The sequence below is a fragment of the Micromys minutus genome (assembly GCF_963924665.1).
Source record: "Micromys minutus genome assembly, chromosome: 1".
Lineage (NCBI taxonomy): Eukaryota > Metazoa > Chordata > Mammalia > Rodentia > Muridae > Micromys > Micromys minutus.
In genome coordinates, this window is record NC_137969.1 from 255,090,501 (window position 1) to 255,162,589 (window position 72,089).

The 72,089-nt window shown below is 37.8% G+C and overlaps 2 pseudogenes and 1 gene segment (V, D, J or C); all 3 read right to left on the reverse strand.

The window, feature by feature from the left end:
* Positions 1-11,661: 11,661 nt before the first annotated feature.
* LOC308418156 (immunoglobulin heavy variable 3-30-3-like) lies at positions 11,662-12,233 on the reverse strand. The segment is given in 2 exons: positions 12,188-12,233; positions 11,662-12,065 (listed from the first exon to the last, which is right to left on the reverse strand).
* A 25,466-nt stretch (positions 12,234-37,699) lies between these two features.
* LOC308418164 (meteorin-like) lies at positions 37,700-38,654 on the reverse strand (annotated as a pseudogene). Its single transcript has one exon. The product of its transcript is annotated as a meteorin-like (transcript).
* Positions 38,655-61,345: 22,691 nt separating this feature from the next.
* Positions 61,346-72,089, reverse strand: part of LOC308418172 (deleted in azoospermia-like) — a 23,423-nt pseudogene continuing 12,679 nt past the window's right edge. The window contains exon 4 of the transcript in view: positions 61,346-61,687. The product of the transcript in view is annotated as a deleted in azoospermia-like (transcript). The remainder of the gene's footprint in view (positions 61,688-72,089) is intronic.

A 72,089-nucleotide genomic window follows, 5' to 3' on the forward strand; every position in this document is an offset into this window, starting at 1 on the left:
GGTCACTTACATACGCCATCATATTACCCAGAAATTTTGATACTTTGAATTCTTCCTCTCTACTTTGTAGCCCCTTGATATCCTTTAGTTGTCTTACTGCTCTAGCTAGAATCTCAAGTATTATATTGAATAGAGTGATAGTGCAGAGCTTGTCTTGTCCCTGGTTGTAGTGTAATCACATTTCTATTTAAATACTGTTAGATATTGGCTTGCTGTATATTGCTTTTATTATGTTTGGATGTGTTCTTTGTATCCCTGATCTCCCAAAGACAGACTTGCATCCTTTTCTTTCTTTCTTTCTTTCTTTCTTTCTTTCTTTCTTTCTTCCTTTCTCTGTCTCTTTCTGTCTCCCTGACCATCTCATGAAGATTGACTGCTAGTTATTAGCTTTTCCTATTATGGCTCCTGATAATGACTATTTTATAAGGTGTTATTTTGCTATTTTCTTTCTTTGTCCATTTATCGTTTGTATTAATGAAGGCTACTAATTTGTTTGAGATAATTTTATATCAAGGCATATTGCTGCAGTTGCTTATTAGCTGTAGGCATTCTCTTGTATAATTTTGGGGCTGCATATGTATACTGTCCCATCATTCACAATTAGTGAGACCTTGACTTCTTCCTTCAAGTTTGTATCTTCTTGATCTCCTTTTGTTGTCTGAATGCTGTAGTACTTTGAGTACTATGTCTTGTTCCTGATTTCAGCGGGATGACTTCAAATTTCTCTCTATTTCATATGATATTGTCTCTTCACTTTCTGTATATTGCTTTTATTATGTTATGTATGTGCCTTGAATTACTGCTCTCTTGAAGACTTTTAAGATCAAGAGGAGTTGTATATTATCAAAGGCTTTTTTAGCATGATATATTATGTGGTTGTTTTTGTTGATTTTTGATTATGTTGATGGATTTTAGTGTATTTAAACACCCCAAAATTCCTTGATAATGTCTACTTGATCATGGTGAATTACTGGATGTGTTCTTGGACTTTGCTTGCAAGAACTTTATTAAGTATTTTCACATCCATATTCATAAGGGAAATTGATCTGAAGTTCTCTATTTTTGTTGGGTTTTTATGTGATTTAGGTATAAGTGTAAGTGTGGCTTCATAAAATAAATTAGTTAGTGCTCCTTCTGTTTATATTTTGTGGAAGAATTTGCAAAGTGTTCATATTAGGTTCCGGAAAGTCTGATAGAATTCTGCAGTAAAACCATCTGTCCTTGACCTACTTTTGGTTGGGAGAATTTTAGTGACTGCTTCTATTCCCTTCTGGATTATTGGCCTCTTTAGCCAGTTCATCTAATCCTCATTTAACCATAGTGCCTGTTATCTGACTAGCAAATTATACCTTTTATCTTAATCTTCCAGGTTTCTAGAGTATGTTCATTTGTAGTAGGATCTGATGATATTTTGAATTTTCTCACTTTCTCTTTTGATGTCTCCCTTTTAATTTCTGATTTTCTTAATCTGTATACTGTGTCTCTGTCCTTTAGTTAGCTTGACTATGGGTTTATGTATGCCCTTGATATCTCAAAGAACAGTCTCTTGATTTTGTCCTTTCTTCCTGTTGTGATCTTTGCTTCTAATTGGTTGATTTCAGTCAGAAATTTAATTATTTCCTGTAGTTTACTCCTATTGCGCATGTGTACCCCCTTTCTTTCTAGAGCTTTGAGTCATGCTGTTAAGTTTCTAGTGTAGGAGCTCATCAGTGATTTTATGAGGGCACTTAGAGCTAGGGATTTTTGTCTTAGTAGTGCTTTCATTGTCTTCCATAAGTTTGGATATATTGTGTCCTCATTTTCATTGATTTATATAAGTTTTTATGGTCTTTCTTTCTTTTTCTCTATGACCAATTTACTATTGATTAAAGGGTTCTTCAGCTTCCATGTTTACATGGATTTTCTGTAGTTTTGTTGTTATTGAAGACCAGACTTAGTTCATAGTGATCATATATGTGATCAGTTTTGGAAAAGTTTCTATGAGGTGCTGACAAGAAGGTATATCCTTTTGCTTTAGAGTGAAATGTTCTGTGTATACCTGTTAAATCTATCTTAGCATCTATTAGTTTCAATGTGTCTCTTTTTCATATCTATTCCAATGACCTGTCTATTGGTCAGACTGGAGTGTTGAAGTTTCCCATTTGCATTTAGTGAGGTTCAATATATTTCTTGGGCTTTAGTAAAGGTTTTTGTATGAATGTGGCTGCCATTGCATTTGGAGCATGAATGTGCATTATGGTGACATCATCTTTTTAGATTTTCCTTCAATGTATATGCAATGTTCATTTCATGTCTTTTGAGAACTTTTGGTTGAAAGTCTATTTTACTGGATATTGAATGACAACTCCAGTTTGTTTCATGGGACCATTTGCTTGGAATTTTATCCAACCTTTTACTCTGAGATAGTGTGTGTCTTTGATACTAATGTATGTTCCTTGTATGCAGCAAAATTCTGGATCTTGTTTGCATATCCACTGTGTTAGCCTTTGTCTTCATATTGGTGAGTTTAGCCCATAATTGTTGAGAGATATTGAAGTGTAGTAATATTAGTTTCTGTTATGTTTGTTGTAGGAAGTTGTATTATTTGTGTGTGATTTTCTTCATTGTGGTTTGTTGTGAGTTGATTAATATCTTTCATTTTCTGTGGGGTAGATACTGTTCTTGTGTTCGTGTTTTTCTTCTAGAATCCTCTGTATGGTAAGTTGGTATTTATAGATTTTTTTTTTTTACATTTAGTTTAGTTGTAAAATATTTGGTTTATCAATGTATCGTGATTCAGAGTTTTTCTGGGTATACTAACCTGGGCTTGCATGTGTGCTTTCTTAAGGTCTGTATGACATCTGTCCAGGATCTTCTGGCTTTTGCAGTCTCTGTTAAGAAGTCTTGTGTAGTTCTGATAAGTCTGTCTTTATAAGTTTCTTTTACTTTTCTCTTGCTGCTTTTTATATTCTTTCATCTCTGCATTTAGTGTTTTAATTATTATGTGAAAGGAAGATTTTCATTCCTGGTCCAATCTCTTAGGTGTTCTGTATACTTCTTGTACATTTATGGTCATATCTTTCTTTAGGTTAGGGAAATTTTATTCTGATTTTTTTAAAGGTGATTTCTGACCCTTTGAACTGAGAATGTTCACTCTCATTCCTATTTTTGTTAGGCTTGGTCATTTCATTGTGTTCTGAATTTGCTGGATGTTTTGTGTTAGGAGCATTTTAAACTTTGTATTTCCTTAGACCTTTTAATCAATATCTCCTGTGCCTGAAATTCTCTCTTCTATATCTTGTATTCTTTTGGTGATGTTTGTATCTGCATCTCTTAACCTCTTTATTAGATTTTCCATCTCCTGGGTTGCCTCATGTTGTGATTTCTGAGGAAGTAGTTACAGGAACAATCGAAGGAGCTGAAGTGGTTTGGAAAACTATAAGAACAACAATACCAAGCAACGAGATCTCCCAGGAACTAAACCATTATCTACAGAGTACAAATTGACTTAACTAAGACTCCAACTGAATATGTAGCAAAGCATGACCTTTTTGAGCACCAATTCGAGGAGAAGCACTTGGTCCTGCTTAGGATTGATGCCCCAATGTAGGGAAATTTTAGGACAGGTAGGCAGAAGAGTCGAGGTAGGTTGTTGAGGGAGTACCCTTGTAAGACCCCCGCTTAGCAACAGTAAATGCCATGTCTGTAAGGCTGTGCACACACGGAGCAGGCTAGGTCAGGGTCCCAGGTGGCCAAGCAAGATACCGATGGGCGGCCAGCTAGCAATAGACAAAGAAAGGGAGACACTCAGACAAGCCCAGCTTTCAGATAAGCTGCAGCCCCCGACTGGTACCAAGAGTTGTGTCCTTGGAGCCATATTTCTGCCACAGTCCCTGCCAAACAAGATGTCTGTAGTTGACCACCTGGACCTGGGTAAAGACACAATATTTTGCCATACATGCTGAAACAAGGACGAAAAACAGCTGTAGCAAAAATGGCGCAGTGAGATGGTGGGGAGTCTCTGCCTGCAGGACGCACCAAATGAAAGACCCCCGGAGGGTATCTTCCGTCTGAAGAGACCCCTCCCAAGGAGCGGCGAGACCACTCACTTCGGATGCAAGTAGCAAGAGGTTTATTTAGATACACAGGTACCTGTGGGCACACAGTCTCTCAGAGGACTTGCGCGCCGGACAAAGGGGCAGTCCCCTTTTTATAGGGCTTGGGGGGCAGAAGCAAGGTACAGAAGCAGAAGCATAGCAACAGGGTTCTAATTGGTTAATTTAAATGAAACTAGGGTGAACTGGGGACAAGCCTCAAGTTCTTCAGAAAGAGTGGCCTTGGCCCCTCCTCTGGGACAGGGTGCTGTTTTTTGTCCTTGTTTCAGCATGTATGGCAAAATATTGTGTCTTTACCCAGGTCCAGGTGGTCAACTACAGACATCTTGTTTGGCAGGGACTGTGGCAGAAATATGGCTCCAAGGACACAACTCTTGGTACCAGTCGGGGGCTGCAGCTTATCTGAAAGCTGGGCTTGTCTGAGTGTCTCCCTTTCTTTGTCTATTGCTAGCTGGCCGCCCACCGGTATCTTGCTTGGCCACCTGGGACCCTGACCTAGCCTGCCTCGTGTGTGCACAGCCTTACAGACATGGCATTTACTGTTGCTAAGCAGGGGTCTTTCACCCTCATAGAAGGAGGAAGGGGAATGGTATAAGGAAGTTATGGAAGGGAAATAGGGAAAGGTGATAACATTTAAAATGTAAATGAAATATGTTCAATAAAAGTTAAAGAAAAAATTCTGGGAAGGAATAGGGTATTTCCAGAAGGGGTACTGGGAAAGGGAACAACCTTTAAAATGTAAATAAAGAAAATATCCAATAGAAAAGAAAATGTTTTCCTAGGATATGAGATAACAGGGCCTGTTGACAAGACTGAGTGTTGCCAGGAACAATATTCTCTGTAAAGTGTCCAAATATTTTTCAGAACCAGGCAGAAGAGAAGCTATCCTGCCATATTTCCACCTGACTTTCTTGCCCTTCAAAAATTCTTCCTCCCCATTTGTAGTTCTTGGCCATCAGTAATTATCATGTATATTAGAGAGTAAACACTTGTAAAGGTATAGGGCAACTGTTCTCAACCTTTGGGTCACAACCACTTCAGTGAGTCACATAGTGGATACCCTGCACCTTAGATATTTACAGTATAATTTATATCAGTAGAAGAATTAGTTATGAAGTAGCAAGAAAGTCATTTTCTGGTTGTGGAATATAACACAAGGAACTTTGCTAAAGGGTCACTCATTAAGAACTCTGTGTACCACTGGCACACGTGCTTTATAAAGGATCTTACAGAGGAAAGGGACCCCAGGTGTCTGAAGGTAAAACAATAATTCATGAGTAGTTCTCTCTACTCTACACTCAAGAAATGCAACCATGCAAAGGTCTGTAAAGTCAAAACTGAATAAATGAATAACAATTTCATATGCTATATATAAACCTAAGGCTTCCTTCTTTTAACTTGAGATGGCTCTAGGGAAGAAGACATTTGCCTTTTGGAATCCATCATCAGCCAATTGGACCTGGGAGCAATCAATAGTTTACTGAATCCTAACAATTGTAATCAAATAAGGGTTGATGTTGAGTTTTGTAGTTATATTATTTTGCTGGAAAAGAATATAAGGCACAAGATATTCTAGTTGCCAACTAAGAGACATGCTATTTTGGTAGAAATTCTTGTCTCTGTTTTTAAAAAGTGTGATTTTTCTCTGTGTGCCTTCCAGAGTTATATAAATTATATTTGTTAGAGGCAAACCACCTGAAAACTAAATTTAAGGGGATCAACAGAATATATCTGGATTCTAAATGTTTTATATTGAGCTTTTTACATATTACAGAATGTGCAGCTGTGGTGAAGCTTGCCAGCAGAATGTTAAACTGGCCTGATTCCAGACATCAGAGACTACAACTATCATCTGTGTGGCTTTTCTTCTTGAGGCCTGGCCTGCTTTCTTACTCTTCCTGCCCCCCACTCTCTTCTAAATTCTTAGTGCCCAAATATTCAGCTTGAAAATGCTATGAAGAGTTTTTGTCTGATTCCTTGGATTTTGGAGGCGGAAAGTGGTTACTATAAGGTTGCTTTTAAGAAATATTTAGAAATAGTCACATTTTAACAGGGAAGAAGTAGCCACTTTGATTTACACAGCTATAATATTCTTTGGGTAAATTAGCTAAAGTCATCTGTTCACTGGTAGAAATCTTTCTAATTGATAAAATGTTCAAGTTACGATTTTTACAGTAGTACTGATTCACTTGATACATATTTAAGGTTTTCAGTGGTATAATTTCTTCTTAATTTAAAATTGAGATTAAAATTCATGTAGCATTGTACCTATACAATACACGTGGGAGTGAAAGGCTTAGACCTAGTCCAAGAACTACTGTTATACACAGTTTTTGGTTGCTACAAACTACTACAGTGTCGGGCAGTAGACTTTCAGGAGCTCCTTAACTTCTGCCGAATTGAAGTCCCAATCAGGTCTCCTGAGGGGAACTCCATTTAGGTCAGCTTGATTCTGGGTGAGGGCACCATTGTCCCCAGGAACATTGTTTTCTGGCTTCCAAGAGTGTATGGTCCTTCTCCTCTGTGGTGAAAAGGACCTGGAGGAGCTGCTGCAATCATCCCAGGTAGGCTGATGGTGAAGGGAATTGATTCCATCAGGTTAGTGTGTGCCCTGGGATTTTCTGAAAATGGTGGGTGCTGTGCCTTCCAAATACACATTAGAAGTGGAAAAAGGCCAATACTGCATGATCTGATTCTCTTCAGCATCTGTGGGCTCATAGGCTGGCAGGGGGAGAGTCACAGTTGTATCGGGGAAGGGGCTCTCTTACTCCAGGTCTGCATAGCTGGCCTGGGGTCCCCTCCTAATTGAGGGAGGAAAGAGTAGAGTCCCGAAGGCATTGGAGCTGGTATCGGAGCTGGTATTGCTTTGGACCCTTCAGATGGTATTGGTGGGGCTGAGAGTGCAGCCACCAGTGGGTATGGAGGTGGGTGTCCAGGAGAATGTTCGTTCTGTCAGGGTCCTAAAAAACCTTCTTCTGTGGGTTTTTCTCAAGGTGAGGGCTCTGCTGATCTAGCCTGGCCATGACCTGTGTAGGCCTGATGAGGAGGACAGGTTTAACCCAGAGAGGGGGCTTAGTTCTAAGTCTTCCTGGATAATAATGCATGGGACCTGGTCTGGGTGACCAGCAGAGACAACACCAAATACTTTCCTTTTGGTAGCATTAATAACTGAAAGATCAAATGTCCCATGTGTTGGTCACTGGACCTCAAATGTGGACAACTCAGACAAGTATAATGTGGTTCATTTTTCCTTTTTAATGATCACTGAAAGGTTGAGGGCCCAACCCTCAATATGATTCCAATGGTCCACTGTCAGAGTCAAGGCAATTGATTCTGTCACACGGTCCAAAATTTCCATCCATCTAAGTCCAAAATCACACAGAGAGATAGAGAAAAACAGCAAACAAATTGTGCATGCCACCAGGTTGCAGATAAACCAGTCAATCAGGTGACCCCAATTAATACTGAGTCTAACCAACAAAGAGGAGCTGTAATGTCCCACAGACTCTCCATGGTCATGACTTCAAGGCAAATCTGCTGGTCTCATTTGACTGGAAAGGATCAAAAGGCTCTCCAAGCCTTACAAATTCTCCTGAGCTACCCAAAACCAAGAACAAGGAAAAGACAATCAGACAGGACAAGCAAACATAGTACTCTGACCTTCCTCCATTTTGCCAGCCCTTGTCCCTTCAGGAAGTCTCGACTTTCTGGGCAATGCACCAAATGTAAGATACAAATTGAATCTTATCATTTGGAGGCTCTGAAGAATGAAATGAAGTTCGGGGATTGATGCAAAAGCAAGAGCTTTATTAGTCCAGTGCACTGAGGTGGCCTACATCCGAAGAAAGGCAACCCCTGCTATCCATTTGTACAATTATTTATATACTTAATAATGGGTGGGCCACAGCAATGATTAGGCTTGCAAGCATTGGTGGGTTTAGTTGACATTAAATAATTGAATGCTGCCAACGTGCTGTGCCTATGCCCTTCATTCCAGGGCCACTTAGATAAGCTAACTCTCCAGGGAAATATTGTGCCAATGTCATAACTCGTCTCCTTCATTCCAGGGCTACCCAGATGAGGTTGAAGTACTCCTGCTTAGAGAGTGTGAGAAAGTGAAATCTCATACTGAAAGAGAGGAGTGTAAGGTTCTCAGTAGAAAGTACAGGACAACAAAGGTTCTTAGTGTCCCTCAACAGCCATTCTGACATAGTGAGTCTTAACTATCCAGAGACCCCTCCAGGTGAGACACAAGAATGGAATTTGATGCAAACTCATGAGGAGCATGGGGTCAATCCTTAATCAGCCCCTCGTGGTTAGTGACTGACTAAAATATGACCCCAAATGGTGAGAACATGTTTTTATGTCTTAGGGGCACAGGTTACCTCATCAAGGTTACAGTATAAAATTACAGGTAAGCAAATTGACCTTTGTATCTATTGGCTAGCAAGTATATGACATTCATTTGGACTCCATCTGAGACCAGAGTGTCAGTCAGTACAGCCTGTGGTTTCTCAAGAAAGTTCCTGTTTCTCCCAAGAACTGTGGGCCTGGCCTTGACCAGAGGCCGGAAGCTGAACCTTGGTCTAGTCTTGAACTGAGGCAGTGTGTGTAAGGCTGGTGAAACCCCTAGTGTCTTTCAATGGCATTTTTGATGACTCTGATGATGAAGTAGAAAGCCAGGACATTGTAAATCAAATTCTTGACAAAATCAGAATTGATATCTCTGGAAAGATGACTGAAGTCCCATCAGCTAGGAGAAGCTTACCCTCCTCTTCAAAGGTGACACATTTCAAATGAAGAGATTTAGTGGGCACTCAAAGCTTTAGAGGCAGACTAGATAAAAGAAGCCATACATACTGTTCTTTCTTTGGTATAAAGTGGTTTCAGTGTAGATTCATTTTACAAAACATATTTAAGGGGAAAATGAAGACCATGAGTGAACAGTTATTTTCTAATCCATGGATATTTTCAGTCTTCTGCCAAAGAAAGCCAATGATGCAAAAACAAAACTGGGAAAAATTACATTTTATCTACAACTACTGCATTCTGAGATGTGGCAAACTGAGTTCTTTTCTGCATGGCATAAGGAAATGATGCCATTACTTAGTGGCAGACTGTGTTTTAAATCTTTTTACATTGAAATCAGAATTCTTGTTAAATGCACTTAGGCATCAACTTCAAGAGACTTGTAAAATATTGAAGGTATATTGTTAATTCTGTATATTTGTTGTCTTTTGTAGACAGGTATGTTAGGACCACAGGCAGCATAACAGCAAAATTATTTTTAAACCATGTAATATGCTGTTTAAATATCTGTTGATGTCAAAGTCAAAGTTTTGAGGGGCTCTGAGACTTTCCCCAAACACCCCATTCTTAGAATGTGAGACCCTAAAGACACAATAGTTAAAGTCAGAATCAGAGATTTTCCAGTCATCCCAAGGCTATGAGATCCTGCCTGTGCCTGACAAATAAAAACAATGGCCCAGCATAAGTCTCATAAAAACCCACAGAATATACTGACTGATAGCCACCTGGCTCTCTAGAAAACCCTAGATAGGGTCCTGACCCATGTCATAATTAACTCATGCCCTAATCACCCTATTGTGAGAAACAAAACAAGGACAAAACCCCTCAAAGTTTTGAAAAATATAAATAAGTTTCTAAAAATGTCAAAACAAAGTTTAGTGGACAGGTCAAGCTACTCTGACCAAGCTGAGTTAAGACAAAACAAAAATGACTGCTTTAGGAACAGCTCCCCTACCCCTCCCTGTATTTCTTAAAGGGATTTGTATATTTCCATTTTAAATGCCTTTGACTTCTTTAGAAGACTGGATTTAAAGTCATTTTTTAGTTGGTTGTGTGAGTATATCAAAGGCTTTCTTTAAGAGGATTGGTGTGTTGTGTAGTTATTTTCTTGTGTTCTTACACTGGCATGTAGTCATCTGGTTGTTCCTGTATATTCTCGTTTTACCAAGTATCAGGAAGTTCACAAATATTTATATGATCTTTGTGTGGGAGGACTCTGGTGGGTATCTTTAGGACAAACGATAGAACTCAGGGTGTAGTGCATGTTTTCCAGAAGTTTGGTGAGCCACTGTAGGGATATGGGCTAGTATTTCTGATGAATTGGGGCAGAGAGTTGACAGCTCTGGTCAGCTAGACATTCCCTAGATGTCTGGACACTTAGGGGAAGTGAGTGCAGACAGAATCTACTCTCTCTGATTCTGGGTCTTCAGGCCTGTAGAAGGTGGGTATAGAGGTGGCTGGACAATCTTATCTGTATTATTTCTTCAAAAATTTACTTCATCAGTAAGAAGTAGGGATGATCCTGTAGAACGGAGAATCAGAACCTTGTCTTATTTGGGATTCATTGTTGTTAGAAGACACCATATAAAAGTTCAGTTTTAATAAATAATTCATTTATTAGAAATTGGCTTAAAATTTTAGAGGTTCAGTCCAAAATTATGGTGGAAGGTCAGGCAGGATGCAGGCTTACATAGTGCAGGGGGAGTCAAGATTCTACATCTCAGTCTAAGTAATGAAGAGACACTGTTTCTAATGGCTACCAGGAAGTGGCTCTATTCTAAACTTCCCAAGCTTGAATGTAGACCTCAAAACTCACTTTTTACAGTAATTCACTTTCTACAACAAGCCTCACCTCCTAATCATATCACATTCCTTGGGAAAATAATACTCAAATCACCACAAACCCTACTAAAACATTGCACATGCTCTTGGTCAGAAGTGATGTTCTTAAGAATTAGGATCTCTCAATGTTGGTTCTGAATAATTTATTTCCAACCTGCATCTTAAAGAGAGTCATGATTTTTGCATGATTTCAGTGTTTCTGTAACACAGAATCTCACATAATGCTTTTACCAGTGAGTCTTCATGAGTCTCTTCCATGATAGATTCTCAAGAATTCTTTGCTTCTTTCATTTCTCTCTTTGGCCTGCCTATAGAATCACTTCTACTCTGTGTGATTATGTGCATTTTGTGTTCAAGTCAGAGGTTATCTTGTATTTAAAAGTCATCTACATCGGGCCTGCTTATATAAGTTTGTTCTTCAAGTTCTTATCACATAAGCACAAGTATCTGTGTTAATTTCCTCATTACTACAAAGATGTAATTTGGTAGCCATGCTATGATCCAGGTCCATAGAGATTTAATTCAAAGTTATTGTGTAGACTGATAGAAGTCATCTCATCTTAACATATACACACTCACACACTCAGTCTCACAGACCCAAATTCAATCACACTCACCCACTGGCAATGAGAAAGAGACTGAGAGATACACAGGCAGAGACAGACAGACATAAATAGAATGGTCAAAAGACAGATAGACAAACAGAGATAGACTCACACACACAGAGACAAAAACACTAATAAATAAATAAAGAATCCAAACCCGTATAACACAAGAAACCAGAAATTTGAATAATAATTTGTGCATTCACAGGTTACTACACAATACTTGTAGACAGAATATCTGTAGAGAGTCAAAGTAGACTCTCAGGAGTCCTACTCTCGCTTTCCTCCAGGTCTTTCCACCTGGGCTATAACTAAGTAGCAAAGAACATTGTATGCTCTCTTCGCCCCCTGCTGGTTACCATAGCCCTGGGTTTCTGTTTGAAGTCACAGCAATATTTACTCACGGTGTTCGTTGCACAGTAATACATGGCCGTGTCTTCAGACCTCAGACTGCTCATTTGCAGGTATAGTGTGTTTTTTGCATTGTCTCTGGAGATTGAGAATCGGCCTCTCACGGAATCTGCATAGTAGATGTTACTTCCATCAGTACTAATGGCTGCGACCCACTCCAGCCCCTTCTCTGGAGCCTGGCGAATCCAGTGCATGCTATAGTCTCGGAAAGTGAATCCAGAGGCTGCACAGGAGAGTTTCAGGGACCTTCCCGGTTGCACTAAGCCTCCCCCAGACTCCACCAGCTGCACCTCACACTGGACACCTGCAAACAGAGAATGCTGGTTAGAAAGCTTCCAGAAATAAAAGTTAAAAAAAATAAAGTAACAAAATAATTTCTATTTCTCTTGTGCTCATAACAAGTACAATCTCTATTTTATGAATTACCTTTTAAAATCAGGATAAGGAAAGCCAAGGTGAACCGGAAGTCCATGGCGTGTGATTGTGAGGACCTTGGGATCCAGGGTTGGGCTCCTCTCCCGAGCTGCAGTGTCAGGGCAGAGCTGGTTTACATGGGCACACAGAAGACTTATTTGCATATATTCTTGATATAGCATCCGCTGAAGATAGACTTGAGCAGGAGGCATTGTTTATACAAGATATAAGACATCAAAGACATTGATTTCAGTTATAAAGTTGACAAATAATTGTAATTTTATATCTACACTTTCCTTTAGGTTAAGATTTCACCATACTTCAATTATTTCCCGTTTGTGAATGTGCACAGAACATAGTTTGTTTTCACATTATCATAATTTTTTAATATAAACGTGTAATTGCATGTCACCAAACATAATTTTGTTTACAGATATGACTTTAGTGTTTTTCACCATCTGGGCTTCTATGTCATTTCATTTTGTGTCTCTTGGATGGGATTACACCTGCAAAATTATGGTAGCAGAACTCATTCACTTTTAAGAATTTATTGAGGTTAACCTACTCATGACAGAATGCTGTCCTCAGGTATTTGGAGGCTTTCCCATGAGTCATACGGGTTTGCCATCTTGGTGCTGCTCAGAGTTTTCTATGGAGACATTTTTTTTTTGAGAAAAACCTAGTTTTTTGTCAACTCAAAGCTCTCCATTTATTCCATTTAAGTCCTCTACCATTTTCTTTTTGCATCTTTGCACCAAGTAGCAAAAATACTTATGAAGTAGCAAGGAAATCATTTTGTTTTTGTGGTTTACATCACAAGGAACTTGGTTAAAGGTCACTCATTAGGAAAGATGAGGAACTCCGGTACAGGTGCTTTATACAGGATTTGACAGAGGAAAGGGACCTCAACTCTCTGAAGCTAATAGAATGATTCATAAGTAGTTCTCTCTACTCTGCACTGAAGAAATTCAAGGATGCAAATGTCTTCAAAGTCAAGACCGAATAAATGAATAAAAATTTTAGATGTTGAAAATAAGCCTAAGGCTTCGGCATTTTAATTTGAGATATCTCTGGGGAAGAAGCCATTTTGACTTTTGGAATCTAAGATCAGCCAAGTGAACCTGGCAGCAATCAATAGTTTCCTGAATCCTACTAATTATAAACAAATATGGGTCTATGTTGAGTTTTGTAGTTATACTATTTTTGTAGGAAAAATACAAAACATAATATATTCTAGTTGCCGACTAAGGGAAATGCTATTTTGGGAGAAAGGTTTGTCTGTGTTATTAAAAAGAGTGATTCAGCTCTGTGTGCCTTCCAGAGTTATATGAATTAGATCTGATAGAAGTAGGCCACCTGAAAAAGCCAATTTAAGAGGATCAAACAAAATATACCTGGATACTAAATGTTTTCTGTTGAGTATATATATATATATATATATATATATATATATATATATATATATTATAGAATATGCAGACATGGTGAAACTTGTCATCAAAATGTTTAACTGGCCTGGTTCCATACATGAGATATTATAACAATTCTCACTATGGCTTTCCTTTTGAGGCTTGGCCAGCTTCCTCACTCTTCTCCCCCTTCTAAATTTTCAATGCTCAAATATCAGCTAGAGGATGTTATGAAGTGTTGTCCTCTGATTCACAGGATTTTGGGGGGTGAAGGTGTTTACCATAAAGTTTTCTTTTAATGAAAAATTTAGAAATAATCAAAATTCAACAGGGAGAAAGTAGCCAGATTGATTTATACAGCCATAATCTTTTATTGCTTAATAGGCTAAAGTCATATTACAACTGATAGACAACTTTCTAATTGATACAAAGTTTAAGTTGTAATCTTTATAGTGGTACAGAATTTATTTGATATAGGTTTAAGGATTTCTATTATTTTTTTAGAATTTTAACTTTATTTATCATTCACTGAGTGGAACAATCAAGTTAATTTGTTCATTCATTTTTTAACAACTTTATTTTAAAACAAAGATAAATGTACAAATTTTAATCATTTTTGCGTAAAAGTATACTAATACAATTTGGCAGTGCTTTTTTTTTTAAAGTTTTGATAGTGTGCATTAAGGTCTTACTCGTTACAATGAGCATAAAGTACGTGTAAAACAGGATGTAACCTGGAAATGGCCAAAGTTTTCTTGGTGTGTAAGCACTAAGCATAATGGTTTCTTTTTTTCTTTATTTGAACTTCATATAATCTGTGATTTGTTTCTGGGGTGTTCAGAGATTTTTGGGGTTAGCATCCCACTATCAGTGACTGCATATTATGTCTGTTCTTTTGTGACTGGGTTATTTCACTCGGGATGATATTCTCTAGATGCATCCATTTTCTTAAGAATTTCGTAAAGTCATTGTTTCTGATAGCTGAGTAGTACTACACTGTGTAAATGTACCACAATTTTTGTATCCATTCATCTACTGAAGGACATCTGGGTTCTTTCCAACTTCTGGCTATTATAAATAGAGCTGCTATGAACATTGTGGTGCATGTGTCTTTGTTGTATGTTGGAGCTTCTCTGGGGTATATGCCCAGAAGTAGAATAACTGGGTCTTCAGATACTACTATGTCCAATTTTCTGAGGAATCGCCAGACTGATTTCCAGAGTGGTTGTATCAGTTTACAACCCCACCAACAGTGGAGAAGTGTTCCTATTTCTGCACAACCTTGCCAGCATCTGCTGTCACCTGAGTTTTGGATCTTGGCCAATCTGACTGGTGTGAGGTGGAATCTCAGGGTTGTTTTGATTTGCATTTCCCTGATGGCTAATTATGTCGAGCAATTCCTTAGATGTTTCTCAGACATTAGATATTCCTCAATTGAGAAGGTTTTGTTTAGCTCTGTACCCCATTTTATAATAGGGTTGTTTGGTTCTCTGGTGCCTAGCTTCTTGAGTTCTTTGTATACCTTGAATATTAGGCCTCTATCTGATGTGGGGTTGTTAAAGCTCTTTTCCCACTCTGTTGGTTGCTGTTTTGTTTTCTTGATAGTGTCCTTAGCCTTACAGAAACTTTGCCATCTCATTAAGATCAATTTGTCAATCTTTTAACTTAGAGCATGAGCCATTGGTGTTTTGTTCAGGAAATTTTCTCCTGTACCTATGTGTTCTAAGGATTTCCCTACTTTCTCTTTTAAGAGTTTCATTGTACCAGGTTTAATGTAAAGATCCTTGATCCACTTGCACTTGAGCTTTGTATAAGGAGATAAGAAAGGGTCATTTTTATTCTTCTGCATGATGAGTGCCAGTTGGACCAATACCACTTGTTGAATAGGCTGTCCTATGTGAGGTCTCAATTCTGGGTCTTCTATTCTATTCCATTCATCCACATGCCTATGTCTGTACCCGTACCATGTAGTTTTGAGCACAATTTCCTTGTAATATAGCTTGAGTTAAGGGATAGTGATTCCCACAGATGATTTCTTGTTGTTGAGAATGGATTTTGCTACTCTAGGTCTTTTGTTATTCCAGATGAAATTGCATATTACTCTTTCCAACTCTATGAAGAATTGGGTTGGTATTTTGATGGGGATTGCATTGAATCTATAGATTACTTTTGGTAGGATGGCCATTTTTAAAATGTTGATCCTTCCAATCCATGAGCATGGGAGATCTTTCCATTTTCTGAAATCTTCCTCAATTTCCTTCTTTAGACGTTTGAAGTTCCTGTCATACAGGTCCTTCACTTGCTTAGTTGGAGTTACACCAAGGTATTTCATATTGTTTTTTACTATTGTGAAGAGTATCTTTTCCATAACTTCTTTCTCCACATGTTTGTCCTTTGAGTAGAGGAAGGCTACTGATTTGTTTGAGTTAAGTTTATATTCAGCCACTTTGCTGAACTTGTTTATCAGCTGTAGGAGTTCTCTAGTGGAATTTGTGGGGTCACTTAAGTACACTATCATGTCATCTTCAAAAAGTGATGTTTTTACTTCTTGCTTTCCAATTTGTATCTCTTTGATTTCCTTTTGCTGTCTAATTGCTCTGGCCAGGTTTTCCAGTACTATGTTGAATAGGTAGGGGGAGAATGGCAGCCTTGTTGAGTCCCTGATTTTAGTGGGATTGCTTCAAGTTTCCCACAGTTAAGTTTGATGTTGGCCCTTGGTTTGCTATATATTGCTTTTATTGTGTTTAGGTATGGGCCTTCGATTCCTGTTCTTTCCATAACTTTTAACATGATGTGGTGTTGAATTTTGTCAAATGCTTTCTTAGCATCCAGTGAGATGACAATGTGGTTTTTTTCTTTGAGTTTGTTTATATGGTGGATTACATTGATTGATTTCTGTATATTAAACCATTCCTGCATCCCAGGGATGAAGTCAACTTGATCACAGTGAATCATTGTTTTGATGTGTTCTTGAATTCGGTTTGCAAGGATTGTGTTGAGTATTTTTGCATCAATGTTCATAAGTGAGATTGGTCTTAAGTTCTCTTTCCTTGTAGGGTCTTTGTGTGGTTTAGGAAAGAGGGTTGTTGTAGTCTTAAAAATTGAGTTATGTTGTTCCAACTGATTCTATTTTGTGGAATAGTTTGGAAAGTATTGGTAATAGGTCGTCAATAAATGTCTGATAAAATTCTGCACTGAACTCATTTGGTCCTGGGTTTTTCTTAGTTGGGGGGCTTTTGATGACTGCTTCTATTTCTTTTGGTTTTATAGGATTATTTAGATGGTTTACCTGGTCCTGGTTTCTCTTTAGTATCTGATATCTGTCTAAGAATTCATCCATTTTTTTGAAATTTTTCAGGTTTGTTGAGTATATGCTTTTATAGTAGGATTTGATGATTTCTTGAATTTCCTAGATTTCGTCTATTTCTGGATCCAGTCTGATAGCCTATATTTTTTTATTTGGAAATTGAGTCCATTTATGTTAACAGATATCAAGGAATAGTGGTTGTTGTTTCCTGCTACTTTTGCTTTTGGAGGTAGAATTGTGCTTGTGTCTTTCTTCTTCTGGTTTTCTTGCTTAGGAATTTTCTTGTTTTTACTAGGATGTAGTTCCCCTTGTTTTATTGAGTTTTTCACCTATATTTCCTTGTAGTGCTGGGTTTGTGGTCTGATATTGTGTAAATTTTAGTTTTGTCTTGGAATATCTTCATCCTGCCATCTATGGTGATTGATAGTTTTGCTGGGTATATCAGCTTGGACTGACACTTGTGCTCTCTTAGGGTCTGCATGATGTCTGTCCAGGTTCTTCTAGCTTTCATAGTCTTGGTTGAGAAATCAGGTTTGATTCTGATTGGTATGCCTTTATATGTTACATGACCTTTTTCCCTTACTGCTTTTAGTATTCTTTCTTTGCTTTGGGTACTTGGTGTTTTGACTATTATGTGTCAGGAGGAATTTCTGTTCTGGTCTAACCTATTTAGAGTTCTGTAGGCTTGTTTTATGCTCATGGTCATCTCATTATTAAGGGTAGGTAAATTTTCTTCTATGATTTTGTTGAACACATTTACTGTGCCTCTTAGTTGATATTCTTCATCCTCTTCTATTTCTATTATCCTTAAGTTTGGTCTTTTCCTTGTGTTTTGGATCTCCTGGACACTTTGGGTTAGGAGCTTTTTGGTTTTTTCATTTTCTCTGACTGTTTTGTCTATGTTTTCAATGTTGTCTTTGGCCCCCAGTTTCTCTCTTCCATCTCTTGAAGTCTGTTGGACATGCTTGCATCTGTGACTCCTGATTTATTTTTTAGGTTTTCTACCTCTAGGGTTGTCTCTTTTAGTGTTTTCTTTATTGTATCCCTTTCCATTTTAAATTACTTCTTACATTCCTTCATCTCATTGGTTCTGTTTTCCTCTAGTTCTTTGGGTCTTTGAGTGTTTTTCTTGTTTCTCCTTTAAAAGCTTATAATTCTTTATGCTTTTTCTCCTGTTCTTGTTTAAGAATCTCTATCATCATCTTTAGGTAGGATTTTGGGTCTGAGTCTTCTTTTTCTGGAGTGTTTGGCATTTTGCTGTTTGCTGTGATGGGGAAGCTGGGTTCTGTTGTTGCCTGGTTTTCTTGTTTTTCCTGAGGTATGTTCTTTTGCTTTCCTCTTGCCATCTTGTTGTCTGTGTTTATAGGTGGTCCTGTTGTCAGTGATTGGTTTTCGCCTCTCCCTTGTACCTGGTCTGTGTCCCTGGATCTCCATGTGTTCCTGATGGCAGATGGCCTGCAGAAATATGGAATGTTTCATGAATTTGCATGTCATCCTTGTGCAGGGGCCATGCTAATCTTCTCTGTATAGTTCTAATTTTAGAATGTTTGTTGGCGAAGCGAGCACAAATTTAAGGTTTTCAGTAGTATAATTTCTTATTGATTTAAAGTTTTGATTAATATTCTTACTTTCATGCAATATTGTACCCATACAATACATTTTGGAATGCAATGCTTATACAAGGTCCTATAACTACTATTATACAGTATTTTTGGTTGATTGAACAATACTAGTTAAGGGAAGGGTAGCAAACTCTTGCTTCTGAGTCAATTAAAGGCAATTACTGAGATATTTCAATTAAAAATGGCCATGAGTATTCAAGGATTAAAAGTTTAGAAATGCTTTTTATAGTTGATCATTTTCAAAGTGTGAAAAATCCATAATAATGACATTCAATGCTATTATTCTTTTGCTGAGACATATTAGCTCCTTAATGTTCTCTTTTGGTGAATTTAAGGAAAAAATTGAATACCTCTACCTCCAGATGAGATATACTTTGTGGCTAGGTATCCACTATGCAGAAATTCCTGATTCATTTACAGACTAATACTGTCCAGAAAGGGACACTCTCTGCAGAACAGTCAACTGATTATCTTTGCCAAGTCAAAATTATCAGCCTTCAAGATTCCTGCATTGCAGAGTCTGTCAGTGATCCTGGGCCAGGAGGCTAGAGACTTCATTGCACATGTTGCTAACAGGGGGCTCCTTTTGGACATGTATCTCTACAAAATCTCTCAATTGGAAACTGTGTTAGGGTTCTTATGTTTTTAGATATTTGGCCATTCTCAGTTTTCTGATATAGTTGAAGATTAATTCAGTTTTTCAGCTTATTAAAGATAATTACCTTTTAAAAATACTTGTTTAGAATATTTTAAAGTGGCAATAATTGTTGTACACAGCTTATATTTGATAGAAAAAATTTTTTATTGTAAACAGAAAGGGTGATATGTGCATTGATGTTAAGGTGATACATGATTGGATAGTGAGAGGTAGGTGGGTAGAAGGCTAGGAAGACGGAAGAAGAGGAGAGGAGGAAAATTATAGGAGGATTGAAGATGGAGGCTGCTGTGTAGGTTTCTCTCAGTGAATCTCTTCATAAATGTTGTTGTAATGGCTCTCTTATAAGAGATGGTATCCACCTGGAAAGAAGCAGCAAATTGTTGGGTAGTGTGAAGTATGTTAGAGTTCATAGTGGTGGCATAAGGCCGCAAATTCAGTAGTGGCAAATGGCCCCTTACAGCAAAGTGCGGGATAAAATGTTGAGCCAAAAACAACATCCCACAGATTGGGAAAAGATCTTTGCCAATCCTACATTCAATAGAGGACTGATATCCAATATATACAAAAATTAAGTAGTTAGACTTCAGAGAATCAAACAACCATACTGAAAAACGGAGGAGAGAGCCATACAAAGAATTCTCAACTGAGAAATATAAAGAATTATCAACTGAGAAATATAGAATGGCTGAGAAGCACCTAAAGAAATGTTTTCCATCTATAGTCATAAGGGAAATGCAAATCAAAGGAACCCCGATTTCTACCTCACAACAGTCAGGATGGTTAAAATAAAAACCTCAAGTGACAGCAAATGGTGGTGAGGATGTGGACAAAGTGGTACACGGTACACACCTTGATGCTTGGTGAAATTGGAAACAGTTACAATTGCCTTGGATATCAGTCTTATGGTTACTATGAAAACTAGACACAGTACTACCTAAGTATCTAGCTATAACACCCCTGGGCTTATTCCCCAAAGATGCTCCAAAAAATAACAAATGAACATGCTCCACTATGTTCATAGCCACCTTGGAAATTACTCATATGTCCTTTAACAGAGGAATGGAAACAGAAAATGTGATATATTTATACAATGGAATAGTATTCAGCTATTAATAAAAATGACTTTGTGAAATTCTTAGGTAAATAAATAGAACTAGAAGCTATCATCTTGAATGAGGTAACCCAATGCATCCTGTCTTTTTCTTTGTTTCTCTCCTTCTCTGTCTCTGTCACTGTCTCTGTCTCTCTCTCTCTCTTTCTCTCTCTCTGTCACACACACACACACACACACACACACACATGCAAATTCTCAAATCACATATAGCATACACTCACTGATAATCGTTATTTGCCCAAAAGTTCAGAATACCCAAGTTAAAATTGACAGAGAGCATGCTGCTCGAGAAGAATGTTGACCAAATTGCGGATGCTTCAGGTTTTTTAGAAATGGGAACAGATATATTCACAGGAGGAATAACACAGACAAAGTTTGGAGCAGAGACTGAAGCAAAGGTCATCCAGAGACTGCCCCACCTGGAGATCCAGCCCAAATATAGCCACCAATTCCAGACAATATTGCTGATGCAAAGGGCTTGCTGACAGGTGCCTGATATAGATGTCTTCCTAGAGGCTCCCCCAGAGCCTGACAAGTACAGAGGTAGATGTTCACAACCAACTATTGAACTGAGAATGGGGTCCCCCAATGGAGGGGTTAGAGAAAGGATTGAAGCAGTTGAAGGGGTTTGCAATCCCATAGGAACAACAATAATAAACAACCTGAGCTCACAGAGACCAAACCAGTATCCAAATTGTACACTTTGATGAACCCAAGGCTCCAGTTGCACATGTATCAGAGGTGGCTTTGTAGGGCATCAATGGGAAGAGACGCCTTTGTTCCTGCTAGGGCTCAATGCTGCAGTGTAGGGGAATGTCAGTTTGGAAGGTGGGAGATTGTGGGTGGGTGAACACCTTCATAGAAACAAGGGGAGCAGGGATACAATAGGAGGTATGGAAGGGAAACTGGAAACAGGGATAACATTTGAAATGTAAATAAAATATGTCTAATAAAATGGAGAAGAGAAAAAAGACTCAAAGATCATTAGGACGATTGTGATGTGCACCATTGTGTTCCATTAAGTTGGAGTAAGTAGAATCTCAATGCTTGAGGGAAAAGCTAATACAAGATAGACCAACAAGGCCTTTTAAAACCCGTGTCCTCTGTAGGTAAGACAATGTTCAGCCAATTGTTTTGGTTCGACAGCTACAGATCCAGGGCTATATTCCTAAGGCTTGGCCCCTGAACTGCTCATAATTTTTACATCTACTTTACACCAAGGAGCCGTCCTGACAGAATATGAGTAAGATTGCAAAAGTCTGTGGGTACAAAGTTCTCTGCTCTCATAAAGCACAATGTCCAATGATCTCATGTACATATAATCAAAAACAGACTCAGTTTGACACATTCTTGGCATCCATCCATGAAATAAATTTTGTGGTTCTGAATTGTCAAAATTGCATACTTTGATCATTTTGGACTTATTTTACTTTATAAATGAAAATACAATAGAGAAACAAAACTAAAACGATATTTATTCTCTATCAACTAATATTTTGAATGATTTTATAAAAACGATTTCTTTCAGATTCTCTAATTCACTTTTAAGCAACATAAAATTTTTTCAGCATTCTTCAGTACCAGAATTTGCACAATTTAAAGCTATTTACTGTGATAAGCATTTTAAGGAGAGATTAAACTCAGTACTAATAGATTATACACCTCATGAAGTTTAGTTTTTCTGAATTTCTTTAAACAAAATTATATCCAGAATATTACATATACTAATTGCCACCCCAACCAAACAAATATGACATACACATATGTCCATATCCTACATAAAGTGTAAATATTTTGCATATATATTAACAGTAACCAATTGGACTGTTTAGAATCTGTTTACCTGGTTATTGATAAAATATACTTCAATAACACTAACTCTATACTGAGTTCATCTGATTAAACATGCAGTTATAAAAATTCTACTTTTCAGCAAATGTTTAGACAAATAATAAATGTAAAGTAGAATACTGTAAATACTGCACTGTTCAGGTGTCTGTTGAGAAGGGAAATGCCTGTGGCCAAGGTATCAAAATTCTGACCTTTCAAAATAGGTTTGTAACATCCTTTTCTTGAAAATCAGTACTTGCTTTTGAATTCTTAAAATGAATATTTCAAATAACAGTCTTTAAGGTAAATCTTAAAAGTTATTTCTTTAAATTAATTTCAATTATTTGAAAATTATGTTTTATCTTTTTTTACTTGCATTTTTTCTAACAAATATGGTGAATACAGAACCAGTTTCTATATAAACAACTAATGAACAGATCTAATATAAAATTAGGCAATCTTATAGAACTTTTATAGAAAGTCTGAGTGACTTGTCAACTTTTCTATATAGTTATATAAAGGTGAAAACTCTTAAATTTCTTTTAATATTCAAAATCAGCATTATTGTGAGCTAAGAAAGTTAGCAGAGGTGATCAGATTTATGCACTGCCTGATGCCGTCCAAAGTGATGTACTCTCTTATCGTTGAGGTAGTTATCCTGAGTAAGAAGAGATTTTCTCAGTGTATTCTCAGTTTAATCGGACAAGAGACCACTGTCTGTATGCTTCGGTCTACTGGAAATGTGGGCCTTTTCCAGAGGCTGAAGCATTGTCATGAGCTGAGCATACATTGGGCAAAGTGTCAGCTGCTGTATCAAGTTCACTGCAGTGGTGTTTAACCATTGTATAAGCCGGAGGTAAAACATGACTCCTCTGCTCCCCAGCAGGCGGCTGCAATGGCATCAGATAATTGTAAAGAGGCAGCTGATATCCAGTGACAACCTGAAAAGGTGACCTCGGATAAAGAAGATATGCCTGACCATACAGAGTGGTGGATTCATCACGGTTGGAAGCTTCATGTGTGTCCCAGCAGTTTGGAATACGCCAAATACTCTGGAACTGTGGTGGGGGATAAGGATTAAAAAAAAATCAAACGACCTGGCTAGACATGGTAAGTACATGAATTTTGTTTCCTGATCGCAGGGCCCAATGTCAGTTTTTCACCATGGACATGTATCTGTGATCTACTATCTGCCGAACATCCATATGGTAATCAAATGAGACAGATCTATAGCCCTTCGACACACCAGTGCGATCAATGATCATCTTCACTTCTTTTACTGAACTGCAAAGAAACTCCATTGGTTTCATCCATTCTAACATCAAACCCACCAACAAACACGGTGTTTGGAATGATTTTGCTTCTGGCATAAACATATCCTTGACTGGTGGTAGCTGATGAGGACTCAGTGCTGGTCTCTCTGGATACAGCTGGATTTGGAACCTTAGTAGTTCATGGCAGACATAATGGCCGTTGAAATTCAGGTGGAAAAAACTCAAAGGTGGAGAAGAAGCCACACAGCTGGCAGGTACTTGGGGCAGCTGCAGAGTGGGTGTGGAGTCTGCCTGGCCGCGAATGGGCAAAAAGCCGAGGCTGCTGAGGCTGCTGTGGAAGGAGAGCCCAGGGCCATGGAGACAGCAGAGCGGTGAAGCGAGCGTTGCTAGGATCCCCGAGTCACTCCAGTATTTTCTCCTGTATCTTCTACACATGAGAATTTGTCTTCGATCTCTTGTATTCTAATCTGTTGATGGTGCTTGTGTCTTAGTCAGGGTTTCTATTCCTGCCTAAAACATCATGACCAAAAGGAAGATGTGGAGGAAAGGGTGGTATTCAGCTTACAAATTCTACATTGCTGTTTACCGCCGAAGAAAGTCTGGATTGGAACTCAGGTCAGGAAGCCGGAGCTGATGCAGAGGCCATGGAGAATGTTACTAACAGCCTTGGTCCCCCTGCCTTGCTCAGCTGCTTTCTTAAAGAACCCAGGCCTACCAGCCCAGAGATGGCACCACCCTTATCGAGCCAGGCCTTCCAGTTGTACCACTAGTTGAGAAAATGCCTTACAGCTGGATCTCATGGAGGCATTTTCTCAATGAGACTCCTTTCTCTGAGGTAACTCCAGCTTGTGTCAATTTGACACAAAACCAGCCAGTACCATCTGAGTCTCTTGTTCCTGGTATCTTTCTATGTTTTTAAAATTTTTACTCCAAGATTCCTGAAATTTTTGTTTCCCTTATTGCTTGCACATCCATTTTCACGTCTTGAGCAGTTTTATTCATTTTCTTCAAACATTTAATTGCGTTTCCTGAATTTCTTTAAGGTATTTATTTGTTACCTCTTTCAGGAACTCTATCCGTGTGAGTGTATTTTCCTGTATTTCCTCAAGTGATTTATTTTCATTTTAAAGCCTTTGCCATCTTTGGAAGACTAGATTTAAAGTCATTTTCTAGTCTTTTGGTTTGTGAGGATATCCCAGTCTTGCTCTAAAAGGATAGCTGTGTTGTGCAGTTTTTTATTGTGTTCTTATGATGGTTTGTAGCTGTCTGGTTGTTCCTGCATATTTCTCTTGTAGCCAGTATTAGGGAGTGGCCTAATACCTGTGATCATTGTGTTTTGGTCCTCTGGTAGGTATCTTCAGGACTAACAATAGAATTCAGGTTGCAGTGCAAGTCTCTCAGCAGTTGGTGAGCCACTGTCTGGTTCTGGGCCAGTATTTCTGATGAATTGGTGCTCAGGGTTGACAGCTCAGTTTAGCCAGGGCCGCTCCTGATATCTGGACACATGGGGGAAATGAGTGCAGACAGGGAATCCACTCTCTCTGATTCTGGATCAGCAGGTCTGTAAAAGATTGACGTAGAGTTGGCTGGACAATCTTGACTGTAGTATTTCTTCAAAAATGAACTTACCAGTAAGAAGTAGGGATGGTCCTCTAGTACAGAGTCAGAATCTTGTCTAGGTTTGGATTCATTGTTGTGATAAGACATCATAACAAAGTCCAAAATTATTAAATACTTCATTTATTCTGGACTGGCTTATAATTTCTGAGGTCAGCTAAATAATATGGTGGGAAGCCAGATATTATGTAGGCTTACATAGTGCGGGAAGATTCAAAAGTCTCCCTCTTGATCTAAGGCAGCAAGGAAGAGAGGGTTTCTATACTGCACTGGGTCAAGCTTGAATGTAGGAACTAAGATCCCACCCCCACCATGATGCACTTCCTACAACATGCCACAGGTACTAAAAGGCACAACTTCTAATAGTATCATTTTCATGGGCAATCACACTCAAATCACCACAAACCTCAATAAAGCATTGCACATGTTCTGGGTTAAAAGTAATGTCCTTAAGGATTAGGATCTCTAAAGGTTGGTTATGAACATTTTAGATCCAACCCACATCTTCAAGGGAGTCATAGTTAGCAGAGTGTCAAGAATTCATTGGTTCTTCAAGTTCTCTTCTTGGTCTTTGTAGGGAATCACTTCTTCCCCCTTGGATCCCCTGCACTTTGTGTTTAAGTCCGAGGTTATCTTATATTTAAAATTTATCTACAGTGGGCCTGCTTATATAAGTTTGCTCTTCATGTTCTTACCACATAAACACAAGTATCTGTGTTTAGTTTTCCATAACTACAAAGAAGTGAGTTTGTTAGCCATGGTAAGATCCAGGCCCAGAGATGAACTGTATTCTAAGTTATTGTGTAGACTGATAGAAGTCATCTCATCTCAACATCTACAAACTCACACATACACACACACACACACACACACACACACACACACAGAGACACACACACACATAAACTCATTCACAGAAACACAGTCAATTACACCTATCCACTGAGAGTCAGAAAGAGGAGACAGAGAGATACACAGACATAGAAGACAGAGAATCATAAACAGGATGATCAAGAGACAGAGAGAAAAACACAGACAGACCTACATAGGGAGAGACAGATAGACTAAAAAATAAATGAATGAATACAAAATAGATAAAGCAAGGGAAAACAGAAGTTTGAGTAAACATCCGTGCACTCAAAGTTTATTACACTATACTTGTAGAGAGAATTCCTGTAGAGAGGCAAAGTGGACTCTCAGGAGTACTATCCTCTCTTTCCTTTATGTTTTTCCTACCAGAGCTATAACTCAGTAACAAGGAGTTTTCTGTGCTCTATGCGCCCTCTGCTGGTCCTCACAGCCATGCAGGAGGTTTGTGTTTGAGCTCACAGTAATATTCAATCACTGTGTCTCTTGCACAGTAATACATGGCCGTGTCCTCAGACCTCAGACTGTTCATTTGCAGATAAAGTGCATTTTTTGCATTGTCTCTGGAGATGGTGAATCGGCCTTTAACAGAGACTCCATATTGTGTGTTTCCACCATCATACCGAATGTAAGCAACCCACTCCAGCCCCTTCTCTGGAGCCTGGCGAATCCAGTGCATGCTATAGTCACTGAAAGTGAATCCAGAGGCTGCACAGGAGAGTTTCAGGGAACTTCCAGGCTGCACTAAGCCTCCCCCAGACTCCACCAACTGCACATCACACTGGACACCTGCAAACAGAGAATGCTGATTAATAAACTGCCAGTAATAAAAATAAACAAAATGAACAAAAGAAAATTTTTATTTTTCATGTGCACATAACAGGCAGAATCTCATCTGTATAAATTACCTTTTAAGATAAGGACAAGAAAAGCCAAGCTGAACCTGAAGTCCATGGTGAGTTGTATGTGTTCAGTGATGTTCACTGAATGTGAGGACCTGAGAATCTAGGGCTTGGCTCCTCTGTCAGAGCTGCAGTATGAGGGCAGAGATGGTTTATCATGGGCACAGAGAAGACTTATTTGCATATCTTCCTGCTGTAGCATTTGCTGAAGCTGGGCAAAGGCAGTGATCACAGCAGATATAAGACATCAAGACTTGGATTTGAGTTATAGATTGTGACAAATTATTGTAATTTTATATCCACACTTTTTTTGATTAAGAATTCACCATTCTTCAATTGTTTTATTATTGTGAGTGTTCATAAAATATGCTTTGTTTCCACATTGTCATAATTCTGTAATATAAATGTGTAATTGAATATCACTAATCATCATTGTGTTTCTAGATATGTCCTTAGTGTTTTCCACTCTCTGGTCTCCTATGTCATTTCACAATATGGCTCTTGGATCGACTATACCTGCAAGGTTATGGTAGCAGAACTCATTCACTTTTAGGAATTTATAGAGGTTAACTGTTTTATGGGAGGCTTTTGATGAGTGCTTCTATTTCTTTAGGTGTTATGGGATTATTTATATGGTTTACCTGGTCCTGGTTTAACTTTAGTATCTGGTATCTGTCTAGGAAATCATCCATTTCCTCCAGATTTTCCAGCTTTGTTGAGTATAGGCTTTGGTAGTAAGATCTGATGATTTCTTGAATTTCCCAGTTTCAGTTTTTATTTATCCACTTTACTTTCTGATTTTGTTAATTTGGATACTCTATTTTTGCCCTCTAGTTAATCTGGCTAAGGTTTTTATCAATCTTGTTAATTTTCTCAAAGAACCAGATCTTGATTTTGTTGATTCTTTTGATGGTTATTTTTGTTTCTATTTGGTCAATTTCTGCTCTGAGTTTGATTATTTCTTTCCATCTACTCCTCTTGGGTGTATCTGCTTCCTTTTGTTCTAGAGCTTTCACCTGTGATGTCAAGTTTCTAGTGTACTCTCTCTCCAGTATCATTTTGTAACCACTCTGAGCTATGAATTTTCCTCTCAGTGCTGCTTTCTTGCTTCCCATAGGTTTCGGTATGTTGTATTTTCATTTTCATTAAATTCTAGAAAATCATTTATTTCTTTTTTATTACTTCTTTGTCCATTCTATCTTTTAATAGAACATTGTTTAGTTTCCATATACATATGGGTTTTTTTGTTGTCTATGTTGTTATTAAAGAACAGTATTATACCATGGTGATCTGATAGGATGCATGGGAGTATTTCAATCTTCTTAAATCTATTGAGGCTTGTATTATGACTGATCCTAATGTTAATTTTAAAGAAAGTGTTGTGAGGTGCTGATTAGAAATTGTATTCTTTTGTTTTAGGATGATATGTTCTGTAGATGTCTATTAATTCCAATTGGTTCGTAACCTATGCTAGTTTCACTGTGTCCTTGTTCATTTTCTGTTTCCAGTATCTGTCCATTGGTGAGAGTGGGTTATTGAGGTCTCCCACTATTATAGTTTGGGGTAAAGTGCATTTTTTGAACTTTAGTAGGGTTTCTTTTATGAATATGCATGTTCTTATATTTGGAGTATATATGTTAAGGATTGAGAGTTTCTCCGGACAAATTTTTCCCTGTAATGAGTAAAAAGTGTCCTTCCTTATCTTATTGATAACTTTTGGTTGAAAATCTACTTTATTTGATATTAGAATGGCTACTTCAGCTTGCCTCTTGGGGCTGTTTGTTTGGGAGGTTTTTTCCCAACCTTTTACTCCAAGATATTGTCTGTCTTTGTCTCTGAGATGAGTTTCCTGTATGCAGCAAAATGCTGGATTCTGTCTATTTATGGATCCAGTCTGATAGCCTATATATTTTTTAAATTGTAGAATTGAGTCCATTTATTTTAACAGATATTAAGGAATAGTGGTGTCTGTTTTCTGCTAGTTTTGCTTTTTAGGTTGAATTGTACCTTTGTGTCTTTCTTCTTTCGGTTTTCTTGTTTAGGAGTTTTCTTGTTTTTACTAAAATATACTTTCCCTCCTTGTGTTGAGTTTTCCACCTATAATTCATTGTAGTGCTGGATTTGTGGTCAGATACTGTGTAAATTTAGTTTTGCCTTGGAATATCTATGTCTAACCATCTATGGTGATTTAGAGTTTTGCTGTGTATAGCAGCTTGGGCTGACACTTGTGTTCTCTGAGGGTCTGCATGATGTCTGTCCAGGCTCTTCTAGCTTTCAGAGTCTCTGTTGAGAAATCGGGTGTGAGTCTGATTGGTCTGCCTTTATATGTTACATGACCTTTTTTCCTTACTGCTTTTAGTATTCTTTTTTTGCTTTGGGCACTTGGCTTTTTGACTATTATGTGTTGGGAGGAATCTCTTTTCTGGTCCACTCTATTTGGAGTTCTGTAGTCATCTTTTATGCTCATGGTCATCTCATTCTTAAGGTAACTTGTCTTCTATCATTTTGTTGAAGGTATTTCCTGTGACTCTTAGTTGATATTCTTCTCCCTCTTCTATTCCTATTATCCTTAGGTTTGGTTTCTCATTGTGTCCTGGATCTCCTGGACATTTTGTGTTAGGAGCTTTTTGGCTTTTGCTTCTTCTCTGACTGTTTAGTCTATGTTTTTCAATGTTGTCTTTGGCCCCTGAGATTCTCTCTTCCATCTCTTGTAGTCTGTTGGAGAGGCTTACATCTGCTGATTTCTTTTTTAGGTTTCCTACCTGCAGGGTTGTCTTTTTTAGTGTTTCCTTTATTGTTTCCATTTCCCTTTTAAATTCCTTCTGCAATTCCTTCATCTCTTTGGTCCTGTTTTCCTCTTCTTCTTTAATTTTTTGAGTGTTTTTGTTTTTCCTCTTTAAAAGCTTCTATTTCTTTATGCTTTTCTTCCCGTTCTTGTTTAAGTATCCCTAATCAGCACCTTGTGGTAAGGTTTTGGGTCTGTGTCATCTTTTTCTGGAGTTTTTGGTATTCTGCTGTTTACTCTAATGGGAGAGCTGGGTTCTGGTGTTGACAGTTGTCTTGATTTCAATTGGGTAAGTTCTTTTGCTTTCCTCTTGCCATCTTGTTGCCTGTGTTTTTTCGTCATCTTGTTGTCAGTGATTGGTTCCCATCTTTCCCATGTACCTGGCCTGTGTCCCTGGATCTCCACTGTTCCAGGTGGCAGATGGCCTGAGCGTTAGTTCTGAAATGCATGGGCCCTCCAGGTGGAAACCGAGTTCATATGGCAGAGTTCCTGCTCCCCTGAACCAATGGGGGGCGCTTTCTTTGCGCTTGTCACAGATTTCTCTGTGCCCCGGCTACTCACAGAGAAGTCTCAGCAGGTCTGTGTCCCTGGATCTCTGCTGTTCCTAGTGGCAGCTGACCTGAATGCCTGTTCTGTAAGCACTGGCCTGCGGGGTGGAAACCAAGTTCCTAAGGCAGATCTCGTGCTCCCCTGAATCAATTGGGAGGTTACCCTTTCTGGGTGCTTGTTCCAGACCTCCCTGTTCCCTGGCTACTCACAGCACATTCCATGTTCATCATTTCTTATCCTTTTTTTCATGAGGGACACCTTTGTTCTTTTAAGTTTCTAGCTCTTATGGACATTGTTGAGCAAGTGTACCTTTGGTGTAGTAGGAAGTCTTTTGGGTATAAGGCCCAGGAATGGTATAGCTTGTCTTGAGTTAGAACCATTCTGAGATTTTTGAGAACCTACCAAATGTAATTTGAGAGATGTTGTAAAAGTTTGAACTTCCACTAGCAAAGGAGAAGTCTTTCCCTTGCTCCAAATCTCGTCAGCATTTTCCATCACTTCTGTTTTCTATCTTAGTAATTTAGTTTCATGTAAGATGCAATCTCAGGGTGGTTTGATTTTTTTTCTGGATGATTAGGATGTTGAACTTTTCTAAGCAGTCATTGACCATTTGAGATTCCTCTGTTGAGAATTCTCTGTTTAGTTATGTTGTACCCATTTTAAGTTGGGTTTTTGAATCTCTGGTTTCTAATTTATTTTGTTATTTATACATTTTGAATATTAATTCTCCATCAGATGTAGGGTTGGGGAAAACCTTTTCCAATTTTTAGGCTGCCAATATCATGCAGATTCCATCAGTGTTGTTCTTTATTGTAGCATGAGGCCTGCGATGGTGATTTCCCCCTAATTTCTTTCATTACTAAGAACTATTTTAAATATCTTGTGTTTTTTTTGTTGTTTTACCATATGAAGTTGTGAATTGCTCTTTCAATGTCTGTAAAAGCAGTTGTGTTGGACTTTTACAGAAATTGCATTGAATCTGGAAATTGTTTGTCTCAAGATGTTTATTCTATGATTGACACTATGTGATACATGAGCATGGTAGATCTTTCCATCTTCTGAGGTTTTCTTCAATTTCTTTCTTTATGAACTTGAAATTCTTATCACACAGCTACTTTTCTTGCTTGGTTAGATTTATCCCACAATAATACATATAATTTGCTGTTATGATAAATTTGTTGTTTTCCTACATTGTTTTTTGTTTTTCTTTTTATTGAAATTGAATATTTTCTTTAATTACATTTCAAATGCTACCCCCTTTTCTGGTTTCCTCTTTGGATCACATTATCCCCTTTCCTCCCTCTGCCTCTAATGGAGTGTTGATCCACCCACCCACTCCTTCCCATCTCCCTGCCCTGCCATTCTTCTACACTGGGCTATTGAGCCTTCACAGAGCCCAAAAAGTCCATCCTCTGCTATGTATGCTGCTCAAGCAATGGGTTTCTCCATGTGTACTGTTTAGTTGGTAGTTTATTCTCTGGGAATGCTGAGGGTTCTGGTAGATTGATATTGTTGTTCTTCCTGTGGTGTTGAAAATCCCTTCAGCTCTTTCAGTTTTTCTCTAACTTCTCTATTTGAGTTACAGTTCTCTTTCCAGTGGTTGGTTGAGAGCATCTCTGACAGAGGGTCTCATGGAACAGCCATATCACATACATCTCAGCATGCACTTCTTGGATTCCACAGTAGTGTCTGAGTTTGGTGGCTATGTAGGTATGGATCCCCTGGTAAGGCATTCTCCGGGTGGCCTCTTCTTCAATCTCTGCTCCACACTTTGTCTCAGTATTTCCTCCTGTAAATATTTTGTTTCCCCCCTTAAAAAGTACTGAAATATTCACTTTTAGTGTTCCAACTTCTCCAGCTTCAATTGGTCTGTGGACTGTATTCCAAGGATTTGGACTAGTATCCACTAATCAGTAAGTGCATACCATGTGTGCTTTTTGTGAGTGGGTTACCTTAAGCAAATGAATGGAACTAGAAACTAACATCCTGAGTGAGGTAACCCAGTCCTAATTTCTTTCTCAGCTTGTTTATCTTATATATAATGGAAGAACATTGATTTCCTTGAGGTGATTTTGATTCCAGTTACTTTATTGAAGTTGTTCATCAGCTGTAGGAGTTCTCTGGTAGAATTTTATGGGTCACTTATGTACATTATCATATTATCCACAAATTGTGAAACTTTGAGTTCTTTCTTTTTACTTTCAATCCACTAGATCTCTTTTAGTTGTCCTGTTGCTATAGCTTGAATCTCAAGTACTAATTTAAAAAGATAGAGATTGCACAACTTTGTCTTGTCCCTTACTTAAGTGTAATTTTTTTCTATTTATTTTATTTTTAGCTATTAACTTTCTGTATATTGCTTCTTTTATGTATAGATTTGTTCATTGTATCCATGATATCTGCAAGACGCTTTGTTAATGGATTGTATTTCTTTTTTTTCTTTCATTCCCTGCCTCCCCACCTCTCTCTCTCTCTCTCTCTCTCTCTCTCTCTCTCTCTCTCTCGCTCTCGCTCTCTCTTTCTTTTTCTCTGTGTCAAAACTGCACTTTCCTGGTCCTCCCTTAAGAGTCCCTTCCTTTCTCTTTCTCTCCTTCACTTCTGAGTGGGGATGGTCTCATAAGCATTCCCCCATCCTGGCTCATCAATTCTCTGCAGGATTATGAACATCATCTCCCACAGAGGCATGATAAGGCAGCCCCCACTTACATATGTGTGCAGGAAGTAAGTCCAGCCTATGTGTCCTTTTTGGTTGGTTGCTCAGCCTCTGAGGGCTCCCTGGATTCCAGAATATGTGACTCTACTGGTCTTTTTTGTAGGGTTCCTATACACTCAGGGCCTCCAATTCTTACCCAGATCTTCCAGTATGGTCCCCAGTTTCTTTATTGTTTCAGTCAACTACTTTATAGTCTCTCTCACAGGACAGTTATGCCCATCTCCTGTCTGTTGTGACAGGGTGGGACAACACAAGGGTGGGGCATCAGTTCAGAGGATAAGAAGAGGACATATTGGGGTAAGGAGTTTGGATAAGAGTGATCAGGAGGCAAAAAGTGAGTGGAATTTTGTAACAGCCCTTTTGGTATGAAGTCCTCTGGAAAAGGATATGTAACATAAGACATCACACCAATCAGAATTACACCAGAATTTTCCAACAGAGACTATAAGAGGTAAAAGATCCTGGAGAAACAGCATACATACTCTAAGAGAACACAAATTCCAGTCTAGGTACTATATCCAGCAAATCCCTCAATTACCCTAGATAGACAGACCAAGATATTCTAGGACAAACCTAAATTTACACAATTTCTGAATGCAAATCCAGCCCTACAAAGAATAATAGACATAAAATACAGCACAATGAGGAAAACCTCACCTTAGAAAAAGTAGGAAAATAACTAAGCAAGAAAACCAAAAGAAGAAAGATACACAGACATAATTCTACCTCTAACAGAAAACATAGCAGAAAACAACAATCACTATTTCTTAATATCTGTTAACATAAATGAATTCAATTCCACAATAAAGAGACATAGACTATTGGGTTTGATACATAAACAGTCTCCAACATTTTCCTGCATACATGAAACATAACAAAGAGACAAAGACAAAAAATACCTCAGAGTAAAAGGCTGGGAAAAAAGTCTTCCAAGCAAATGGCCTTAAGAAACAAGCTGGAGTAGCCATTCTAATATCGAATAAAGTATATTTTCAACCAAAAGTTATCAAAAGCGATAAGAAAAGACATTTTTTACTCAATATAGGAAAAATATATTTGGATCAATTCTCAATCCTAACATATATACTCCAAATACAAGAGCACACATATTCATAAAAGAAATCCTACTAAAGCTCAAATCATACATTGCACCACACACAATAGTGGGAGACTTCAACACCCCAATGTCATCAATGGACAGATCATGAAAGCAGAAACTGAACAGAGATGCAGTGAAACTAGCAGAGGTTATGAACCAATTGGAATTAATAGACATCTACAGAACACTTCATCCTAAAAGAAAAGAATACACCTTCTTCTCAGCACCTCATGGTACCTTTTTAAAAATTAACCACATAGTTGGTCACAAAACAAACATCAATGGATATAAGAAGATTAAAATACTCCTACTCCCATGCATCTTATCAGATCACTATGGACTAAGGCTGGTCTTAATAACAACAAAGACAGCAACAGCAACCCCCCCCCCCAAAACACATGGAAGCTGAACAAGCTTTATACAATGATAGCGTGGTCAAAGTAGAAACAAAAAAATTAAGGATTTTTGGGAAGTTAATGAAAATGAAAGCACAACATATCCAAACCTATGGGATGCAATGAAAGCAGTACTAAGAGGAAAACTCATAGCTCTGAGTTCCTCCAAAACAAACAAACAAACAAAAACAAACTAGAGAGAGAATACATTATCAACTTGACAGTGCAACTGAAAGTTCTAGAACAAAAAGAAGCAGATTCACCCAAGAGGAGAAGACAGCAGGAACTAATCAAACTCAGAGCAGAAATTAACCAAGAAGGAAATAAAAAGAAAGCAAGCATCAACAAAACCAGGAGGTGGTTCTTTGAGAAAATTAACAAAATCAATAAACCCTTAGCTATGCTAACTAGAGGGCTAAGAAAGAGTATCCAAATTAATAATATCAGAAACGAAAGGAGAGACATAACAACAAAAACTTAGGAAATTGGACAAATCATCAGATCCTACTACAAAAGCCTATACTCAACAAAACTGGAAAATCTGGAGAAATAGGAGAAATATCTACACAGATACCAGATACCAAAGTTAAATTAGGACCAGTTAATTTAAACAATTCCATAACACTTAAAGAAATAGAAGCAGTCATAAAAACCCTCCCAAACAAAAAAAGCCCAGGACCAGATGGGTTCAGTGCAGAATTATATCACACATTATTGATGACCTAATATCAATATTTTCCAAACTATTTCACAAAATAGAGTCAGATGGGACACTACCTAACTCATTCTTCCAAGCCACAAGAACTCTCATTCCTACACCACACAAGGACCTTACAAGGAAAGAGAACTTCATTCAGAGCAGTCTCCATTATGTACATTGATGCAAAAATACACAATAAAATTCTTGCAAACCAAATCCAAGATCACATCTAAAGTATCATTAACCATGATTAAATATGCTTTCTCACTGGGATGCAAGGATAGTTCAATATACTGAAATCCATCAATGCAATCCACCCTATAAAGAAACTCAAAGAAAAAAAAATCATATGATCCTCTCACTAGATTCTGAGAAAGCATTTGACAAAATTCAACACCCTTTCATGTCAAAAGTTTTGGAAAGAGCAGGAATCCAAGGAACCTACCTTAGCATAATAAAAGCAATATACAGCAAACAAATGGCAATCTCACTAAAATCCGGGACTTGACAAGGCTGCCCACTTTCCCCCTACCTATTCAATATAGTACTGGGTGTCGTGGGCAGAGCAATTAGACAGAAAAAAAACAGAGGGATACAAAACAGAAAGGAGGATGTCAAAATATTACTATTTGCAGATGACATGATAGTATACTTAAGTGACTCCAAAAACTCCCCCAGAAAATGGTAATCGCTGAAAAAAAGTTCAGCAAAGTGGCTAGATATTAAATTAACTAAAATAAATAAACTTCATTTGTCCACACAATGGATAAACAGGTTGAGAATGAAATTAGGGAATTGACACCTTCACAATATTCACAAAGACTATAAAATACTTTGGTGTGACCCTAACTAAGCAATTGAAGGGCCTATATTACAAGAACTTCAAATCTCTGAAGAAGGAAGTAGAAGAAGATCTCAGAAGATGGAAAAAACTCCCATGCTAATGGATTGGAAGAATCAACATTGTAAAAATGGAGATCTTACCAAAAACAATCTATACATTCAATGTAATCCCCATCAAAATTCCAACTCAATTCTTCATCGAGTAGGAAAGAGCAATTTGCAAATTCATCTGGAATAACAAAAAACCTATAATAACAAAATCTATTCTCAACAAAAATAAAACTTCTTTGGGAAACACCATCAATGGGCTCAAGCTATATTACAAAGCAAGTTTGTTAAAAACTGCATGGTATTGGTACAGAGATGGGCAGGTAGATCAATGGAACAGACTAGAAGATCCAGAACTGAACTCCCACACATATGGTCACCCTGATTTTTGAAAAAGCTGAAAACATTCAATGGAAAAAGAACAGCCTCTCCAACAAATGGTGTTGGTCCAACTTGCAGTCAGCATACAGAAAAATGCAAATTAGATTTTTCCTATTACCTTGTACAAATCTCGGGTTCAGGTGGTTCAAAAATCTCCACATAAAACCAGGTCCACTGAAAACTCTTAGAAGAGAAAGTGGAGAAAACATTAGAATACATAGTCCCAGGGGAATATTTCCTGTAATGAACATTAATGGCTTTTACTCTAAGATCAAGAATTGATAAATAGGGCTTAATGAGATTGCAATGTTTCTGTAAGTCTAAGAACACTGTCAAGAAAACAAAATGGTAGCCAACACATTGGGAAAAGATCTTTACCAATCCCACATATGATAGAGGTCTAATATCCTATATATAGAAAGAACTCAAGAAGTTACAATGCAGAGAATCAAACAATCATATTAAAAATGGGGTACAGAGCTAAACAAGGGATTCTCAATTGAGGAATATGGCTGAGAACCACCTAAGGAAATGCTCGACATCTTTAGTCATCAGGAAAATGCAATTCATAACAAACCTGAGATTCCACCTCACACCAGTCAGAATGGCTAAGATCAAAAACTCAGATGCCAGTAGATGCTGGCAAGGATGCAGAGAAAGAGGAACACTCCTACACTGTTGGATGGGTTGTAATCTGGTACAACCACTTTAGAAATCAATCTGGCAGTTCCTCAGAATATTGAACATAGTACTGCCTGAAAACCTAACTATCCTACTCCTGGTCATATATCCCAAAGATGCTCCAACCTATAGCAAGGTCACATGATCCACTATGTTTACGGCAGCCTTATTTATAATAGGCAGAAGATAGAAATAACCCAGATGCTCTTCAATAGATGCATGGATACAGAAATTGTGGTATATTTACACTGTGGTGTACTACTCAGCTATTAGAAACAATGACTTTATGAAATTTCTAGGAAAATAGATGTATGTAGAGAATATCATCCTGAGAGGTAACCCAGTCAAAAAAGAACAGACATAATATGTAGTCACTGATAATTAAATACTAGCCCCAGAAAACTCTGTAAATCCCCCCCCGAAAAAAAAAACAAGGCACAGACAATATGAAGCTCAAAAAAAAAAAAAAAAAAAAAAAAAAAAAAAAAAAAAAAAAAAAAAAAAGGTCAAAAAGTGGAAGCCTCAGCCCTTTTTAGAAAAAAATGTGTACAACAACACCCTCTCAGAGTGGGGTACACCTGGACCTTAAATCCAAGCTATTTAGTATTCTACCACCTCATTGTGGGTAGATACCAGGATGTCCTCTGAGCCACACCCTTACCACACTTCTATCACCCCTCCCCAAATCCCATCCCCAGAGGAATCCATCCAGGGCTTGCCCCCAGGTCTCTCAGTCCAGGGCCAGTTCACATGGGTTGCGGTGGGCCAAGAGAGCAGCTGAATAGACATGGCTGAACTCTTGGAAGCGGGGAGCACAGCCCAGCCAAGCTTCTCCAGATCGCCTCCAGCCCATGAAGAGGAAGCGGCATGGGCGAGGACTCACACTACAGCACAACAAGGTACAAATCGAGGCCTGGCCCTCCCAGCTCTCTCCCTGAAACAGTGGCAGTGTCTGGCTGTTGACAGGAGTGGCCACTACAGTGATGACTGATTCTTGCAGCTGCATGTCATGTGCGACCCCATGGATGGTCCCATGGATCACAATGTCACTGGTACATGCAGCCAGAAGGAGCTCAGCATCACTGCGGGGCATACAGGCACCATCCACACCAAGACCTTGGGCCCGAGAAGACATTTTCTCACGTTGGTCCTCGTGCAGTTCAAAACAGAAGGCAGCAATTCTGCGGTTTATGTCGAGGTGCAGTGTGGCCTGCAGGAAAATGGCCCAGCACTCGCGGGGACTCCAAGGCATGCAGCAGAACCCAGCTAGGTCTGGGCTCTCGGCCAATAGCAACACTAGGTTGCAGGCTATTCGTTCATTGAAGTCCTGGGCACCAGCGAAGGGCTACACTGGGCAAAGACAGACGATGCTGGGCCACGTGCCCGGATTCGGGTTGCCCAGAGTCAGTCGCAGTGCCCGGGCTGCATAGAGCCACTTGATAGCACCCTCAGTACAATCCAGCCAGGGTCAGCTGCCCCACACTGCCAGGTTCCTGGGTCAAACCTCTGGCCCTCCAGCTGCAGTGGTCCTCCTACTAGCCAGCGTGACCAGACCCGGCCAGGAGGCCGCAGCACAGTGTGCTAACAACACGGTTCAGGGATGTGCAGGGACCTCTGGCTGCTGCCCTGGGAGGGTCCAGCTGCAGTGCGAGCAGCCCGCAGCATGTCTGCCCAGCCTGGCGCATCCCAACATCTGGGGACCCCTCAGTGCAACCTTGAAGATTCTTTTGATGCTGTTTTGGAGAAGAACATCCAGAGTTTAAGACTTGTCTTAAGAGATATTTATGGTTGCTGAACGATATTAAAGGTTTATTTTTCTAAATTAACTTGCTACTGTAGCTGATGTGACTTTGTAATTTTCTGAGGCCAGAAACAGCATTTTTCCCGTCATTTATCACATCTTCCTAAAACAGCAAAGAATCAAAAGCTTATGTTTTATATCAGCAGTAATGACACAGCTCTAATTTTTAGCCTGCTAGTTGAAAGTTGCAGGAAGAAAAATGGAACACTTTGAAAAGTGATTATAGCATTTAAATTACTAAGTTGTAAAAAGCTTGTTATGAGAGCTAAGGGAAATAGCCTATAGATCCTAAGGTGGGGGAAGGAAAAAATTCTTTTAAGTGGGGAAAGGAAAATTATTCTTCTCTCATCTCTTTGTCTATGAAGTGTTCTGTTTAAAAAATTTCTCTTCAACTCAGTTCCTATGTCAGCTCAGTTTTTCTGTGTTCAGTTATTTTCTGCTCTTCTAACTCTTCCCCTTTTCCTCAGCACTTAAAACAACTTTCAGAATACATGATCACATTAAAAAGTTTATTACAAATTCACACAAAAATCAAATCATAAATTGATAGAGACGTTTACAACAGAGCATGTTTACATACACACCCATTAGGAGTAATTATCTGGATAAACATTCTTCACCTGTCAGAGCTCCACAGGTCCACTGAAAGACGAAAACCACAACTACGTTATTAGTGAGGTTTTGCATAGGAAATCCCAGTCATTATTTTATCATCTGTTCTAGCACCTATATGAATTGTTAGTTCTTTTTTATGACATTTGCTTGATTGTTTTGCAACTTCTTGGAATGTGCTCTGAGTAGGAGAAAGTCTGGGTACTGTCTAAGAGCTATTAGCCGTTGATCCATCAGGGATTTAGAGTTCTCATTGCAGTTTTGAGCATCAGAAGTGACCTAATAGCCGTACTAGTATAAAAGAGCTTAATAATCACTGATATAATTTTAGAAATTCTTATACGGTCATCATTAAGACTTAAGAAGTTATCTATTTTTCTATGTAGCACCATTGTAAAAGAAATACATCTTTTTAGATCTGGCTAGATCTACTCAAAGGATGGGCTAATGCCTAGTGATAATTTTAGATGTTTAACAATAAAAGGAAAAGCATATTAGTAGCAGGAATCTTTCCTAAAATGAATTCTGTTTGGTCATTGCTGATAAGAGTGACTCTGTCACAGATTATATTATAATCTGAAGCAGACCATCTCAGGAAGATGGCCTGCTAGTTATTAACTTGTCCTGACAGTGACTATTGTGAATGGTGCTGTTTCCCTATTTTCTTTCTCTGTTCATTTGTCATTTATATAAAAGAAGGCTACTGATTGTTTGAGATAGTTTTATATGCAGCCATTCTGTTGAAGTTGTTTATCAGCTGTAGAAGTTCTCTGGTAGAATTTTGGCACAGCTTATGTATACTATCCCTTCATTCACAATTAGTGAGACCTTGACTTCTTCCTTTCAAGTTTGTATCTCTTGATCTCCTTTTGTTGTCTTGATGCTGTAGGTAGATCTTCTAGAACTATATTAAATAGAGAGTGGGCAGCCTTCTCTTGACCCCCTTTAAGTGGTATTTCTTAAAAAATCTCTCATTTCATTTGATATTGACTCTTGATTTTCTGTATATTGCTTTTGTTATATTTAGGTATGTGCCTTGAATTACTGATGTCCCCAAGACTTTTAAGAAAGACAGAAGTTGTATAACGTCAGAGGCTTTTTCAGCATGAGGTTATTATGTAATTTTTTTCTGTGATTTTGATTATGTGACTGATTCTTTTATATTAAAACATCTCTGCATTCCTTGATAAAGATTACTTTATCATTGTGAATGACTGTTTGAATGTTTTCTTGCCTTTTTTCTGCAATACTTTTATTGAGTATTTTTGCATCCATGTTCATAAGGAAAATTGGTTTGATGTTCTCTTTCTTGGTTGGGTCATTATGTGGTTTAGTTTTAAATGTTAGCATTGATTCATAGAATAAATTAATTAGTGTTCTTTGTGTTTATATTTTGTGGTAAAATATGTAAAGTGTTTATATTAGGTTCCTGAAAATCTGATATAACTCTGCAGTAAACCATCTGGCCCTGGTCTACTTTTGGTTGAAAAAAATTTAATGACTGCTTCTATTTTGTTCAGGTTATGAGCCTGTTAAGCCAGTTTATTTGATCCTCACATGACTGTATTTTCTGGAACCTGACTAGAAAATCATCCATTTTATCCTGATCTTTCAGTTTTGCATAGTGTTTTGTAGTAGGATCTGATGAATTTTTAATTTTCTCACTTTTTGTTTTTATGTCTTCCTATTCATTTCTGATTTTCTTAATTTGTATACTGTCTCTGTGTCTATTAGTTAGCTGGCTATGGGTTTATGTATATTGTTGATTTTCTCAAAGATCAAGCTCTCAATTTTGTTGATTCTTCCAATTGTTATCTTTTTTTCTAATTGGTTGATTTCTGTCTGGAATTTGATTCTTTGCTGCCTTAGCTTTTGGGGCATAGATGTTCAGAGTCATGGCTTCATCTTTGTAGTTATTGTTTCTTTGATGTATATGCAATGTCCTTCTCATATCTTTTTAGAATTTTGTTGAAAGTCTATTTTAAAGGCCTAGTTTACAAACTCCAGCTTGTTTCTTGGGAACATTTGCTTGGATTTTTTTTTCTAGGCTTTTACTCTGAGATAGGGTATATCTTTGATTCTCATGTATGTTTCTTCAATGTCTTTGATGCTAATGTATGTTCTTAATGTGACATCAATGTGAGGAGACTGTACTGTGAATAGCCAGGGCACAGAGAGCTCTGGGTACAGAACACTGAAAGAAACCCCACCCGCTCTGATTGTTTCAAGGGAGCAGGAACTCTGCCATAGGGACACGGATTCCACCCTGAGGGCCCATGCGTGAGGACCAAATGCTCGGGCCATCTCCCACCAAAAACAATGGGGATCTAGGGACACAGGCCAGGTACACGGGAGAGACAGGAACTAATCACTGATGACAAGACCAGGTATAATCACAGACAACAAAATGGCAAGAGGAAAGTGAAAGAACTTACCCAATTAAACCAACACAACCTGGCAACACCAGAACCCAGCTCTCCCAACACAGCAAACAGTGGAATGCCAAATACTCCAGAAAAAGAAGAATCAGACCTGAAGTCATATCTCAAGATGATGATAGAGATCCTTAAACAAGAACAGAAGGAAAAGCATAAAGAAATAGAAGCTTTTAAAGAGTAAATAAGAAAAGCAGTCAAAGAAGTCAAAGAACTAGAGGAAAACAGAGGCAAAGGGATGAAGGAATTGAGGAAAAAATTTAAAATGGAAATGGAAAAAATAAAGAAAACACTGAAAGAGACAAGCCTAAAGGTAGAAAACCTAAAAAATAAATCAGCAGTCGCAGATGCAAACATCTCCAACAGACTACAAGAGATGGAAGAGAGAATCTCAGGTACCGAAGACAACATGAAAAACATAGACAAAACAGTTAGAGAATATGAAAAAAGCCAAAATGCTCCTAACCCAAAATATCCAGGAGATCCAGTACACAATGAGAAGACCAAACCTAAGGATAATAGGAACAGAAGAGAGCGAAGAATATCAATTAAGAGGCACAGTAAATATCTTCTACAAAATCATAGAAGAAAACTCTTAAGAATGAGATGACCAAGAACATAAAAGAAATCTACAGAACATCAAATAGAGTGGATCAGAAAAGAAATTCCTCCTGACACCTAATAGTCAAAATGCCAAGTACCCAAAGCAAAGAAAGAATACTAAAAGCAGTAAGGAGAAAAGGCCATGTAACATATAAAGGCAGACCAATCAGAATCACACACAACTTTTAAACAGAAACTATGAAAGCTAGAACATCCTGGACAGGCATCATGCAGACGCTAAAAGAACACAAGTGTTAACCGAAGCTTTGTACCCAGCACAACTCTCAATCACAATAGATGGAGAGACCAAGATATTCCAGGACAAACTAAATTTACACAATATCTGACCACAAACACAGCACTACAATGAATTATAGGTGGAAAACTCAGTACAAGGAGGGAAACTACATCCTAGTAAAAAGAAGAAAACACCTAAGGAAGAAAACCAAAAGAAGAAAGACACACAGGCACAATTCTTCCTCTAAAAGCAAAAATATCAGGAAACAGCAACCACTATTCCTTAATATCTGTTGACATGAATGGACTCAACTCCCCAATAAAAAGACATAGGCTATCAGACTGTATACATGAAAAGAATCCAGCATTTTGCTGCATACAGGGAACTCATCTCAGAGACAAAGACAGACACTATCTCAGAGTGAAAGGTTGGGAAAAAAACCTTCCAAGCAAATGGCCCCAAAAAGCAAGCTGAAGTGGCCATTCTTATATTGAATAAAGTAGACTTTCAACCAAAAGTTATCAAAATAGATAAGGAAAGACACTTATTACTTAATACAGAGAAAATTTGAGAGGAGGAACTGTCAAATCTTAACATATATGCTCCAAACACAAGAGAACCCATATTCATAAATAAACCCTATTAAACCTCAAAAAAACATATGGCATACCACAAAATAATAGGGGGAGACCTTAACACACCCTCTCATCAATGGACAGATCATGGAAACAAACTAAACAAGAATTCAGTGAAACTAGCCAAAATAATGAAACAATTGGAATTAATAAAATCTACAGAACATTTCATCCTAAAGCAAAAGTACATACATTCTTCTCAGCACCTCAAGGCACCTTCTCCAAAATTGACCATACAATCATCACAAACAAGTATCAATAGATATAAGAAGGATGAGATGCTCTAATGCTATCAGATCACCATGCTCGAAGGCTGACTATTAATAACAACAAAATCAGAAAGGAAAGTGGAGACATAACAACTGAAACTGAGTAATTCAAGAAATCATCAGATCCTACTACAAATGCCTATACTACACACAGTTGGAAAATATGGAGGAAATGGATGAATTCCTAGACAAATACAAAATCTCAAAGTTAAACCAGGACCAGGTAAATCATCTAAATAATCCCATAACACCGAAAGAAATAGAAGAAGTCATCAAAAGATTCCCAACCAAAAAAAGCCTAGGTCCAGACGGGTTCAGTGCAGAATTTTATCAGACATTTATTGCGGACATAACACCAATACTCTCCAAACTATTCCACAAGATAGAATCAGACGTAATACTACCTAACTCATTTTTTTGAGGCTACAATAACTCTCGTTACTAAACCACACAAAGACCCTACAAGAAAAGAGAGCTTCAGACCAATCCCACTTATGAACATTGATGCAAATATACTCAACAAAATCCTTGCAAACCAAATCCAAGAACACATCAAAACTATCATTCACCAAGACCAAGTAGGCTTCATCCCTGGGATGCAGGGATAGTTTAATATAAAAAAATCCATCAACATAATCCACCATATAAACAAACTCAAAGAACAAAATCATATGGTCATCTCACTAGATGCTGAGAAAGCATTTGACAAAATTCAACACGCCTTCATGTTAAAAGTCATGGAAAGAACAGGAATCCATGGTCCATACCTAAACATAATAAAAGCAATATACAGAAAACCAACAGTCAACATCAAACTTAAGGGTGGGAATCTTGAAGCAATCCCACTAAAATCAGTAACTCGACAAGGCTGCCCACTCTCCCCCTACCTATTCAACATAGTACTGGAAGTCCTGGCTGGAGCAATTAGACAGCAAAAGGAAATCAAAGGGATACACATCAGAAAGGAAGAAGTAAAAACACCACTCTTTGCAGATGACATGATAGTGTACTTAAGTGACCCCACAAATTGCACCAGAGAACTCCTACAGTTGATAAACAAGTTTAGCAAAGTGGCTGGATATAAAATTAAATCATATAAATCAGTAGCCTTCCTATATTCAAAGGACAAACATGTGGAGAAAGAAATTAGGGAAAAGGTACCCTTCACAATAGTCACAAAAACTATGGAATACCTTGATGGGACTCTAACTAAGCAAGTGAAGGACCTGTATGACAAGAACTTCAAACCTCTAAAGAAAGAAATTGAGGAAGATCTCAGAAAAAGGAAAGATCTCCCATGCTGATGGATTGGAAGGATCAACATTTTAAAAATAGCCATCCTACCAAAAGCAATCTACAGATTCAATGCAATCCTCATCAAAATTCCAACCCAGTTCTTCATTGAGTTGGAAAGATCAATGTGAAATTTCATCTGGAATAACAAAAGACCTGGAATAGTGAAATCCATCCTCAAAAACCAGAAAACATCTGCGGGAATCACTATCCCTGACCTAAAGCTATATTACAAGGCAATTGTGCTGAAAACTGCATGGTACTGGCACAGAAATAGGCACGTGTATCAATGGAATAGAATAGAAGATCCAGAAATGAGCCCTCAAGTATATGGCCACTTGATTTTTGACAAAGGAGCAGTAAACATTCAATGGAAAAAGGACAGCCTCTTCAACAAATGGTGTTGGTCCAACTGGCACTCAGCCTGCACAAGAATGAAAATAGACATTTTCTTATCTCCTTGTGCAAAGCTCTAGTGCAAGTGGATCAAAGATCTCAATATTAAACCATGTACACTGAAACTATTAGAAGAGAAAGTAGAGAAAACCTAAGAACACATAGGCACAGGAGAAACTGTTTTTAACAAAACACCAATGGCTCAAGCTCTAATGGGAGTTAATGAGATTGCAAAGTTTCTGTAAGGCTAAGGACATTGTAAAGAAAATATAAAGGCAGCCAACAGAATGGGAAAAGATCTTTACCAACTCCACATCAGATAGAGGCCTAATATCCAAGGTGTACAAAGAACTCAAGAGCTAGACACCAGGGAATCAAACAACTCTATTAAAAAATGGGATACAGAGCTAAACAAAATGTTCTCAATTAAGGAATATGGAATGGCTGAGAAGCATCTAAAAAAGTGCTCGACATCCTTAGCCATCAAGGAAATGCAAATCAAAACAACCCTGACATTCCACCTCACACCAGCCAGATTGGCCAAGATCCAAAACTCAGATGACAGCAGATGCTGGCGAGGTTGTGGAGAAAGAGTAACACTTCTCCACTGTTGATGGGGTTGTAAACTGATACAACCACTCTGGAAATAAGTCTGGTGATTCCTCAGAAAATTGGACATAGTACTACCAGAAGATCCAGCTATTCCATTTCTGGGCATGTACCCCAGAGACACTCCAATATACAACAAAGATTCATGTACTACAATGTTCATAGCAGCTCTATTTATAATAGCCAGAAGCTGGAAAGAACCCAGATGTCCTTCAGTAGATGAATGGATACAAAAATTGTGGTAAATTTTACAATGGATTACTTCTCAGCTATCAGAAACAATGACTTTACAAAATTTTTAAGAAAATGTTTCATCTAGAGAATATCATCCTGAGTGAGATAACCCAGTGACAAAAGAACAGACATAATATGCAGTCACTGATAGTGGAATGCTAACCCCAGAGGCTGGGACTGCCCCAGAAACAACTCATAGACTGTGTGAAGCTCAAGCAAATAAGAAAAAAAAAACAAAATAAAACCCAAAATGACGGCTTGTACAGGCTGAGCAACTGGTGGGTGGGAGACCTGGGCTGCCTGGGAGCAGAGAGATCTCTTCGAAGTGCACATGGAAAGTGCACCCTCTGCCTTGCCCTGCCCTGCCCTGCCTGAGCCAGCGACCAGTAACAAAACCTTGGAACATCTGTTTCTACCCGACGACTCTGAGGCATAGAACAGGGCTCAGCCCATCTGACACCTGGACCAGTGGAGATCCAGGGACACAGATCAGATACAAGGGAAAGGCAAGAACATATAACACTGACAACAAAATGGCAAGAGGAAAGCGAAAGAGTATATCCCAAGGAAACCAAGACAATCTAGCAACACCAGAGCCCAGCTCTCCCATAACAGCAAACATCGGAATTCCAAACACTCCAGAAAAAGATGACACAGACTTGAAATCATACCTCAAGAGGCTGATAGAGATACTTAAACAAGAAAGGGAGGAAAAGCAAAAAGATTCAGAAGCTTTTAAAGAAGAAACAAGAAAATCACTCAAAGAACTCAAAGAACTAGAGGAAAACAGAACCAAAGAAATAAAGGAATGGAAGAGGGAAATTAAAACGGAAATTGACACAATAAAGAAAACGGTAAAAGAGATCACACTAGAGGCAGAACACCAAAAAAAAAGAAATCAGGAGTCACAGAAGCAAGCATTTCCAATAGATTAAAAGAGATCCAAGAGAGAATCTCAGGGGCAGAAGACAACATTGCAAACATAGACAAAACAGCCAGAGAAGATGCAAAAAACAAAAAGGTTCTAACCCAAAATGTCCAGGAAATCCAGGAGACAATGAGAAGACCGAACCTAAGGATAATAGGAATAGAAGAGGGAGAAGAGTATCAACTAAGTGGCACAGTAAATATCTTCAACAAAATCGTAGAAGAAAACTTCCCTACCCTCAAGAATTAGATGACCACGAGCGTAAAAGAAGCCTTCAGAACTCCAAATAGGTTGCACCAGAAAAGAAATACCTCCCGACACATAATAGTAAAAACATGAAGTGCCCAAAGCAAAGAAAGAATACTAAAATCAGTAAGGGAAAAAAGTCAGGTAACATATAAAGGCAGACCAATCAGACTCACACCCGATTTTCAACAGAGACTATGAAAGCTAGAAGAGCCTGGACAGACATCATGCACACCCTAAGAGAGCACAAGTGCCAGCCCAAGATGCTATTCCAAACAAAACTATCAATCACCATCGATGGAGAGACAAAGATATTTCAAGACAAATCAAATTTTACACAATATCTGACCACAAACTCAGCACTACAATGAATTATAGGTGGAAAACCCAATACAATGAGGGAAAATACAGCCTAGTAAAAACAAGAAAACTCCTAAACAAGAAAACCAAAAGAAGAAAAAACACAGACACAACTCAACGCAAAAAAGCAATAATGGCAGGAAACAGAAACAACTATTCCTTTATATCTATTAACATAAATGGACTCAACTCCCCAATAAAGAGACATAGGCTATCAGACTGGATACATAAACAAAATCCAGCCTTTTGCTGCATTCAGGAAACTCATCTCAGAGACAGAGAAAGACACTATCTCAGAGTAAAAGGGTGGGAAAAAAACTTCCAAGCAAACATCTCCAAGAAGCAAGCTGAGGTGGCTATTCTCATATCGAAGAAAGTAAATTTCCAACCAAAAGTTATCAAAAAAGATAAGGAAGGACACTTTTTACTCATTACCAGGGAAATCTGTCAGGAGTAACTCGCAATCCTTAACATATATGCTCCAAATTAAAAATCACCCACATTCATAATAGAAACCCTACTAAAGCTCAAAAAACACATTTCACCCCACACAATAATAGTGGGAGACTTTAATACCCCACTCTCACCAATGAACAGATCATGGAAACAGAAACTGAACAAGGAACTGCAAAACTAGCAGAGACTTTGGACCAACTAGAATTAATAGATATATACAGAACATATTATCCTAAAGTAAAAGAATACACCTTGTTCTCACCACCCTATGACACCTTCTCGAAAATTGACCACATCATTGGACACAGAACGAGACTCCATCAATATAAGAAGATTGAAATACTCCCATGCATTCTCTCAGATCACCATGGTCTATGGCTGGTCTTTAACAACAACAAAGACAACAAAAAGCCCACATACACATGGAAACTAAACAATGCTCCATTAAACTATAGCGGGGTCAAAGAAGAAATAAAGAAAGAAATTAAGGATTTTCTAGAATTCAATGAAAACGAAAACACAACATACCCAATACTATGGGATGCAATGAAAGCAGTACTGAGAGGAAAACTCATAGCCCTAAGTGCTTCCAAAAAGAAACTGGAAAGAGCTTACATCAGCAACATGACAGGACAGCTACAAGCCCTAGAACAAAAGGAAGCAATTATACCCAAAAAGAGTAGATGGCAAGAAATAATCAAAATTAGGGCAGAAATAGACCAAATAGAAACAAAAAGAACCATTGAAAAAATCAACAAAACCAAGAGTTGGTTCTTTGAGAAAATCAACAAGATTGATAAACCCCTAGCCAGACTAACTAGAGGGCAAAAAGAGAGTATACAAATTAACAAAATCAGAAAGGAAAGTGGAGACTTAACAACTGAAACTAAGGAAATTCAAGAAATCATCAGATCCTACTACAAAAACTTATACTCCACAAAAGGAAAATCTGAAAAAAATGGACGAATTCCTAGACAGATACAAGATCCCAAAGTTAAACCAGGACCAAGTAAACCATCTAAATAACCCTATAACACCTAAAGAAATAGAAGAAGTCATCAAAAGCCTCCCAACCAAAAAAAGCCCAGGTCCAGACGGGTTCAGTGCAGAATTTTATCAGACATTTATTGCGGACATAACACCAATACTCTCCAAACTATTCCACAAGATAGAATCAGATGGAATACTACCTTACTCATTTTTTGAGGATACAAAAACCCTAGTACCTAAACCACACAAAGACCCTACAGGAAAGAGAACTTCAGACCAATCTCACTTATGAACATTGATGCAAAAATACTCAACAAAATCCTTGCAAACCGAATCCAAGAACACATGAAAACTATCATTCATCAGGACCGAGTAGGCTTCATCCCTGGGATGCAGGGATGGTTTAACATAAGGAAATCCATCAACATAATCCACCATATAAACAAACTCAAAGAACAAAATCATATGGTCATCTCATTAGATGCTGAGAAAGCATTTGACAAAATCCAACACCCCTTCATGTTAAAAGTCCTGGAAAGAACACGAATCCAAGGTCCATACTTAAACATAATAAAAGCAATATAAAGCAAACCAACAGCCAACATCAAACTTAATGGCGAGAAACTTGAAGCAATCCCACTAAAATCAGGGACTCGACAAGGCTGCTCACTCTCCCCCTACCTATTCAACATAGTACTGGAAGTCCTGGCTGGAGGAATTAGAGAGCAAAAGGAGATCAAGGGGATAAAAATTTGGAAGGATGAGATAAAAACATCACTCTTTGCCGATGACATGATAGTGTACTTGAGTGACCCCAAAAATTCCACCAGAGAACTCCTACAGCTGATAAACAAGTTCAGCAAAGTGGCTGGATATAAAATTAACTCAAACAAATCAGTAGCCTTCCTATACTCAAAGGACAAACATGTGGAGAAAGAAATTAGGGAAAAGGTACCCTTCACAATCGTCACAAAATCTATGAAATACCTTGGTGTGACTCTAACTAAGCAAGTGAAGGACCTGTATGACAAGAACTTCAAACCTCTACAGAAAGAAATTGAGGAGGATCTCAGAAAATGAAAAGATCTCCCATGCTCATGGATTGGAAAGATCAACATCTTAAAAATGGCCATCCTACCAAAAGCAATCTACAGATTCAATGCAATCCCCATCAAAATTCCAATGCAGTTCTTCATGGAATTGGAAAGATCAATGTGCAATTTCATATGGAATAACAAACGACCTAGAATAGGGAAATCCATCCTCAACAACAAAAAAACATCTGCGGGAATCACTATCCCTGACCTCAAGCTATATTACAAGGCAATTGTGCTGAAAACTGCATGGTACTGGTACCGAAATAGGCATGTGGATCAATGGAATAGAATAGAAGATCCAGAAATGAGCCCTCATGTATATGGTCACCTGATTTTTGACAAAGGGGCAGTAAACATTCAATGGAAAAAGGACAGCCTATTCAACAAATGGTGCTGGTCCAATTGGCACTCAGCATGCAAAAGAATGAAAATAGACCCTTTCTGATCTTGTACAAAGCTCAAGTGTAAGTGGATCAAAGATCTCCACATTAAACCAGATACACTGAAACTATTAGATGAGGAAGTAGGGTAATCCTTAGAACACATAGGCACAGGAAAAAATTTCCTGAACAAAACACCAATGGCTCAAGCTCTAAGGTCAAAGATTAACAAATGGGACTTAATGAGATTGCAAATATTTCTGTAAAGCTAAAGACATTGTCAAGAAAACAAAACAGCAGCCAACAGAATGGGAAAAGGTTGTACCAACTCCACATCAGATAGAGGCCTAATATCCAAGGTATACAAAGAACTTGAAAAGCTAGACACCAGAGAATCAAATAACCCCATTAAAAATGGGGTACAGAGCTAAACAAAACGTTTTCAGTTGAGGAACACCGAATGGACGCGAAACATCTGAGGAAGTGCTCGACATCCTTAGCCATCAGGGAAATGGAAATCAAAACAACCCTGAGATTCCACCTCACACCAGTCAGATTGGCCAAGATCCAAAACTCAGATGACAGCAGATGCTGTTGAGGCTGCGGAGAAAGAGGAACACTTCTCCACTGTTTGTGGGGTTGCAAGCTAGTACAACCACTCTGGAAATCTGTCTGGCAATACCTCATAAAATTGGATATAGTACTACCTGAAGACCCAGCTATTCCACTTCTGGGCATATACCCCAGAGACACTTTAATACACAACAAAGATATATGCATCACAATGTTCATAGCGGCTCTATTTATAATAGCCAGAAGCTGGAAGGACCCAGATGTCCTTCAGAAGATGAATGGATACAAAAATTGTGGTACATATACACAATAGAATACTACTCAGCCACCAGAAACAATGACTTAACCAAATTCTTAAGAAAATGGCTGCATCTAGAGAATATCATCCTGAGTGAGATAACCCAGTCACAAAAGAGCAGACATATTATGCAGTCACTGATAGTGGGATGCTAACCCCAGAGGCTTGCACTCCCCCAGAAACAACTCACAGACTGTATGAAGTCCAAGAAATAAAGAAAACAAAACAAAACAAAAAATATTTACAAAACAAGAAATCTTTAACTATTTCCATGTTACATTTTGGTTTACATGTACTTTAGCTCATTGTAACTATTAAGTTTTCAAGGCATACTATCAAACCTTGAAAAAAATCAAATACTGACTAAAAATATATTCATATAGTTTTATATAAAAATTTTGTTAAAATCTGAAAAAAATAATGACAAAAATGTATAATTTTAAGCAAAATGTTTAAAATCTGTACATTTATCTTTGTTTTGTAAAATAAAGTTGTTTTTAAAAAAAGAAAACAAAACAAACAAAAAAATAACATTATGCTCAATCCTTACACACCAAAAAAATGTTGACTAATTCCAGGTTACATCCTGTTTTACTTGTACTTTTTGCTCATTGTAACTAGTAAGACCTTAATGCAGAGTATCAAACCTTAAAAAAAAAAGAAAAAAAAAAGGCTTGGGGCTCCAAGGAGCGTGGAGGTCTGGTGGTGTGTGTGGGGTGCTGTAAAAAAAGGATTAAAGACAATAAAATAGTTTTAATCAAAATAAAAAGAAACAATGAAAGATAGAAGATACAGAATAGAGGTCATACAGACACTAAGAGAACTCAAATGCCAACCCGGGTTTCTATATCCAGCAAAACTCTCAGTTACTGTAAATGGGGAAACCAAGATATTCCAGGACCAGACCAAGTTTACACAATATCCATTCAGAAATCCAGCCTCACAAAGGATAATAGATGGAAAACTCCAACACAAGCAGGAAAACCCACACATTAGTTAAAGTAATAATAAAAATCCTCTTGCAACAAAACCAAAGAAGAAAGGCACACAAATATAATTCTAACTTTAACAACAAGAATAACAGGAAACAACAGTCATTATTCCTGAATATCTCTTAGCATCAAGTCCCCAATAAAAAGACATAGACTATCAGACTGGATACCTAAAGAGGACTCTTCATTTTTAAATGGAATATAAAACTATATATAGACCACTCTTTACCATTATTTACTATAAAGCAAATATACAGTTGAATGACATTCTGAAACAACAAAGTTATTTTCTGGCTCATTGAACCAGAACCCAAATACTGACAAGATTGATCCTATCAGTAAGATATGAGTTCGGGTAAATGAAAAGCATGCAGGTCATTAATTGATATTAGCAAATTTTGTTCACTCACTTATTGAGCAGGTCTTAAACTACCAATATCAGTTCCAGCCATGATTCTATTTCCACATCAAACAGATTCCATGAATCCTAACCTTTTATACAGATCTTAACTTTCTGCAAAAAATCTTGTTTCATCAGAGAAACATTTACACAGTCTAGCTGACTAAGTCCTTCCTCTGTAGAACAGCAGCTGGCCTCTTAAATCATTCACTACTTGACGGTCCAGTACTTTACCTACCACAGATTCATCAGGCTCTGCCTGTTCAACGATTTTAGTCTTCCCATTCTGTTTCTTTCCCATTGTTTTGCAATGTAGTTTTATTGGAGGCCTTTAAAAAATTAATCAGTGGCTTGAATTGTTGATGGCTCTGATGAGCAGGGCCAAGAATCCTGCAGAGTCTCTCACCTGCCTACTTTACCTCAGCCACATTTCAGAGGACCCAAAATTTTGCTGGATACAGGGAACTCATCTCTGCAACCAAGTCAAGTACTACGTCAGATTAAAAGTTTGGGAAATAACTTTTCAAGCAATTGGTTTGAGCCAACCAGCTGGAGTAGCCATTCTGATATAGAATAAAACAGAGTATTAACCAAAAGTCATTTAATAAGATAAGGAGGGACCCTTTTAATTCATCAAAGGTTAAATCTATCAAGATGAACTCTCAATCCCGAAAATTTATGGTACAAATTAAGGGCACACACATTCATCATTCAAATTATATATTACACCACACACAATGATAGTTTGTATTATTATTTATAGGGACCCACATGAGGACCAAGATGCATATTTGCTACAGATCTATAGGGGGTCTAGGTCTGGTTTCTAAAATCTTCAAGGTTGGTGGCCCAGGTAAACCTCCAAGGACCCAGGTATTTGACAGTGTGGGTCTTCTTGTGTTGTCCTTGAACCCTTCTTTCTTGTTCACTTCTATTCCGCATTGTTCCGCACAACTCCCTGTGCTCTGCCTTTGTTTGGCCTTGCATCTGCTCAGTCTACTGATGGATGAAGCCTCTCAGGAGACAATTATTCAGTCTTGCAGGCAAGACCATTTTGGGTTGAAGGTTTTGTGGGTTAATTAATGTTTCTATCTCTCATTTGGAAGTTCTTTCGGGGTACAAGAGGTTGCTAATTCAGTCTCTATATCTCCTTCTGGTAGGAATCACATAGGGTCACACTATTCGACCTCCAATGTACCCTTCGGGGCCAGGGTTTTATTTAGTCACTAGAGATTCACCCTTCTCCCTACCAGGAGCAGATTTCTATTCTCATTCACAGACATCTCTTCCCACTACATCCCCATATGTGATTGCCATTCCCAGTCCTCTCCTCACCTCTTCTACCCTGTCCTCTCTCTCCATCTACCTCTTCTGAGTATATAATTTTCCATTCAGAACGTGATTCATACATAATTCCTTCAGACAGACTTAATAGCCAGTTACTTGGGGGTTTGGACTGTAGCATGATTGTTTTGCACATTCCCACTAGTGCAGCTTAGTGTACACTAGAGGATTTGCAAAATAGGGCAAATGAGTGTCAATAGTGAATATAATTTGTCTGGTTCAGGATCTACAAGTCTGAAGGCATTGTGGTGGCTAGACAATTTTTCTGTATTATAAGTTCAGTTATTTACTTACATAAATAAGGAAGTATTTAAGATCATTTAGCACAGGGAGTTAGAATCTTGTCTTAGTTTACATTTCATTGTTTTTAAAAGACACAGTAACATAAGCAAGTTTTATTACAAATACATGTAACTGGGCCTAGCCTAGAATTTCAGAGTTTTAGTTCATTATTTTGGTGTGAAGTATGATAGCATGGTAGGCTGGGATTTTGTTGAAATATCCAAAAAATTAACATCTTGATAAAACGGCAAGCAGAAAGGGGTTTATTTTTGAATGGAAGAGAGCTACAATAGGACCTCATAGTCTACCCACACAGTGATGTACCTCCTCCAACAAAGCCATGTCCCCCAATACAGTCACTTCCCATGGATTAAGAATGTTCAATCCATTACAAACTCAATAACATAGTACATATGTACTTGGTGTAAATTGAAGTTCTTAAAAATGAGAATCTCTGAATATTTTTGAATACTTAGGTTGAACAACCTTCTTTATGTTAGTTATCAGCAGTCGTATATGCTGATCCTCAGCCTGATCCTGGCGGACACCATAGTGGATGCTTTTCATTTAGCATTGTGAAGAACTGTTCAACTGACTGTTGTACACTCAGATCCAGGAGTATAGTAATCTCATCAATCTGAGGTACAAATCTTCTTCATGTTAATGATCCATCACTGCTTCTCTAATTCACACCTCTCGAGTTCATATGTGAGGTCACAGGTTCTCTTATCTAGCATCAACATATGGCCTCTGATCTCAATTTTCTCCAATGAACTGTCTCTTGGTACATAATGTTTACTTTCATCATCACTGTCACAATGTGATTCTATAGTCATTTAGACTTCAGAACACATCTGCTTTTTGACATATCGAATAGAAACTATTTTAAATTTTAACTTATGATTTTTTATTTACAGCGCTTGCTTAAGGTGTGAATGAACTGGAACCACAATTTAAGCTTGAGATTGAATTGTGATGTGTTCATAAGCTTGAATATCTTTGGAATTCAGCTTTATTTTCAGCATCCTACCAAATTGCGTCTAGGAGTCTTAGTTGCAGAATCTGGTATTTGATTTTCTTAATTCTTCTCAAAGATTTATTCCACAGGATAGATATTAATTAACACTTCTCAGAGAGACCATAAAACCTGAACAGAAAACTGTTTCTTAGTGTCCGGGTTGAATGTGATTATTTATAAACTCTGAAATCATGACTAATATGATCGTTAGTTTTCAGTGTTGAAAATTTATGCAGACTAGAGATTTCATGTATATGAAACAGAGCTAAGAAGTGCTTTCTACAGTCAGAAATCCTGGAAAATCACAGCAATGTTGGTAGTAACAGTAAAATAACATGTTATAATCACCACTGAAGTATGCACAAACGGTGTGAATTCTCCAGGCAAGTGTCTCATGAAACAATGGTGATCATCTTAGTTGTGAAGCACAGTTTTCTGTGGAGAATTTAAAAGCTTCTGACAGGGATTACAAAAATTCTGTCAATTATGAGAAATTCAGAGGTAGAATGAGTGTATAAACAGATTTACCCATATCCACCAGTAAGACCATGGAGTAGAAATGTCAAGTGGTGAACATTAGATTATTTAAAGTGTGTTTTACAAACCCTAATTAATCTGAGAAAGTGGTGACCACCCTCGTTATGGGATCATCAAGTCAATGACATGTTCTCAAAGAGAGTGCCCTGACCTTCTTGCCAGAGTCTTTATTCCAGCAAAGCAGCAAGGCCACATTCTACACTGATAATTAGATGAGATCTTGTTTAGTCACTGCAGGCTTCCTTGCAAAGCGGTACCCACAACCTGTGACTCTTCACTGCACCCTGGACATAGACTCTGTCTATGGCATCTGTAATGACAGTCCCAAGGCTTTAATGTATACTGAAAGAGCATTTTCAAGCTCTTATTCAAGGAATTAAGCTGCACAACGAGACTAGAGCAGATCCAGACTTGGAGGCTGGGGTCCTGTGGGCCACCTGTGTATCCAGGGTTCCTATCTCATATTGTTAAACCTCTCTGATGATGAAACAAAAGACTTAGAGAATTCAACTGTCTGACCTGCCTGTATCTTCCAGTCCTCTAGTCACAGTATACTCCCCTCTTTCTTTCATTTACTTCCAGGAAAGCATACTGTCCTTGCAGAAGACAGACATTTTATACCCTTTTCATTTTGTCTTTTGGAGAATCCTAGCATCAGGCAACTCAGTAAAATTAGTGAAAATGGAAGTTCTTTCTGTTAGTGGACATGAAGTAACTAGTAGAATAGTCAGATGAGGCCTAATCTCTATGATTTAAAAATATTTTATTGGATATTTTGTTTAGTTACATTTCAAATGTTATCCCTTTTTCTGTTTTTCATTCTGAACACCACCCTCCTCACTTCCCTTGCCTCCATGAAGGAGCTCCCAAACCCATTCATCCACTACTTCACCAATTCCCTAGCTTTCACCTACTCTGGTACTTAAAACCTACAGTGGATAAAGGGCCTTCCCTCCCTTTGAGGCCAGACAAGGACAGCCTCTGCTACTTATGCAGCTGGAGCCATGAGTGCCTCTATGTGTATTTTTTGGTTGGTAGTTTTGCCTCTTGGAATTCTGGAGGTTTCAGTTTGGTTGATATTTTGATTCTATCTATGGGGTTGCAAACCCTTTCAGCTCTTTCAGTCCTACCCTAATCACTTAAATGGACTCACCCTGCTTAGTCTGATGGTTGGCTGCAATCATCCTCATCTGTATCAGTAAAGCTCTGGCAGAGACTCTCAGGAGACATCCATATCAGGCAAGTCAGCAAGCACTTCTTGACATCAGTGTTATTGACTGGTCTTGGTGGCTGCTTCTGGGATGAATCCCTGCATGGTGGAGTCTCTGAATGGTCATTCCTCCAGTCTCTGCTCCACTGTTTTTACCTGTATTTCCTTTAGACAGGGTTTATTCTAGGTTAAAACCTTGAGAAGTGTATGTGGCCCTATCTCTCCCGAGTGCCATGCCTATCCTGTGTAATGGTCTCTACAAGTTCTCTCCCCTCTTTGGGTATTTTAGCTAATGTCATCCCTGTTGTGTCCCGGGAGACTCTAGTTTTTCTGGTGTCTGAGATTTTGGTGGCTACTCCCAGGTCACTTCACCCATTGCTCCATATGGTTGTTCAATTTACTGACACTCTGAACATTTCTCCTGAGGCCCCATCATGATTCTGCCCATATTTTTCTTCTTATCCTACTTTCTCATAAATCCTTCATATTCTGTTCATGTCACAGTTTATCTTATATCTAAGTCATGTATAATGAAGATATTGATATAGCTCTATGCTTCTAGTTCTTAACACAGGAGCTGAAGGGTCTGTGTATAATTCCCTATGAATATAAAAGGAATAGGTTTGTTAGTCCCTCAGTAAGCCTGTCGCTTAGATGTAAATATGGTGTGATTGTTGGGATTCATTCACTAACCTTTTAGCCAGGTAGTAAGAGGATATACCTTGTGATGAACTTTATTTCAAATTTATTGTTTAAATTGATAGAAGGCAACTTATCACCTTAAATGTACACCTATACATGTACACACATACACACAGAGAGACAGACAGGCAGACAGACAGACATAGCACAAAAATACATTGACTGAGAGAGAAAGAGACAGAGTTACACAGAAATAGAGATTGACAAAAAGATTAAAACAGAGAAAACAAGGAACCTTAGAAACCAATACACATACAGACCTACAGAAAGAAACAGAAAAAATTACTACAGTAAGAAAATAAATACAAATGTTTATATTACAGAAAACCCGAAAGTTGACTAAATATTTGTAAACTACAAGAGTTACTACACAGTATACTTAGAAAAAAAATGTGTGCAGAACCACAACCCAGGCACAGTGTAGTCTAGCCCCTCTATTTCCTCAAGGACTCTTAAAAAATCATTATATAATCAATTTAGAACTAAATTTTTCTATCCCAGTCCCTCTTCCACAGTTCTTATCCTCATATCCCAGCCACTTTGCTTTTGTTAGTTTACCCCCTTTGATCCACCCTTACCTGTGTATTGAGCCTCTGCAGGATTAGATTTGTTCTTTATCACTTTAGCCAGAGAAGGCTTTCATCCCTCTGTTGCATATGTGTTGGGGCATCATATCAGCCTATGTATGCTCTATGGTTGGTGGCTTAGCTCTGAGAGCTTGTAAAAGTCCAGGTTACCTGACACTGTTTGTCTTCTTATGGGGTTTCCTCTCCTTGGAATCATTCATTACTTCCCAAATTCTTCCATAGGGGTCCCAGACATCAGTCTAATGCTTGTCTGTAAGTATCCACATCTGTCTTAAACATCTGCTGGCTGAGGTTGTCAGTTGTCAGCTATGTTATGCTCCTGACTGCAACTAACAGACAGCATTTGCAATAGTGTCAGAATTGGCTGCCAGTTCACTCTGAGGATCTTAAGTAGAGGAGGACACTGGTAGGTCATTCCTAAAGTCTCTGCTCCATGTATGTTTCTGCTTTGTGTTTTTTAAAGACAGGAACAATTTTGGGTCCAAATTATGAAATTCGGTAGCGTGATGAGAGCATCAACCAATCCTCCAGGAATCTTCAACAGGATGCAAGTTACTTTAGTAGAAAGCTCTGTCTGTTCTCAGCATCCCCTACTGGTCCTGGGTGATTTGCAGGATGTTAGTGTTTGAATTCCCCTTAACTACCATACTTTGTCAAACCCAGTAACTAACAATGCAGTCTTTAATGTCTTATACCCTCTATAAGAACTGGGTCCTGCCAAAGTCCAATGAGAGCATGCTACAGCAGGATGTATGGCAGTTTCATGTTTATATTTTGGTTAAGGATTTCACCATCTTTCATTTAGTTTCCTTTGTGCATGTGCACAGGAAATGCTTTCTTTTCATTCTTTCATGATTTCTTAGTATCAATGTGTCATTAGGTAGCACCTCACATAATTGTGCTTCTAGATATCAGCTCAGAGTTTTCCATTGTTTAGGGAGAACATGACTTCTTCCAAGTGTAGCTATTGGAGAGAGTCATATATTTAGATTATGATAGAAGAACTCATTTTTTGTTAAAACCCTTGGAATTTTCCAAATTTTACTTATTTAAGATAGAATGCTGTCTTCAGATTATATAAGATGCTTGCAAATGATACATTCTAAGATGCTGTCTGTGTCAGACTTGCATTTGCAATGGAGACATAATTTTCTTACCATCAATCTAGAGCCTGACAAATACTGACATGGATGCTCACAGCCAATCATCGAACTGAGAACGGGGTCCCCAGTGGGTTTCAATGGGAAGAGAAGCCCTTGATCCTGCCAAGGCTCAATACCCCAGTGTAGAGGAATGTCAGGTTGGAGAGAAGGGTTTGGTTACAGGTATAGAAGCATTAGAGAGCAGATGTGATAGGTTGTGTGGAGGGAAAAATGGGAATAGGGTAACATTTGAAATGTTAATAAAATATGTCTAATAAAAATGGAGAAAAGACAAAAAGAGTTAAAGATATTTAAGGACAGTTGTGATGAGAACCATTGGGCTTCATTAAGTTAGAATAAGTAGAATCTCCATATTTGAGGGAAAAGTTAATGCAAGATAGATCATCAAGGCATTTTAAAAGCCATGTCCCCGGGAGGTAAGATAATGTTCAGACCATTGTTTTGGTTAGTCATGCACAGTTTCAGTGCTGTATACCTAAAGCTTGGCCCCCGAACTGCTCATAATTGATACATATCTAATTTCCCAAGGAGCAATCCTGAAAGAATAGGAGTAAGATTGAAAAAAATCTGTGGGTACACAAGTTCTCTGCTATTACAATGCACAATGTCCAATGATCTAATGTACATCTAATCTAAAAACAGATTCACTTTGATACAATTTTGGGCTACTTTTATAAAACAAATTTTGTGGTATAAAAATATCAAAATTTTATATGTTGACTGTTTTTAAATTAGAATAACCAAACAAAAATTATATTTATTCTCTATCAACTGTTATTTTAATGTGTTTTTATAAAAACAGTTTTCTTTCAGATGCTCTGATTAACTTATAAGTGGCATAAAATTTTCTCAGCATTCTTTAACACTAGTATCTTGCACAATTGTAACATATTCATTGAGATAAGAATTTTAAGAAAAAAGAGTATTTAATCAGTTAAAAAAGGTTATGCACCTTGTGAAGTTTACTTCATCTTAGATTCTTTAAACAAAATTAAATCCAGAATTTTAGATGTCCTAATTACTGCCCCATCCAAACAAATAGGACATATGTATATGTGTGTATTCAAAATAAAGAATAAATATTTTGAATAAATGTTAAGACCCACTGATTGGTCTTTTAAGGATCTGTTTTTTGTGGGTATTGATAAGGAAGACTTCAATCGAGCTAAGCATATACTAAGTGCCACTGATTAAAAATGCAGTTATAAATATTCTGCATTTGCAACAAATATTCAAACAAATAATAAATGTAAAGTAGAATACTGTAATTACTGTACTGTTCAGGTGCCTGTTGAGAGCGGAAAAGCCTGTGGTCAAGGTTTCAAAATTCTGACATTTCAAACAGGTTTATAAAATTCTTTTCTTGAAATTCATTACTTGCTTTTGAACTCTTAAAATGACAATTTCAATGAAAAGTCCTTAAGGTAAACCGTATAAGTTATTCTTTTCAACTATTTGAAAATTAATTTTTATCCTTTAATTGTCTTTAAATTATTTTTCCTTTCATCTATGTGGTGAAAACAGAACCAGGTTTTATATAACCATCTAATGAACATATTTAACATAAAGTTAGGCAATTTATATAACTTTTACAGAAAGTTTGAGTGATTTGTTGAATTTTCTATAATAGTGAAAATTTTTCAATTTTTTAAAATATTCCAAACTAACAACCTCCTGAGATAAGAAAGTTAGCAGAGGTGATCAGATTTAAGCACTGCCTATCTTCTTCTAAATGATGTACTCTTTTATCCTTGGAGAAGTCATCTTGAGTAACAATAAAGTTTCTCAGTCTGTTCTAACGTTGATCAGACAAGAGACCACATTGTATGTGCTTTGGTCCAGTTTTCTTTCGTGGGCCATTGCCAGAGGCTGGAGAAGCGTCGTGAACTGAGCATTGATTGCCAAATGTCAGCTGCTGTATCAAGTTCACTGCAGTGGTGTTTAACCATTGTATAAGCTGTAGGTAAAACGTAACTCCTCTGCTCCCCAGCAGGCAACTGTGATGGCATCTGATAATTATAAACAGGCAGCTGATATCAGTGACGACCTGAAAAATTGAACTTGAATAAGGAGAATATGCCTGAACACACTGAGTGATAGGATTCATCATGGTTGGAGGCTTCATGTATGTCTGAGCATTTGGACTATGTCAAACACTTCGGAACTGTGGTGGGGGAGGAGGATTAAAAGTCAAGGGACGTCGATACATGTGATAAGTATATAAATGTTGTTTTCTAATCTCTTTATGATGGAAATATCTCTGTGATCTACTATCTTCTGCACATTCATTTTTTCTTCTTTTACTGAGACGCAAAGAAACACCTGATTTTGGTTTCATCCACCCTAACATCAAATCCACCAACAAACACGGTGTTTGGCATGACGACTGGTGGTTGCTGATAGAGACTGAGTCCTGGCCTCTCTAGATACAGCTGGATTTGGAGCCTCAGGATTTTGTGGCTGAAATGAATTGATGTTCAGGTGGAAGAAACACATGGGTGGAGAAGAAGACATGCAGCTGGCAGGTACTTGGAGCAGCTGTAGAGTGTCCTGTCCTCCAATGGGCAAAAAGCCGAGGCTGCCAAGGAAGGGAGGCCAGGGCCATGGAGACAGTAGAGCTGGGAAGCGAGCATGGTGATGGTCGCCGAGTCACTCCAATATTTTCTATTGTAACTACTCCCGTGAGAGTTTGTCTTACATCTCTGGTGTTTTATTCTGTTGACAGTGCTTCAGTCTCTTGTCGCTGTTATCTATTTTGTTTCTTATCTCCAGGACACCTCAGGTTTTGGTTTCCTTATTGCTTGCACACCCATTTTCAGGTATTGAGCAGTTTTATTAATTTTCTTCAAACATTTATTATACTTTTCTGTATTTTTTTAAAGACATTTCTTTGTTTTCTTTTTCAAGGGCTCTATCTGTTTGACTGTGTTTTTCTGTATTTCTCCAAGGGATTTATTTATTTTCATTTTAAATGCCTTTGTCCTGTTTAGAATACTTGTTTTAAAGTCATTTTCTAGTTCTTTGTTAGTGTGATGACATCAAAGGATTGGTATGTTGTATAGTTTTTTTTCCTTATTCTGGCCTGTAACCATCTGGTTTTTCCCATATATTACTGTTTTATCAAATACTAGGAAGCTGACAGATATCTATAATCTTTGTGTGAGGGGCCTCTGGTGGGTACCAAACAATAGAACTAAGAGGGCAGTACATATCTTCCAGCAGTTTGGTGAGCCACTATCTGGTTCTGGTCCAGTAGTTGTATTGAACTGGGGCAGAGAGGTGACAGCTCAGATTAGCCAGGCCTGCCCCAGATGTCTGGACACATGGGGAAAATGAGTACAGACAGGGAATCCACTCTCTCTGATTCTGGGTCAGCAAGTTTGTAGAGAGTAGATGCAGATGTGGCTGGACAAGCTTTTCCGTAGTATTTCTTCAAAAATTTTCTTCAATCAGTAAAATGTAAGAATGGTGCTGCATTACAGATGGTCAGAACCTTGTTTGGTTTGGATTCATTGTTGCGAAAAGACAACATAACAAATTTCAATCTTATTAAATAATTCATTTATTTGGAACTCGCTTAAAATTTCAGATGTTCAATTCAATATTATGGTGGGAGGCCAGCAGGATGCATGCTTACATAGTGCAGGATCTGTCAAGATTCTACATCTCAATCTAAGGCAGTAATGCAGAAACACACAGGAAGGGCTCTATTATGAACTTGGCAAGCTTGAAGGTAGGACCTCAGAGCTCACTTTCACAGTGATGCACTTTCTACAACAAAGTACAGGTACTCAATCAAGGCCAAAATTTCTAATCCTGTCACTTTAATTGGGCATATTATACTGAAATCACATAAACCTCATTAAAGCATTGCACATGCTCTTTGTCAGAAGTGATGTTCTTCAGAGTTAGGATTACTAAACTTTGGTTGTGAATATTTTATTTCTAACCTACATTGTAAAGGGACTCATGATGTTTGCATGATTTCTGTGTTCCTGTAACACAGAATCTCACACAGTCCTCTCACCAATGAGTCTTAATGAGTCTCTAGCCTGATAGATTCTCAAGAATTCTTTGCTTTCTCCATTTCTCTTTTTGGTCTGCCTATAGAATCACTTCTGCCCTGTGTATGTTTATATGCATTTTGTGTTCACGTCAGAGATTATATTATATTTAAAAGTCATCTACATTGGGCCTGCTTATATAAGTTTGTTCTTCAAGTTCTTATCACATAAGCACAAGTATCTGTGTTAATTTCTCCATTTCTGCAAAGATGTAATTTGGTAGCCATGTTAAGATCCAGGTCCATAGAGACTTTATTCAAAGTTATTGTGTAGACTGATAGAAGTCATCTCATCTTAACATATACACACTCACAAACTACTCAGTCTCACAGACACACATTCAATCACACTCACCCACTGACATTGAGAAAGAGACAGAGATATACACAGGCAGAGACAGACAGACATAAATAGAATGGCCAAGAGGCAGAGAGACAAAAAGAGATAGACTTACACTCAGAGAGATAGAAACACTAATACATAAATAAATGAATCCAAAACACATATAACACAGAAAAACAGAAACTTGAATAAACGTTTGTGCACTCCAAAGGTTACTGCACAATACTTCTAGACAGAATTTCTGTAAAGAGTCAAGTAGACTCTCAGGTGCCCAACTCTCTTCTCTCTATGTCTTTCCACCCTGGCTATAAACTAATCAGGAAAGAACATTGAATGCTCTCTGCGCCCCCTGCTGGTTACCATAATCCTTGGTTTGTGTTTGAGGCCACAGCAATAGTCACTCACTGTGTCTCTTGTACAGTAATACATGGCTGTGTCCTCAGACTTCAGACTGCTCATTTGCAGGTATAGGGTGTTTTTGGCATTGTCTCTGGAGATGGTGAATCGGCCCTTTACGGAGTCTCTATAGTTGAAGCTACCACCACCACTACTAATGGATGCAACCCACTCCAGCCCTTTCTCTGGAGCCTGTCGAATCCAGGCCATGGCATAGTTACTGAAAGTGAATCCAGAGGCTGCACAGGAGAGTTTCATGGAACTTCCAGTCTTCACTAATCCTCCCCCAGACTCTACCAACTGCACCTCACAGTGGACACCTGCAAATAGAGAATGCTTGTTAAAAAGCTGCCTGAAAAAAAAAACTGAAAAAAAGTAAAGAAACAATAAAATTTCTGTTTCTTATGTGCACATGACAAGTACAATCTCATCTGTATGAATTACCTTTTAAAATAAGGACAAGGAAAACCAAGCTGAACCTGAAGTCCATGGTGAAAGGCCTGCGTTCAGTGCTGATTGCTGAATGTGAGGACCTTGGAATCCAGGGCTGGGTTCCTCTCCCTGAGTTGCAATATCAAGGCAGAGCTGGTTTTCATGGGCACAGAGAAGACTTATTTGCATATCTTTCTGCTATAGCAAGCTATAATGATGGACTTGGGCAGGAGGCAGTGTTCATAGTAGATATAAGACATCAAAGGGATGAATTTCAATTATAGAGTTTAACAAATTATTGTAATTTTCTATCTACCCTTTCCTTTAGGTTAATATTTCAACATATTTCGAATATTACCTTTTTGTGAATGTGCAGAGAATATATTTGTTTCCACATTGTCATAATTTCTTAATAAATGTGTAATTGCATATCACCGAACATAATTTTGTTTCTAGATATGACCTTAGTGTTTTTCATCATCTGGGTTTCTATGTCATTTCACTATGTGGTTCTTGGATGGGGTTACACCTGCAAAATTATGGTAGCAGAGCTCATTCACTTTTAGAGATTTATTGGGATTAACCTATTCTTGACAGAATGTTGTCCTGATGTATTCTGGAGGCTTTCACTGGAGTCATCTGGGTTTGCTGTCAGTCTACCACTCATAATTTTCTATGGAGACATACTTTATGGGGGGACCAACTCAATTCTTTGTCAACTTGAAGCTCTCTTTTTATTTCATTTAAGTCTTTGCACCAAGTAGCAAAAATAGTGTTGAAGTAGCAAGGAAATCATTTTGCTTTTGTGGTTTACATCATGAGAAACTTTGTTAAAGGTCACTCATTAGGAAAGATGAGGAACTCTGGTACAGGTTCTTTATAAGGGATCTGACAGAGGAAAGGGACCTCAACTGTCTGAAACTAAGAAAATGATTAGTGAGTAATTCTCTCTTCTCTTCACTCGGGAAATTCAAGTATGCAGATGTCTTTAAATCAAACCCGAATAAATGAATAGAAATTTCAGAGGCTTCCTCTTTTTAATTGGAGATATCACCAGGGAAGAAGCCATTTTGATTTTTGGAATCCAACATCATCCAAGTAGACCAGGCAGCAATCAATAATTTCCCAAACCCTTCCAATTGTAAACAAATATGGGTCTACATTGAGTTTTGTAGTCACACTATTTCTCTAGGAAAAATATAAGACATAAGATATTCTAGTTTCTAAGGGACATGATGTTTTGGAAGAAAGGTTTTGTCTGTATTATTAAAAAGTGTTATTCAGCTCTGTGTGCCTTCAAGAATTATATGAATCAGGTCTGATAAAGGGATACAACCTGAAAAAGTAAATTTAAGGGGATTAAACAAAATATATCTAGATTCTAAAATTTTTTTTTGAGTTTATATATATTACAGAATGTGCAGCCATGGTGAAGCTTATCATCAAATGCTAAAACTGGCCTGATTCCATACATCAGATATTATAACAATTGTCACTGTGGCTTTCCTCTTTAAGGCCTGGCCGGCTTCCTCACTCTTCTCCTCTCTTCTAAATTGTCAATATTCAAATATCAGGCTTGAGGATGTTATGAAGAGTAGTAATCTGATTTTCTGGATTCTGGGAGGTGAAGGTGTGTACTGTAAAGCTTTTATAATGAAAAATTTAGAAATAGTCATAAATAAACAGGGAGAAAATCACCAGATTGATTTATACAGACATAATTTTATATTGCTAAATAAGCTAAAGTCATATCTTCACTTGTAGAAAGCTTTCTAATTGATACAAAGTTGAAATTATAGTCTTTACAGTGGTATAGAATTTATTTGATATAGGTTTAATGTTTTCATTGGTGTAATTTATTGATATAAAATTGAGATTAGTATTCTTACTTTTATACACTATTGTACCTATACAATACATTTTGGAATGTAATGCTTAGACAAGGTCTTAGAACTACTAACATTCTGAGTTTTTGATTGATTGAACAATACTAGTTAAGGGCAGGGTTGTAAACTCTTGATTCTGAGTGAATTAAAGACTGTTACTAATATATTTCAATTAAAAATGGCCAAAAGTATTCAGGGCATAACAGTTTAGAAATGCTTTTTATAGTTGATAGTTATCAAAATGTCAAAAATTTGTAAACTGTGACATTTAATGCCATTTTTCTTTTGTTGAGACATATTTGCTCCTTACAGTTCCCTTTTGGTGGATTCAAGGAAGAAGTTGAACATCTGTACATTCAGGTGAGATATACTTTGTGGCTAAGGACCTAATGTGCAGTAACACCTGATTCATTTACAAACAAATACTGTCCTGAAAGGGACACTCTTTGCAGATTAGTCAACTGATTATCTTGCCAATCCAAAATTATCAGCCCTTCAAGTTTTCTGCATTTCAGAGTCTGTCAGCGTTCCTGGGCCAGGAGACCAATGACTTAATCTCACATGTTGCTAACAGGGGACTCTTGTGAACATGTATCTCTTTTAAATCTCTCAATTCTGGAAACCCTGTTAGGCTTCTTATGTTTTTAGATATTTGGCCATTGTCAGTTTTCTGATATAGTTGTAGACTAATTTAGTTTTACACACTATTTAAGATAATTAACATTATATATAGTCATTTAGAATATTTTGAAATGGCAATAGTTGTTGTATAGTGCTTACATTTGAGAGAAAAAGTTTTTTTTTGCAAGTTAAACAGAAAGGTTGACATGTGGGTTTATGTTAAGGTGATACATGATTGGACAGTGAGAGGTAGGTAGGTAGAAGGCTAGGAAAATGGAAGAGGAGAAGAGGAGGAAAATTATGAAAGGAATGAGGATGGAAGCAGATGTGTATGTTTCTTTTAGTGCATCCCTTCATAAATAAGGTTGTAATGAATATCTTATAAGAGATGGAATTGTAGAATATCTTTTGACTAATAAAGGTTAGCAAATTATATTCTACATACTGGATCTGAGTAAGTAGTTCAGTTCCTTGTTTTGATTACTTATTTGAGTTCAAAATGTGTAGTGACTGAATGAATAAAAACTTCGACAATGTTGTGATGTGTGTGTCTAGAGTTTGGCAACAACACGCCAGGGGAAGTGAGTGAAAACACCATGACAGGGAAGTCCCATTCACCTGGAAAGAAGCATAAAATTGGCAGGTAGTGTGAACCATGCCAGAGTTCATAGTGGTGGCATTAGGCCGCAAAGTCAGTAGTGGCAAATGGCCCTTTACAGCAAAGTGCGGGATAAAATGTTGGGCCGCAAAACAGCATCCAACAGAATGGAAAAAGATCTTTGCCAATACTACATTTCACAGAGGACTAATATACAATCTATGAAAAAATTCAAGTAGTTACACTCCAGAGAATCAAATAACTATATTGAAAAATGGAAGACAGAGTCATAAGAAGAATTCTCAACTGAGAAATATAGAATGGCTGATAAACACCTAAAGAAACTTCTACCATCCTTAGTCTTCATGGAAATGCAAATCAAAAAAACACAAAATTTCTACTTCACAAGAAAATGGTGGTGAGGATGTGGACAAAGTGTTACACACCTTGATTCTTGGTCAAACTGCAAATAGTTAAAGTTCTCTTCGATAGCAGACTCATGGTTACTAAGAAAATTAGACATAGTACTACTTAAGTTTCTAGCTATAACACATGTGGGCATATTCCCTAAAGATGCTTCACTATGTTCATAGCACTCTTATTTATAATATCCAGAAGCAGCAAATTACTTATATGTTCTTTTAACAGAGGAATGGATACATAAAATGTGGTATATTTATACAAAGGGGTAGTATCCATACATTAAAAACAATAGGATTGTAAAATTTTAGGCAAATAAATAGAACTAGAAGTTATCATATTGAATGAAGTAACTCAATGCTTCCTGTCATTTTCTTTTTTTTAAGTGAACAACATTATTTTAAAAAACAAAAATAAATGTCTAGATTTTAAAAGTACTTTTGCATAACTGTATATGAATACATTTTTGTCAGTACCTGACAAGTTTCATAGTGTGTCTTAAAATGCTTTTAGTTACAATGAACATAAGGTACATGTAAAACAAGATGTAACCTGAAAATAATCAAAGATTTCTTAGTGTGTAAAGATTAAGCTTAATGAATTTTCTTTGTTTTTGGCCTTTGTTTTTCTTGAACTTCATATAGTCTGTAAGTTGTTTCTTGGGTATTCAAAGCTTTCTGGTGTTAGTATCCAATTATCAGTGACTGCATATTATGTGTGTTCTTTTGTGACTGGGCTACCACACTCAGGATGATATTCTCTAGATGAATGAATTTTCTTAAGAATTTTATAAGGCCATTGTTTCTGATAGATGCACTCCATTGTGTAAATATACAACAATTATTGTATACATTCATCTACTGTAGGACATCTAGGTTCTTTCCAGGTTCTAGCTATTATAATCCCATAGAAGCAGTCATCAAAAGCCTACCAATGAAAAAAGCCCAGGTCCAGATGTGTTCAGAACAGGATTCTATCAGACAGTTATTGACGACCTAATATCAATACTCTCCAAACTATTCCACAAAATAGAGTCAAATGGAACACTATGAAACTCATTTTTTCCAGGCCACAATAAACCTCATTCCTAAACCACACAAAGACCCTACAAGGAAAGAAAACTTGAGACCAATCTCACTTATAAACATTGATGCAAAAATACCCAACAAAATCCTTGCAAACCAAATCCAAGAACACATCAAAACGATCATTCATCCTGACCAAGTAGGCTTCATCCCTGGGATGCAGGGATGGTTTAATATAAGAAAATCCATCAACGTAATCCACCATATAAACAAACTCAAAGAACAAAATCACATGGTCATCTCACTAGATGCTGAGAAAGAATTTGACAAAATTCAACACCCCTTCATGTTAAAAGTCTTGAAAAGAACAGGAATCCAAGGCCCATACCTAAACATAGTAAAAGTAATATACAGCAAACCAATAGCCAGCATCAAGCTTAACAGTGAGAAACTGAAGCAATCTCACTAAAATCAGGGACTAGACAAAGCTGCCCACTCTCGCCCTACCTATTCAACATAGTACTGGAAGTCCTGGCTGGAGCAATTACACAGCAAAATGTAATCAAAGGAATATAAATTGGAAAGGAAGAAGTAAAAACAACCCTATTTTCAGATGACATGATAGTGTACTTAAGTGACCCCAAAAATTCCACCAGAGAACCTCTACAGCTGATATACAAGTTCAGCAAAGTGACTGAATATAAAATTAACTCAAACAAATCAGTAGCCTTCCTCTACTCAAAGGACAGTCATGCAGAGAAAGAAATTAGGTAAAAGATAACCTTCACAATAGTTACGAACAAAAGGAAATAACTTGGTATGACTCTAACTAAGCAAGTGAAGGACCTTTATGATAAGAACTTCAAATATCTAAAGTAGGACATCGAGGAAGATCTCAGAAAATGGAAAGATCTCCCATGCTTATGGATTGGAAGGATCAACATTGTAAAAAATTACCATCTTACCAAAAGCAATCTGCACATACAATGCAATCCCTATAAAAATTCCAACCCAGTTCTTCATATAGTTGGAAAGAGCAATGTGAAATTTCATCTGGAATAATAAAATACCTAGAATAGTGAAATCCATCCTCATCAACAAGAAAACATCAGCAGGAATCACCATCCCTGACCTCAAGCTATTTTACAAGGCAATTGTGTTAAAAACTGAATGGTACTGGTACATAGATAGGCATGTGTATTAATGTAATATAATAGAAGATCCAGAAATGAGCCCTCACATATATGGTCACTTGATTTTTGACAAAGGTGCTGTAAACATTCAATGGAAAAGGACTTCCCATTCAACAAATGGTGTTGGTCCAACTGGCACTCAGAATGCAGAATAATGAAAATAGACCCTTTTTTATCTCCTTGTAAGTGCAAGTGAATCAAAGATCTCCACAATAAACCAGGTGCACTGAAACTATTGGAAGAGAAATTAGGGAAAACCTTAGAACACATAGGCACAGGAGAAAATTTTCTAAACAAAACAGCAATGGCTAGTGCTCTAAGCTCAAATATTGACAAATGGGACTCAGTGAAATTGCAAAGTTTCAGTAAGGCTGAGGACACTATCAAGAAACCAAAATGGCAGCCAACAAATTGGAAAAAGATCTTTACCAACCCTACATCTGATAGAGATCTAATATCCAAGATCTAATATACAAAAAACTCAAGAAGGTAGACACCAGAGAATCAAACAACCCTATTAAAAATAGGGTATAGAGCTAAACAAAACTTTGGTGACCCGCTGTCTGGTTCTTTTTCAGTATTTCTCATGTTATGGGCCACAGAGTTGACAGCTCAGATGAGCCAGGCATGTCCCAGATATCTGGACAATTAGGGGAAATGAGTACAAACAGGGAATCCACTCTCTTTAATTCTGGGTCTGCACGTCTGTAGAAGATTGGTGTAGAGGTGGCTAGGCAATCTTGTCTGTAGTATTTCTTCAAAAATGAACTTATCAGTAAGAAGTAGGGATGGTCCTCTAGTACAGAGTCAGAATATTGTCTGGGTTTGAATTCATTGTTGTGATAAGACATCATAACAAAGTCCAAAATTATTAAAGAGTTCATTTATTCTGGACTGGCTTACAATTTCTGAGGTCAGCTAAATAATATGGTGGGAAGCCAGATATTATGTAGGCTTACATAGTGCGGAAAGATTCAAGAGTCTCCCTCTTGATCTAAGGCAGCAAGGAAGAGAGGGTTTCTATACTGCACTGGGCCAAGCTTGAATGTAGGAACTAAGATCCCACCCCCACAATGATGCACTTCCTACAACATGCCACAGGTACTAAAAGGCACAACTTCTAATAGTATCATTTTCATGGGCAATCACACTCAAATCACCACAAACCTCAATAAAGCATTGGACATGTTCTTTGTTAAAAGTAATGTCCTTAAGGATTAGGATCTCTAAAGTTTGGTTATGAACATTTTAGATCCAACCCACATCTTCAAGGGAGTCATAGTTAGCAGAGTGTCAAGAATTCATTGCTTCTTCAAGTTCTCTTCTTGGTCTTTGTAGGGAATCACTTCTTCCCCCTGGGATTCCCTGAATTTTGTGTTTAAGTCCGAGGTTATCTTATATTTAAAATTTATCTACAGTGGGTCTGCTTATATAAGCTTGCTCTTCATGTTCTTA